The sequence below is a fragment of the Bos javanicus genome, chromosome 27, assembly GCF_032452875.1.
Source record: "Bos javanicus breed banteng chromosome 27, ARS-OSU_banteng_1.0, whole genome shotgun sequence".
Classification (NCBI taxonomy): domain Eukaryota; kingdom Metazoa; phylum Chordata; class Mammalia; order Artiodactyla; family Bovidae; genus Bos; species Bos javanicus.
Genome location: NC_083894.1, coordinates 25,604,815 through 25,676,015, shown reverse-complemented (window position 1 = coordinate 25,676,015; position 71,201 = coordinate 25,604,815). Strand labels below are relative to the sequence as shown.

The 71,201-nt window shown below is 45.5% G+C and overlaps 3 protein-coding genes across 3 annotated transcripts in view; 1 reads left to right on the top strand and 2 right to left on the bottom strand.

Annotated features, from left to right (window-relative positions):
- The first annotated feature begins 13,032 nt into the window (after positions 1-13,032).
- DUSP4 (dual specificity phosphatase 4) lies at positions 13,033-29,653 on the top strand. Its single transcript, XM_061404388.1, has 4 exons — positions 13,033-13,474; positions 23,494-23,639; positions 24,616-24,835; positions 25,469-29,653. Exons 1-4 carry the CDS (start codon positions 13,042-13,044, stop codon positions 25,852-25,854), a joined length of 1,185 nt encoding a protein of 394 aa, XP_061260372.1. The 5' UTR covers positions 13,033-13,041; the 3' UTR covers positions 25,855-29,653.
- A 5,494-nt stretch (positions 29,654-35,147) lies between these two features.
- LOC133239946 (ubiquitin carboxyl-terminal hydrolase 11-like) lies at positions 35,148-39,925 on the bottom strand. The gene is given in 3 exon segments (XM_061404386.1): positions 35,148-38,999; positions 39,001-39,173; positions 39,176-39,925. Coding segments are annotated over 3 exon segments (2,640 nt in total). The 5' UTR covers positions 39,546-39,925; the 3' UTR covers positions 35,148-36,902.
- Positions 39,926-46,634: 6,709 nt separating this feature from the next.
- Positions 46,635-71,201, bottom strand: part of TNKS (tankyrase) — a 161,550-nt gene continuing 136,983 nt past the window's right edge. Inside the window, exons 21-27 of the mRNA XM_061404385.1 lie at positions 65,999-66,119; positions 64,219-64,316; positions 62,323-62,397; positions 61,532-61,637; positions 60,800-60,986; positions 58,819-58,975; positions 46,635-52,252 (exon numbers count right to left, since the gene is read on the bottom strand). Coding sequence (XP_061260369.1) covers positions 52,166-52,252; positions 58,819-58,975; positions 60,800-60,986; positions 61,532-61,637; positions 62,323-62,397; positions 64,219-64,316; positions 65,999-66,119 — 831 coding nt within the window. The 3' untranslated portion in view covers positions 46,635-52,165. The remainder of the gene's footprint in view (positions 52,253-58,818; positions 58,976-60,799; positions 60,987-61,531; positions 61,638-62,322; positions 62,398-64,218; positions 64,317-65,998; positions 66,120-71,201) is intronic.

The following is a 71,201-nucleotide window of genomic DNA, read 5'->3' as shown; positions in this document are numbered from 1 at the left end:
AACCTGCTAATCACTGGAATCTGACAACTGGTACAAGTGGCTTTTGCCTTGGCCCTGATCCAAGCCTGGAGCCTTCTGATTTCAGTCTGCATCCCCTCTGGAGTCTAAGCCCCGCCCCCTGCCTGTTTAGGGACAGGTGGCCTTGGAGGTGAGACTCTCTAGTCTGCCCCCACCCCCAAGCCAGACCAGGAGCCCCGAGCAGGTTCATCTGAGCCTGGGGGACCCAGGAAGAGACAAGGCCCCAGGAGATGGACCTCCTTCCATGGAGGTTCCGAGATGGGCATAGTGATGGGCCCAGCCGGCACCTGATAACACATCACAAATAAATGCATCTGCTTCCCTGTGGATGGGATGTCCTTGGGGACCTCAGAAGGGAACAGAACCAAGAGGAAAGAATGGTAGAGGATTTGGGTACGGAGACTGGTACCAAGTCAGGCCTGTGTGTATTTTGCCCCCATTTCCCAGCAGAGGAAACCTGAGCTCAGAGATATCAAGTAACCAACCTAAGGTGACACAGCTAGAAAGGATCCAACCGGAGTCCAAGTCTGACTCCAGAACCTACAAGAAGCTACCTCCTGGGGAGACAGGGTCAGGAAGAATACATTGAGGGGATCAGATCTCCTCCTGGGAAAAGTTCACAGCAGTCCCGTTACATAACCAGAATTAATAAGTTAACGTCCTAATTCCCAGGACCTCAGAATGCGATATAGTTGGAGGCGAGGGCTTTAATGAGGTACTTAAGTTAAAATGAGGACCTTAGAGTGGGTCCTAATCCAGTATGACTGGTGCCTTATAAGAAGAGGCCATGGGGGCACAGACTCACAGAGGAAAGGCCATGGGAGGACACAGTGAGAAGACCACCATCCATCCATCCACCAAGGAGAGAGGCCTCGGAAGAAACCACCCCTGATCTCGACTTCTGGCTTCCAGAATTGTGTAGAAACAAATATCCGCTACGTAAGCCACTCAGTCTGTGGTCCTTCATCACGGCAGGCCTAGGGAACGGGCCCCTGGTACCAGTGTTTGTTTCCTGGCCCCGATGCAGGGTATTTTATATGCGTTCTCTTCAGAGTGGAGTCCCACCCATCCAGGGGGTAGGCAGGAGGTTGGAGAATCACAGGTGTCCACAGGCACCCTGAGCTAATGGGGTACCTTGGCTACAAATTCGGCACACAGTCAGTGCCTCCGTCAACCACCTTTCCATTTTAATTATCCTGGCAGCGACTACCTCTGTCTCCTCTCAGAACAGGACTTGAAGGAGCACAGGAGGGAGGCAGGTACCCAGACACAAGGGGACCCCGAGGTGTTGACTGGGGGTGTGTAGCCGAGCCAGCTTGAGCAACTACTCTCCTCCTCTGCCAAGATGCTGACTCCCGGGGGAGGGGGTGGGTAGGGAGGGGGGCGACCCTCCCCCGCCCCATCCTCGCCTGTCAATCACCACCCAGGGAGGGCTGCTGACCTTTTAAAGTGAAAACTTACTAAACCTGCATCGCGAGTCAGAAAACGCACATTGGGGGTGGAAGAAAAACCGGTCTCTGAATTTTGTGAGCATTGAATTTGAATACATCCTGTCACGAGTGTATATGAGTTAATAGCAACACAGAGTGGGAAGGAGAAAACCCCTTTTGCATTGCAAGGGGTGGGAAAGGGATAAGGGGATTTTACGAAAATGAGGGGGAAGTTGGAAATGGGTGTTTCAGGAAGGAAAAAAATAAATGTTATACACACCTGTGTGTATATGTACACGTGCCTATGCATACATACATATATGTATGTGTGTATATATATGCACACACACACACACACTTCACCTCTGCCATGCAAGGCCATGGGGAATTTAATACAGGAAAAGACCTTTGCCAGGGTTGCCCTACAGAGAAAGTTCAAGCAAAACATTTTCCTTCATTCTTCAGTCAACTGGAGAGAAGGCGCAGAAACAGGAGTCCTCGTAAGATTCAAAAAAGAATCTATATTTACAGCACTCTTCAATTTGATATACTTCAGACTTGATAACTTCCAAGTGGAAAACTTGATCATGTTTAGATAATTATTTAGATATTATATAATATTTAGATATTTCCGTGTTTTTCCCAACCCATAGATGGAAGCTACAGCAAGAGGCACACAGTCTAATCCCTTGCCTTTCTCTTTAAATCACCAACAAATACCCCAGGGAAAAGTCCACTCTAGCACTGCCTCTACTGACACGTGTGTACAGTATTCAACGACAGGCTTTGCTGACTTCCGTTTTCATTCACATGTATAAAGCAGACGGGAAAACCTCTGACTGACCTAATATTCTAGAAGAGAATATGTTCTGACCACACTTCATTACAAGCATGAAAAGCAACCCTTCTGAAAGGAAAGAATACATACGTGGTGTTTATGCCTGGGGCCAGGAAGTGCGTATGTACCCTCCAGCGTGGGTTTAGCTCTGAACAGCCATCCCCACACATAAGCGCATTTCAGTGTGACTGGGTTTGTGAGCCTCTGGTGAGCGGAAGCAGTCTGTCTGGTCAGAAGTTGCTGCAGAGAACTCGAAAGGATTAAATCTGCCTTTTCAGGAGAAGACTGGAAAAGCCCTTGGGCTGTTGGTGGCGCTGAGGGGGGCCGGGGCCAGTTGGTTGGGTGGACTAGCCAAGAAGTGGAGGCTCCCTGTCCAGGGGAGTGAGCTGTGGCCCTGGGTACCCACCCACTGCCACTTCCACCCCCTACCCCTACTTTCACCCCCTACCTCTCAGGCAGCAAACATCTGAACTACATAAAAGGAGCAGGAAGTGGAGGTTAGAGAAGGCAGCCACAGGGACGGTGTGGAGAGCAGGTGAATCCTACAGCGTTTGAAAAAATGTAAACAGCACTGACAGTGCAGAGAGGCTGGTGGGAGCGCAGGACAGAGGCGTGGAGGACTCAGGGCTTTTTTCTGAGCACAGCCCTAGCAATTAATAAATTAATACATCTCGGATCCAGGCATTCTGTGTTTAGGTCTGGCCTGAGGACTGTAGAAGTTTTGTCAAGGTCCATGATCAGATCTGAACCGTGTTGCTTGGCAGGGGTTGTAATTAGAATCGGCTGCAATACCTAAGATGACTCAATTCTGCTACAGAAAATGAGGAAAACTAAGTAGAGAATTGCGCTGCAGACTGAAAGTTTGTGTCCTCTCAAAACTCATGTGTTGGAGCCCCTAAGCCCCAAGTGATGGTATTAGATGTGGGGTCTTCAGGTGGTGATTAGCTCATGAGGGCAAAGCCCTCAGGAATGGGGTTCATGCTCTTATAAAAGGGACCCCAGGGAACTTCCTTGTCCTTTCTGCCATGTGAGGTCACAATGAGAAGATAAAACCAGACGGCAGATCTGCCAAAATCTTGGTCTTAGACTTCCCAGCCTCCAGAACTGCGAGGAACAAATGTTTGTTGTTTAACTTATGAGACATGTGAGCTATAGAAAAGTAAATAGAGCATATGAGTATCAAACAGATAAAAAAAGATGAACCTCAAAGAATTAAACAGAGAATTACTATATGAGCTAGCAATTCCACTTGTAGGTATAAACCTGAGAGATTTGAAAGGCGGGACTTAGCAGATATTGTACACCAATGCGCATAGCATTATTCACAATAGCTAGAAATAACCCATATGTTCATTAACAGATGAATGGATAAAGAAAACGTGGTCTATGCATACAATGAAATACTATTCAGTCTTAAAAAAGAAATGAAATCCTGATACATGGTACAATATAGACCAGTCTTCAAAGCATATCTTCAATGCTGAGATAGATAAATCAGACATAAAAGGATAAATATTGGGACTTCCCTGGTGGTCCAGTGGCTAAGACTCAGACCTCCCATTGCAGGAGGCCCAGGTTTGATCCCTGGTCTAGAAAATAGATCCCACATGCCACAGGTAAGAGTTTGGATCCCACAACTAAGAACGGGCACAGCCAAATAAATAAATATTAAAAACAAAACAAAACAATGCTGCCTCATAGACATCTGTTAGCTTCTTTTTAAAAAGTTGTTTAAGAAAAGGGAATAAGAGTTGTTGAATAACATTCCCAATAATTAGTCTACATGTTAGTAACATTCCCACTGAAAAGATGAGGAAAGGGGAAATAAAGACTTACCTAAAGTTCCCCAGCCGCTATATGGCAGAGCCAACAACCCACATTTGCCTGGCTCCAAAGCCTGGGTCTGTTCTCATTGCAGAGAGGGCTAGAGAGGATACAGCTCAGACTCAGGCAGGGGCAGCAGGATGGGCCTTGCTAAATGGGCCTGGGTCACCTAGAAGAGAGGACAGGCTTACCTGGTTCAGGACTATGTGACTCAGACCACTCAGGATACTGGGAGTCTGTGAGGGGAGGGGGAGGAGGACCACGTTAGATTAAAAATGGAGTTGGCTGGTGCTAATTAGTTAACCTCTGATAAATGGGATAAATAGCAGGATGTAATTAACCACTGCTTAAAGAGAGCCCTGGGTGTTTCTTTCAGTGAGTAAATCTCTGTGGATTGTTATGCTAATTCCAACAGAAAAGGTAGACAGAGACTACAACTCTTACCTGGGAAAGAATGGATGGAGCACATTTAGCTGTATTCCTTTGGCATACTGACTCTGGACGGCCCAAATAATTTTTTTTTTTTTAAAGACAGAAACCGGATAGCCTGGACAATTAGATCACACAGAGGAAATGCACACAGTCTGAGGACAGCTTCACCGTGCAGGATGATGAAGGCAAAGGTGGGTCTGGGGCCCCTGAGCAGATGGGCTGTCCTTCTGCCCACCTTCTGGCAGCTCACTGAGAAGCCTGAGGTGGCCGGTGGAGCCCCTTTGCCCCGCCTCCCTCTGCTTCTTTTGTTCCTTTCCAGGGTTGTTGATCTGAGTATCCATCCAGCTGGGAGAGGCTGGTCCTGATTTCAGATGATTTCAACCAGGGTGAACTGAACCAATGATTTATGAACTGATCATGGAGTATCCATGGCATTTTGCTTTTTGTTAAAATAGTTCCATCGACTGTGGATATTTTTCCTTTAGAAATTGTTGCTTCTTGGCCCCTTCCTTCCATCTGCCTGAAAACTCAGAAGTAAGGGCTTTAGCTTCTAAAGGGTTTCTAAAACCATTAATGGGCTGAATCATTCAATGATTCACTGATGGGCGACTTACTCATCATTCAAGCAAGCCTCAAGCTGAGACTCTGGCATCTCTCTTTGCCCTGCCCAGCCCAGCATTTGGTTAAGCTTCGAGATGGTTCTGAAGGGGATCACAATGTGCCACCCCCAGAAATGCTGTATTAGCATAAAGACTATTGTCAGCTAAAGGCAACTGAGAAACAGATGTGAAAAGAGCTCTCTGCCTCCCTACTTCCCATCTGCCTAGAAGCAGGGCATGAATTCCACCACCCACCACTCCCCCCAACCACCCCCATGTAGGTGCCTCCTTCTCCTGCTCAGGGGGAGGAGAATGACCCTTGTCACCAGAGACAGATACGGTACCTAGATGAGTCTGCGCAAATAAAACCTCACTAAATAACCCTGAAAGTGAAAGTCGCTCAGTTGTGTCCGACTCTTTGTGGCCCCATGGGCTGTACAGTCCATGGAATTCTCCAGGCCAGCATACTGGAGTGGGTAGCCTTCTCCAGGGGATCTATCCAACCCAGGAATTGAACCCCGATCTCCCGAATTGCAGGTGGATTCTTTACCAGCTGAGCCACAAGGGAAGTCCTAAATAACCCTAATCTACCATTATTTCCCCCACTTATTTCCTAATCACCTTTCCATAATTTATCAGCCCTAGAAGCTCAACTTCTCTTTTCTCTGTCTAATTGCTCCTCTACAATTTATCAGGGCTTCCCTGATAGCTCAGTTGGTAATGAATCCACCTGGAATGCAGGAGACCCCGGTTCAATTCCTGGGTCGGGAAGATCCGCTGGAGAAGGGATAGGCTACTCACTCTAGTAATTTTGGGCTTCGCTGGTGACTCAGGTGGTAAAGAGTCTACCTGCAATGAGGGAGACCTGGGTTTGATCCCTGGGTTGGGAAGATCCCCTGGAAAAGGGATAGGCTACCCACTCCAGTATTCTGGCCTGGAGAATTCCATGGACTGGAATTCCATGGGGTCACAAAGAGTTGGACACAACTGAGCAACTTTTGCTTTCGCAACTTATTGCTCTTTGTTAAAATGGCATATAAGCCTCCAAGTCTAACTACTTCTTTGGGTTTCTTTTCTGTGAATCCCTTGTACATGTTAAAAAAAAAAAAAAAGTATATGTATATATTAACATCAACTAAAATTGTGTGCTTTTTCTCCTGTTAGCCTGTCTTTGGTGGGGAGGGGTGGTTCCCAGGTGGCGCTAGTGGCAAAGAACCCACCTGCCAAGGCAGGAGACCTGAGACTTAGGTTTGATCCCTGGGTCAGGAAGATTCCCCTGGATGAGGACATGGGAACCTGCTCCAATATTCTTGTCTAGAGAATCCCATGGACAGAAGAGCCTAAAGGGCTACAGTCCATAGAGTCACGAAGAGTCAGATATGACTGAAGTGACTGAGCGCACACGTGCACAGCCTGTCTTTGTCAGTCTAATTTGCTCCAGGTACAAAGCTAAGAGAGTTGAGGGAAGATATTTGGTTTCTCCTATACAGTTAAGAAGAGGATGAACCAACCATTACGCAAAAAGACTTGAATTAGGCCAAAATGTGGAAGCAAAGTATAGCTAAATCATCTGAAAGGCAGGACACATACTCCCTTTGTTACATTATTGGGCAGGAAGGATTGCATCCGGGACCCTCTGCAGAATGATTATGGAGACTTCAGTGGATAATGATGACAAGGGGCTATGATGGAAAACAGGTGGCATGACAGGGGTCTTCTATAAATTTTGTTTCCTCTACTGTTTCACCAATGGGGCTTTCTAGGTGGCTTGATGGTAAAGAACCTGCCTGCCAGTACAGGAGCCTCAGAAGACGCAGGTTCGATCCCTGGGTTGGGAAGATTTCCTGCAGGAGGAATGGCAACCTGCTCCAGTATTCTTGCCTGGAAAATACCATGGACAGATGAGTCTGGTAGACTACAGTCTATGGGGTAGCAAAGAGTCAGACATGACTAAAGTGACCGAGCACACACTGTTTCACCAGTGAAGAAATAATGCCACAAAGTCTCAGGTTTCCTGTGATAGTCTTAATTTAGGGTTGTTTTATTGCTTTCAAAAAAAATTTAGAAAATACATAAATGTGATTTAATGCTTAATTCTTGGTAAGAATTTTTAAATTATATATATATATAATCTCACAATTCCAAAAATCTTTTCTGACCACTTATGCCAATATTTTGGAGAAGGCAATGGCAACCCACTCCAGTACTCTTGCCTGGAGAATCCCATGGACGGAGGAGCCTGGTAGGCTGCAGTCCATGGGGTCGCTAAGAGTCAGACACGACTGAGCGACTTCACTTTCACTTTTCACTTTCATGCATTGGAGAAGGAAATGGCAACCCACTCCAGTGTTCTTGCCTGGAGAATCCCAGGGACAGAGGAGCCTTTTGGGCTGCTGTCTATGGGGTCGCACAGAGTCGGACACGACTGACGCAACTTAGCAGCAGCAGTAGCAGCATGCCAATATTTGGTTTGGAAAAGAAGTTCACAGCAGGATTCCTGGGAAAGCGATTTAGATATTTTGCTGTCCTGAGAAAAGTAAAAAGTCCATTATTTTCCCTACTTCTACAGATGGTAAAATTAAGATGTAGAAAATTGATTTGCTGAAGAGGACAGTGCAACCTAGAGTCGGGCCCACACTTGGGTCACCTTACATCTGGGTCAGCTCACTGACCATGGACTCTGTCCATGGCAGAGATTTTCTACAGAACCTTTGCATCATCTTGGCTCCCTTGCAGCTTCAGACCAAGGGCTCATCTATTTTCAGCAGGCAAACCCACTGGGGAAGAGAGAAGTTAACAGATGAAAGGAAAAGACACAAGTCACAAGGACAGAATGAATGTCAGAGGTGGAATAAAAGCTTGGGAAAAAAAAAAAAAGAATCGGGACCAACCAAGAGAAATCAAGGATAACATCTAAATAGATGAAATTCATTTTATTCATCATGGCCTTTTTCTTCCATTTCCCTATGGATTTCACAAAACATTTCAACCCCTTTCTTGTCTGAATCCCCTTGGCATTGTGTTTGTTCTTCCCTAAAGATATTTGATCCTGCCCTGCAGTAACAAACCATAACAATCACACCCTGACTAAACCAAATAGATCATAAACTCTTTGAAGGCACAGTGTTTGAGACAAGTTTGTTTCCCCCACTGAGTTTAACATGTGTGTCTAATAAATGAATATGAAAATATTCACAGCTGGAGTGAACCCCCCAAAAAATCTGAGCCCACTTTTTATCTCCACATAAAGTACTTTATGTGGAGTACTTGCTTTCAAAATTTGATTTTCAAAACTTGAAGTTTTGATAAGAAGCTTGGGACATTAGCACTTGACTTAACATATAAATTAAAATTACCAGCGTTAAGCAAATGAGGGACAGGAAGGAGGCAGAGACTGTGCTGTGACTTGTGGATTTCAGAGTGCCTGGCTTTGAGAGAAAGAAGGTGGTTATTTCAGGCTGGCAGAGAGCTCTCCAACTCAGAATCACACAGGGGTGGTAATGAACTGGCTCTGACAAATCAATCATGCCCAAACTCTTCATTTTGCAGATGAAGAAACTGAACTCCAGGGAGATTATCTTGCCCAAGATCACTAAGCTAGATGCTGGCATAGCCTAGATTGAATTGTTTTTAAAATAAAGTATCGGGGGGAGGCAATGTATTAAAACCTTTCTGTAGAGACCCTGGATTAGAGACCTAGCACTTTAAATCATCAGCAAGTGCTACAGTACTGTGGCTAGGAAAATAAACAGAGGTTACTGAACAAATCTATGACAAAGTCAGGACTAAAAAAAGCTTTCAGGTTGCTTTTGAGGCTGTTTGGTGATGTTCATTCTCACTCAACACTGAAGGCTTTTGAGTCCTGACTTGATGAGCAGAGGTGGGCAGGAAAGGACAAGACATTCTTCAATTCATCTATCTATACCTGTTACCTAAGAACACACAGTATATCCAGACTTCTTCCCTTGAAGAACATGAAACAGCCTCTCAGTTCTTTTGAGCATTCTCATTACTAGGGTGGAAGCTCCCCCCATCAGCTGATCTAAGAAACCTAGCCAACAGCTCAATGTCAAAAGGACCACTCCTGTTCCACTTGAGAGTAATAAGCAAGGTGAGAGGGATCCACTCAGTAAAGAGGAATCCACAGAACTCTGCTTTTCATCACCACTTTAATTCATTAGTGATTTTTCAGGCAAGCTTTATTCAGGCACTTGGAGACAGCGCAGTGAGTCAGAGGTTGCCATCAAAACCAGAATAGAAGCCATAGATAGTCCTCTCAGGGGATCCTGCTCTGGGCTTTAAATTCCCAGATCACACAACTTCCTAATTGGAAAGAAATGTTTTTAAACAAGAACAAGGGTTTTGCCAGGCCTAACAGTGACTAATAAGGTCGGTCTGAGGACTATCTGGTGAAAGAGAAGTTGGATTTACATGTCACAGTGAATGTTTAAAGTATTTTCACCCGGAGGTTTCCTGCTGAGTATAAATAAAATCTCTCTCCGTGGGCAATCCCATTCCAGCTCCCGCAGAAATGCCTTCCTTAATCAAATTAACTTTGAAATGACATTCAGTGTCTTCCTTCCAAATGCCTTTGTTTTCTCCAAGATCTTTTAGACAAGCTGTTTCACGAGGTTCTCCTGTAAACTGATTAAGGCTCCCCCCCAACCCAACATCTCTGGCCCCGCCTGCATACTCACTGGAGACAAGTTCTATCACCTCTATAGCCAGGATCGAGGATCCCTTACATTGTATTTATTTGGGTAGCACATGACCCACACACTTATAATACCAAAAATTACAAAAATTATCTAGGGTGCTTACAGAGAACCCGGATAAAAACAAAATTTAAATCTTGCTGGCTGAAATTCACATAACCGAAAGCTAATTCCTGACTTGAAGGGAGAGGATTTTTTTTTTTCCCAGTCTTTTTTCAAATATCAGGCATTCGCGTTGGTAATGCAAAAGGATCTTGGCTTAAGTACTTGAATTGGATGCTGCGGCTCGCCTCCAGGTTGCGGGCGCGCAGGCGCGGGCGGGCACACGTGGACATAGAGACACACTCACACGCGCCCGCCCACGCCCCCTTCCGTGTGAATTGCCTGCGGGATTTACGGGCTTTGCCACCGCGGATTACCATCAGGTGCAGAAAGCAAGTCTTTGTTCGGTGGGCATTTTCCTGCCTCCGGACCTGTTATTTACGGGCCACGTGAGGGCCGGGCAGGGGGTCAGGCGGACGCGGAGGCGCCCCCGGCTTATGCCAAACAAAGGCTAGCGGAGCCCGGCCGTGCCGCCGGGGGACGTCCCCCAGCTCTTGCGACACGTGTGCAGTTCGCCCGGACCTGCCTCCGACTGAGAGGCTCTTCCGAGATGTCCAGCTGAAGTCCTTGTAAAGGCATCGGCGTTTTTCTGAAAGCGGATTCCAGTGCTGCCCAAGAATGTCCCGGGAAAGCCGGGGAACGTGGGCGCGCGGGGGGGGCTCCTTGGAAAGGGCTAGCTCCTGGTGTGCCAGGGAAAGCGAGTCTTTACACAGAGCCTCACGACCACCTCAGCACGCGAAAACCCGGACAAAAGCCTTGGGAGGGAATACAGTCCCCTTCCCAGCGGAGAAGCCAAGCAGCAAACCTTTGACCGCTGACCTCCCCTCTGGAGTGCCCCGCGGCCTCACTGGGTCCTCAGTGGTGGCCGCTCCTCGTGCGCCAAATGTCGAGGGGAACCCGAAATTGAGTAGTCAAAATAAATAAAGTAGTGGCTTAAACAATTAAAATTAGTGCCGCCTCCCCACAAGTCCACGATGAATAAAATAGTAAATTCTAAATAGAGACGGGACCAGTACATCGCAGAGCTATTTTGGGGCACTCAGCTTGGGCCTGGGGTCCGGGAGCCCGGACGCAGCGGGAGGAGATCGAGGGCTGTAGATTTCGGAGATGGAGGCCGCCGCCGAGGCCGGGCTGGGGACTGAAGGGGTGGCCCTGGGGCCCGGAGTCTACAGCCCTGGAGAGCCGCTCCACGGGGAACAAAGGCGGAGCGGAAGGCTGAGTCGGGGGAGGGAGCGGGTTCACCGACCCCTGTCGCCTCCGCCAGCCAGGAACAGAAGACTCGATCCCACTGCCACCGGGGCCCCGAGCGAGTCCCGTAATTCCCTGTTCGGTGGTTAATTCTCACTAACAAGACTTGGCAAGATGTCGGACGCATCATTTTTGGCTTCTGTCGTGTCCCCCACCGCTGCGCGCACGCACCCCCTGCCAAAAGTGGCCTCTGGGAAATAAAATGCATAAGTAGAAGCGGGGGCGGGGAAAATGAGACCGGACCGGGAAAGAGGGACGCAAAGAAACCCGAATCGGCCCTGGGACGTATTAAATTCTTTACCCGTCAATTTCTCGGGGTCTAGTTTCGCACCAAATGTGGACCCTAATTGTCATTTCCTGAGAGACAATTCACACGAGTACGAGAGGCGTGAGGACTTTTCCAAAAGCCGAAAATGTCCGTCCCCCCCCCCCCCCCGCCCCCAATCAGGGTTAAATAAACATCTTTAGGAAGCGTGGAAGGGAGTGGCACTCCGCCTTCCTCCTTGGGAACAACATTCCGGATCCAATTAATGTCTCCCTCTGGGTCATAAAGCAACAAACTCAACACTTCACTCCTATTACCGGGCTTCGGGGCGCGAGGGCTTTCTCTTTCATCTCCTGGATTCGGGTTTGCCCACGTTCCTCGGGAAGCTATAAAACTGATTTATACCTTAAGATGAAAATCGATCAGGCTAAGGCAGAAGCTAAAGTCTGAGAAACTGCAATTGAAAAAAAAAAAACACCAACAACAACCAAAAACGCCTGGCGGGCCAAACGCGCTCCGTAAGGCTGGGGCGAGGAGGGCCTGGCTGGGCCGGCTGCGATGCGGCGTTTCCCAGTCCCCTTGGGTACTAGGGGCCCACCTGCGGGGCTGACAAGGGGGAAGCGCGGAGGTAAACCGGGATGAAAGCTCAAAACCGAGTCCGGCCCTCCGCTAGGCCAGCTTCTCGGCTGGCGATTTTTTTCCGCGTATCATCGCCGCCACCACCGAGGCGGGGGTGCAGTGGCTGCAAGGCAACTCGGGTCGGGCAGGACGCGAGCGGAGGCAGGGTAGAGGCGCCGCCACGCTCCATTCACAAAGTCCCGGCGCAGCCGCTCGCCTGCGGGTCGGAGGCCTCCTCCCTTTTCCTCTAGGTCTCGGTTTTATGAATGGGCCTGGCGGCGACCGCCGCGCGCCCTGTTTACTCCGCTCTTTGTGACGTCGCGTCCCCGTGACCAGGAGCGAGCGGCCCGCACTCCATTCACTCGCTGGGGCGTGCGGAGGAGGTGGGGCCGGAGGGGCGGGGGGAGCCGCCAGGGGGCGGGGAGCGGGCGCGGGGGGCGGGGCAGGGCTCGCGGCCCAGAATGGAAAGAGGCGGAGCCTCGCGAGGTAGTAATGCATCTGCCCCCTCCCGGGGGAGAGCCGAGGAGCATTAATAAATCTATACGCCGAGGAGAGGAAACTCTGGCTGGGGCAGAGCGCGGAGCTCCGGCAGTTCGTGGGGGAACCGCGGCCGGAACGGCAGCGCAACGGGCGAAATACAATAGAGGCAACAACAGAAGGGAGCCCTCGTACCTCTCCCGTAAACACACTCCACTCCACTACCACCTCCCCCTTGGCATCGTGCTGCCCGGCGCCCAAGGCCGCCCGGACTGCTATGTAACCGAGAAGCTGCGGGAGAAAGGGGAACCCGGGAGAAGAGATTCGCCAGTGAGAGCCCCTAGGGGCCAAGTTTGCGTCCGCTTTTGCTCGCGCGCGCCCTTTCGTAGACCCCCGCTCACCCCTTCCTGGAGCCCAGCTCGCCCGGGAGTCCCTCGCCTCCTCGGGTGTCCAACAGACGCGGTTCCCGGCGACCATGGTGACGGTGGACGAGCTGCGGGAGATGGACTGCAGCGTGCTCAAAAGGCTGATGAACCGGGATGAGAACGGCGGCGGCGCGGGCGGTAGCGGCAGCCACGGCGCCCTGGGGCTGCTGAGCGGCGGCAAGTGCCTGCTGCTGGACTGCAGACCGTTCCTGGCGCACAGCGCGGGCTACATCCGAGGCTCGGTCAACGTGCGCTGCAACACTATTGTGCGGCGGCGGGCCAAGGGCTCCGTGAGCCTGGAGCAGATCCTGCCCGCCGAGGAGGAGGTGCGCGCCCGCCTGCGCTCCGGCCTCTACTCCGCCGTCATCGTCTACGACGAGCGCAGCCCGCGCGCCGAGAGCCTCCGTGAGGACAGCACCGTGTCGTTGGTGGTGCAGGCGCTGCGTCGCAACGCCGAGCGCACCGACATCTGCCTGCTGAAAGGTAAACGCGGGCGCCGGGCGCGAGCTGGAGGGTCGGTGCGGCGGGGCTGGGCGGCCTGCGCGTTAGTGGGCAAAAGAGGTGCCTGGGGGTGACTCGTGGCTGCGGGATGCCCCCCGAACGCTTTTTTGTGCGTATTTGTGCGCGCGCTGGTGTGCAAGGCTTTTGTATATTTGTGTGCAAGTGCGAGCTCCTGAAGTCCTCAGAGATGGTGAGGGCTCAGTCACCTGCAATTTCCGGACCCTTCCCGGCGATTCTGCATTTGTTTACACCAACGGTCTGGCCTTGCGGGAGAAGCGACTCAGCAGCTTTTCCACCTTCGAGTCCTGGGAAGCGCTCTCAAGTGCCACTACGCGGGAGGTGGGGGACAGGTTAGGCCTGTTGGTTTGGCATGGCCGGGTCCCGCACCGAATCCGATTACGAGATTCCAAGACGTGGGGAAGAGAGGGAAGGAGGGTGAGCGCTGGGGTGCGATCGGTTCTGCGGCTCCTGCTGGAAACCAACCGTTCATAAATGCAAAAACGAGGGTCAGCTTGCGGGCTTGGTTGTGCCGCCCAACTCCGAGCTCCACCAGGAAGGGTGGCCAACCCCTCCCGCCTCGGGCTAGACCTAGGCTCCGGAGACGGAGGCTGGAGGTCCGAGTATTTGCCGGGGTCGCCAAGGGGGACGGGGCCTCTTAAATGAAGGCAGCTGAGAAGTAACGACCTTTTGTTCAGACTCAAGACTCTCAGATGGCGGCGCGTGCTTAAGTGCGAAACTCCAGGGAAGGGGAGATCTTACCAAATCTAAACTCCGAAAGGGCCGAGGGCTACCCAAGTACCTGGAAGGACCCGGGCGCCGGCCGCACCTGCCCGGCCAGGCCGGGAGCGGGCAAGTCGCTGGGGCCCTGCGGCGCTGCGCCCCTTCCACCCGCGCCGCATTCCGCGCATTCCTTAGCCCGCTGCGGGTCCTGGCCGCCCCAGGACCCGAGGGAGGCGTTTCGAACCCCCGCCATCAAAGGGCCGCCCCTTTCCCTGCCGGCGCCCCCGGCCCCCTCCCTCCTGCCCTTCCTCTCCGGTCCCGCTCACCGGAGAGGAAGGGAGATGGGGCGGGAGGCGCGGCGGCGGAAACCTCTCCCCACCGCCCCTTCCAAAAGGCACGACCACACCGCTCGGTGCCGGCGGGTCGGGCTGGCCCCTGTGAACAGCGGGGGGCTTTGTTCTCGGCAGTTGTTTCCTGGCCATTTGACCTGTCAGCTGCTGGGGAAATGCTGCTGTTGACCTTTGGTTGAACCACTAAGGCGATTTTGCTGATTTTTCTTTCTTTGCGAGGGCGGCCTTTGGCACCTCTGATTGGGCCCAGCGTTCCTCCCTTCTCCTCCCAGCGCTTTAAGGGAAAGTGCCAGGAAGGGCCTTGCACCGGAAGGACCAGGCGCTAAGCGAGGCGACCTGGGCGCAGGGGCCCTGGGGCCCCGGGCGCCGAGGTGTGCCGGGAGCCCAGGGGTCCCGGACTGGGTGGAGCGCGGGGATGGGGTGGGTCCCCGAGGTTGAGCACATAGCTCGTCCTCTGCGTGGTGCTGGCGCACGTAGGGACAGTGAGAGAAATTTCTCTGGGACGAAAGCCCCTTCGAGTGGCAAGGGCTGGCCGCTGTGTTCTCCGAGCTGTGCTCACCTCGATCGCTCCGGATTTGGACCCCGATCGCACGCCTGCCTGCTCGGCTTCCGAACCCGGGACCCTTCTCGAGGCAGAGCGGACGCACGTGGCGTCTGGGTTCGTTTTGTTTTCTTTTTTTCCTGGAAGAAATCCAGAGAGGACCGCCCTAGGGTTTCCGGGCGCGCACTTAGGCCTCGCTATTGGAGAGAGAAGGAGATTTTTAAGGTTCCCTCCTCGGGCTCACGGCACCTGCCTGGTTCCCCCGAATCCCGCCGGGAGAGCCCGGAGCCAGATCTGTACCGAGAGCCGCCCCGCGGGCCGGCCGCCGGGCGCGAGGCAAATGCTAGTCTGTAAGGTCGGCAGTCCCCTGGCGGTTGGCGAGGTGCCTGGCCGAAGGAAAAGGAGTGCTTAAGGGCTGTTTCCTCCCGAGGCCTGCACTGCCTCCTGTTGCCTGACCCGGCGCGCGCAGGGGCGGACCGCTCGCTGCCTCTCCCAGACCGCATCCTCTGAGCTGGGGAGGGTCATGGCCTGGGCGTGGGGTCCAACTTCTCTTCATAGGCCCTCCCGGGAGGGGCCAGGAGAGGTTCAGCTGGGTCTTCCTAAGCAAAGGGAGCCTGCCTTTGGACGCAACTGCCGCCTAAAATTCAGAGTGTGGGGAGGGAGGGTATCTCCTTCCAGCTTGTTCTGCAGTGGTGATAGAACATCTTTGAGGTTAACTGGTTCAAATTCTATTCAGCTCAGCCTGTTTTCATTTAGGTGCTAAACAGAGGCGGTCTTCACACAGTTCCTCTTTCTTTTCCTTGCCTTCCCCTGCAAAGGAATCCCCCAGTGAGGGCAGAAGGAAATGGGCTCCCTTGGCGCTGCGGGGAGGTGCGCCTGGGGGCGGACAGTGCAGAAGCCAGCGGAACAGCAGGAAACGTGGGTTCCTCGCAGAAGGCCCTGGGGGCAGGAAACTAAAGGGAAACGAGAGGAGACAAGTCCCTTAGATTTATCTTTAGTAAATACCTGAATTGGTTAGGTGTTGGGTAATTTGGATGATTCCACGCCCCCCCCCCCCGTTTGTTCCTTTATTTTGCAGCCAGTGGGGCCTTCTGTGCAACCATTCACGTGTGGTGGTGGGTGTGGAGTAAAAGGGGTCAGACATTAAGCCGTGGAAAACTGTTGATATCTGCCATCCTGGGGGGACAGTAAAAACAGCCGGATATTTTTAGAGGTTCTATTACCCTTCCTGGTCACAAGCTATGGACTTTTACCAATTAACTGTGTTTAAACAGCTGATTTTTCTATTTATGCCACTTTGAAGGGCAGTTGGTTATATATTACAGGTAGTTAATAACTAATACCATAGGCAAGAATTCATAGCTTTACTTAAGATTAAGGCAGTGCTAGCTGGCCTTTACAATTCCTAATAATACCCAAGGTTTGCTAAAAGCAGTAACCCATATCACTACATTTTCTGGTCCTTTGGCTAGTTAATCTTCCCACCGGGGTAAAACTCATTTTATTGAAAACCCTGTAAGGCATTTTGGGACAGTTTAGAGATTTCAGCTTTTCAGATTTAATTATAGTACACATCTCTTTTGAAATCCCTTTCTCTTTCTTTCATAGATCCTTGGTTTAGGGTTTTAGACCCCCTCCCCCCAGTAGAGAAAGACAAAAAGAGCATTTTTCTTACCTTAATAGACGTCATTCTTTACTTCCCACATCCCCCCAGTAAGAGATCAGTCTGTTACACAGAAGATTTCAGGTATAAAAACATTATCTTACTTTTTCTTCTATCTAAAGTTCTTCTCAGCCTGTGACCTTTGTCAGTTCTTACTCAAGTTCTGATTTAAAAGCCGTCCTGGAGCTGTTTTGAGAAATTGGGAAGATCAATATACTCCAGCTTCTCCTTCCAGGTCGGAAGTCTCATACCCGATGGTCCCCAAGCCTGATCATAGCGACCTGACGTGATAGCTTCCGTGTGAACAGCGACTAAGGCCCATCCTGAGAGCTATGGGCAGAGGTCAGGTGGCTGTGTTCCATCTTTTCTCTTTCTGTGTCCATCTGCCCTGCCCATCCTCATTTCCAGGTCAGTGGCACCAAACGGCAGAATCCTGGGGGATGCTAAGGGCAGCTCTTTCACCCAAAGGCAAAAGGACTGGCTTTTCTCCTTGCAAACAGGACACGATATACCCATGACAGCGGAGAACTGTTAGAATTACAAACATAAAAATAAAGGTAGGCCTTAAGGGAAATTCCTAACCCAGAGTGTGAGACTTTAAAGAATTATAAAGAATTAGGCAAAGTCACTACTCTTTGCATCATCTGCACTGGATGGTTCCAGTAGGTGTTGACTGAGAGTGACAGCCTGATTGTCAGGAAGTCCATCTCAGCTCCCTTACAGGAAAGGTGGGCTTCACCGAGAACTCAGAGAGGAGAAAGGGTGACCTTTTTAAAGAGCCAAGGAATTCCTTACAAAAAATCAGAACATCCGAAACCAGATAGCTGGTTTCCTTCCTGGAAGGCAGTTCCCGTTTAACAAAGAGGAAGTTGGGGAGGAAGAAATGAAGACTAGACAGAAGCCAGATTGCTGAAGGGAGCAGATGGCAGAGAAGTACCTGGAGGGGCTGCAAGCGAGATCCAGCCTAGAGTGTGACCTCGAGTGTCCAGCCAGCTGCCCGGGACACCAGAGGTAGCAGACCCAGGACCCAGAGATGAGGAGCCCATACATGTAAACTGGAAGTCTTGGAAATTCTCAAAGCCAAAGGACCTTCAGATGTCCCCAGACTTTGCCTGCTGGGCAGTGTTTGATATTGATAAGATGTCCCAGGACAGCAAGGCCATGAGCCCTGTTTGTGAACAGGTTGATATGAGAGTGTAGAGAGAGTAACAGGGAAAAAGTGGCAGCCACATTAAGATCCGCGACCATCGTCACCACCAAGAGGCTGTCCTTCCCATCACAGACCCCATTAAGAGTCCTATTATGGCGAGATGACGGGCATCACAGCAGCCTGCCCTTTCAAAGGACTTCTCACACATCTCCCCCGCCCCACCTACATGAGCAGGGGGCCAGCCAGTTTCACGGTTTCTGTCAACTTTGAAAACTGCCTCCCTGTCTGTGTGAGAAGACGAAAAGAACACAGAGTTGAACTGTAGGCGTAGTTATTCCTCAAGGAAGTTGGGTAGAAAATTATAGTCCTTTCTGCCCCGCCCCCCCAGACGCTCCAGTTTTAAAATTAAGATGAGAAAATGAGAGCTTTAAGGCTAGAAGGTATATTATTAAATAAGAACATGGGAAAAACAGGTCAAAATTAGTCAGCCTATCGGTTACCGAATTACATGCGACAGGACGTAGGAAAAAAAAAAAGGGAATTCACTGGCGAATGTGTTGTGAGATTGTGTTCAGAAGGTGGAAATACACAGGTCTGATGGAAATATATACCTGCTGTCAGTTGGTAGTCGGCAAGTCAGTTCATGACCATTCAGGAGCACAGAATGTTGGAACTTCAAGATAGTGTCTGGAATCCTTGCATTCTGAGGGTGGAAAACGGGGCTTAGGAGGGGATGTGTCTCTTCCAGCTCCCACAACAGAGCTGGGGCTCCTCTGCACCCGTCTGCCTACCCCCTCCCATCCCGCATAGCTCCAAGGCCACAGGATAGACGTTCTCCCATCCCACCCCACTGTGTCTACAGTGGCAATAAGCTTTCCCTCTCATGAGTTCTGGATAAAGCTTGGAGATCTAAATCTAGCTCTTGGGACTTCCCTGGTGGTCCAGTGGCTAAGACTGTGCACTCCCAGTACAGGCAGCACAGGTTCTATCCCTGGTCGGGGAACTAAGATCCCGAATGCTGCAGGATGTGGTCAAAGATAAAAAAATACAAGTCAATCTCGCTCTTGCTGAAAGGGTCGTGGCTATGGTACCTGCACAGATGTGAGCTGGGGAGGCAGGCACTGAGGAGAGAGGCTGGGAACAGTCTTCTTCTCCGCCACCCACCATAAGAAACTTGAGTTTCGTTTCCATCAGGACCTAGTATAGGGCTACTCTATATACTTCTAGAGGAGCTGACCTTTTTTTAAAAGTGAAATGATCCATGTGTTTATTACGTAATTTGAGCTCTTGAAATACACTTTCCCCCAAGAGATGTAAGACATGAGTGGTGTCCTGCAACAGCTCACGGCCAGGCCAGGTGTCTGTCGCCCTGTACTGGGCTCGTGCCCCACTGCAGCACATGCCGTGTACAGTCTGGGAGAAGAAGAGCCAGCAAGTGCCTTTAAGTGCCAGGGGAGTCCCTGTGATGGGGACCATCACTGTGAAACCAGAGTGCCATGAAATCACACCCTCTATAAATGCAGTGCGTTCAAGTTGTTTTTATTCTGTTTCATTAAATTAAAAAAAAAAAAATGCTGGTCACGACTCCTCCATAACTACCTGGAGTTCGAAAAGCATCGGAGAGAAGCAGAGTCCAGTGAAATGTCAGCAGTGCCCTGTTGACATTCTTTCTATTTCCGCATCAAAATTCTTTCCTAGAGTGATGAACCACTGGGCGGGTGGTCGCTGAGAGAAGGGCCACTGGAGAAGCAGTGGTGGGGAAGCATCAGGATGGGTCCTGATGACCAGGGTCCAAGTGACTTTGAGGCCCCTTCTGGAGAAGGCAGTACTCCACTCCAGTACTCTTGCCTGGAAAATCCCATGGACGGAAGAGCCCGGTAGGCTGCAGTCTGTGGATTCGCTGAGTCGGACACGACTGAGCAACTTCACTTTCACTTTTCACTTTCATGCATTGGAGAAGGAAATGGCAACCCACTCCAGTGTTCTTGCCTGGAGAATCCCAGGGACAGAGGAGCCTGGTGGGCTGCCGTCTGTGGGGTTGCACAGAGTTGGACACGACTGAAGCGACTTAGCAGCAGCAGCAGCAGCAGCAGCTGTGGGCTGAATGCCCTTACATGGGGGCCGCCATGAAATTCAGTTTTCTCTTCTGTTAAATTGGGGCTCAGCACGCCGCCTTCCAGGGCTGCTGGTTGGATACCGGGGTGGGAAGAGCCTGACACATAATGAACATTTCCTTTTAAGAGGGTCTGTCATTTTTATTAACCTGGATCAGAGTGTGATCTTTTGGGGTGTGGACTGAATGGCCCCTGACCTGCACTCCTGTATCTGCACTGCATCACTCGGGAGCTCCTGACCCCACAAGGGTGTGTTCTACTCATCTGAGGTCCTGGCCTGACTGCAGCTCCTGGGCCCCAGAAGGAGGTCCTTTGCTGATGCTCCTCGTAACAACCAGCCACAGATCCCACCACAGCTAATGATGGCTCCGGAGGGAAATCCTTTCCGTTGCTCCCATGTCAGGGACTCCACCCTCCCTTTGCTCCTGTCTCCAGAGCGAAAGAACTTTTCAGTAATCATTTTGCCGCTTCATTGTAATGGTGCCTTTTCCTGACCACTGTTATCTCTCTGTCCTGTTATGTGCAGCCTTGGGGAGATGACAGATAGCCCCCCCTTTCAAGCCTGGTCTGGTCTCTGGGCCTGCCTGCGCCCTCCCCCATCCCCCACACCTGCCACACCCCCAGGGTCAGCTGCAGGCTGGGGACCCCTCCAGGGTTCTGCTGCTCCCTGGGGATTGACTGATGGTCAGCCCTGGAGGTAGCAGATGTCCTTGACTGGGCAGGGGATGTGGGATGCAGGAAGTGCCTGGTACCTGTTCTTCTGCTGCCTAACTACCAGCTCTCCAGATGCCCACTGGAAAAAAGAAGGAAAGCCCAGGAGGAGAAAGCTGTCCTGAGTGTGAGAAATTGTGAGTGAAGCTGGAGTCCCCTTAGGTACTGAAGAAGGAAACGTTCATTGAGTGTCTCCCTGGGGCCAGGCACAGCGCACACTGGCTGTTCCAGTCAGTCCCCACTAGAGACTCCCGGCCTGGAAGTTTCATTACATTTTACAAATGAGGAGGAGGCTCAGAGAGGTTCAGTGATGTCTCCAGGCTGCACAGCCTATGATTCATTCACAGGGCTGGCATTTCAACTCAGAGCTGTGAATCTGACTGCAAAGGCAAGGCTCTTTCACTTCCGTCTGATGCCCTGGTCTGTGCCTTCTCAGCAACGGGAAGAACGTTCTTTCTACCACTGAGTCTCCTTGGCTCCTTCAGCCCTAAGAGCTACTGGTTCTCTATGACCTTGGAGCCTCGCCCTGACCCTCCTGTGACTGCTGGCCTGCCCGTCCAGGTGATGAGCTTTTGGGAGGGCACCCCCCAACGTCTTGTATCTCTTTGAGATGTATTTTAATGTTCAAATTATGTAATAAACACACAGATCCTTTCACTCAATTTTTCAGATCCTCTAGAAGTACAGAGTAGCAAGTGATGGTGTTTCATATAGACACTCAACATTGGTTTGTGGATGGACCCACTTCTCCTTTTACTTTGTCCAAAGGGCAGCATTTGCCGAAGTTTCCATCCCAGAGGCCCATCCCAGGGGGCTTCAGCTAAAGGCACTCGCCGGCTTTCATTGCTCATAGCCTGCGTTGGGGGCGGAAGCATTAGCAGGTTTATAGGCGAAAGGGAGGGCTGCTTCTGACAAGAAGTCCACTCAGGCCACTAGCACCTCTGAAGAGGGCAGGACTGGGCCCTCCAGCAGGTTTTCCCTCCAGGGAGGCTGGTCATTATGACTCAGCAGAGTGAGGGCCTGTGACCAGAGAAATGGCCATTTATAGCCTGGGGGAGGGAAACCAGGAGCCTCCCGCTCAGAGAGGAAAAAATGTCTGCCCTGTTTCTGGAAGCCTTATGATGTGGCAAACGATCATTTTCTTTCCTCTCCGAAGCGGTAGTGTCAAGGGTTGGGATTCAGGGCAAGGAATTGACTAACCATCACATGTTGGAAAACTGCTTTGAATGGTCGGGATAGAGAGCAATGGCACCCCCCCGTCACTTAGTCATAAAGGTGTAGTGGGCCAGCTGCCTGCGTGACCATCTGTTGAGTGGTTGTTCCACAACCTGCAGACCCTGCTGAGTTCATTTATAATCTATTTTTGGTCCAATAGAAACTGCAAAATAAAAATACAAGCAGGGGGACTTCCCTGTTGGTCCAGGGGTTGGGACATCACCGTCCAATGCAGGGGGCGCAGGTGTGATCCCCCTGATTGGGGAGCTGAGATCCCACCTGCCTCAGGGCCAAGAAACCAAAACACAAAACGGAAGCAGTGCACGAATGCTCAGTCGTGTTCGACTCTTTGTGATGCTGTGGACTGTAGCCGCCAGGCTCCTCCATCCATGGGACTCTCCAGGCGAGAATACTGGAGTGGTTGCCATGCCCTCCTGCAGGGGATCTTCCTGACCCAGGGATTGAACCTGTGTGCATCTCCTGCACTGCAGACAGATTCTTTACCACTGTGCCACCTGGGAAGCCCCCCAAACACATCCAATCAAGACTCCAGAAATGGTCCACATCAAAACAAAAACCAACAACAAAAAATTTAAAAAACAACACAAAAAAACCCAAGCAGGGCCAAACTTTGACAATAATAGATGGTAAGTTTCCCGCAAAGCAAAGTCCCAGAGTGCACAAGAAAATCAGAGACACAGGCTGACTGTCTCTTCTTGGTGTGTTTCCCTGCCCGCCTCCTCCTGCGTCTCTGCCCACCCCTGCCCAGCCGCCTTTGCCTGAATGGCACTAAAGCTACTCCACAGAAGTTGGCCATTTGTCTCCTTTTACTTAAACGACCTTCCTTCCCCGGAAGATGATTCCACAGAGAACCATTCCAGGGCTTGGCAACTCTCAGGTCAGGAAATCCTCCCGTGCCCCAAACCTGGATGAGGCAAGAGGGATTTGTTTAGATTTAAGCCCGTTTCCTCTCGTTTTGGCCCCTTGTTGATGGAACAGCTGTTCATGAGGCTGTGTGATTGGCATCTGTTCTGTTGCTGAGGTCCAGAAGGCCTGGTGCCAGGATAATAGTTTTTTTATTCTCTCCCACACTAGAGAACCTCTCTAAAAGAAGAGCTGGAGTTGGGGGATGACAGACATCTTTGTGGGTCCCAGGACTCAATTGTGGCCTCATGGAAACCCCTAGTGGCTCTTCCCTCTTTCTTTGTCATCACTGTAAAGAAAGCGTTCCTTCTTCATCTCCCCCTGCACATCCTCCTTTGTGTATCTGCATTCTAAACCGAAGTCTTGTCCCTAAAGCTTTTCTTCCAGCTTTTAGGATGCCTTCTTCCCCAAGGCAGTCTTCCCATCTCTGGAAGAAGGGCTCCTTAACCATTATCTCTGGGCCCACAGCGCCACCCAGTGGCCAATATAGGTGCAACTAGCCCTAGCTTCCCGACAGCTCTCCTCTATGAAGGGTAGTGTTCAAGTTCTCCCCTGGTTTGGTTTCCTGGTTGTTCAGTGACCCCATTAACCCGAGCATCTTTCTCCTTTACAGGTGGCTATGAGAGGTTCTCCTCTGAGTACCCAGAATTCTGTTCCAAGACCAAGGCTCTGGCAGCCATCCCACCTGCTGTGCCCCCAAGCACGGCGGAGTCCTTGGACCTGAGCTGCAGCTCCTGTGGGACCCCACTGCATGACCAGGTACGGGCTGAGATCAGACTTCTGCTTAGAGAGGCTCAGGACTCAAGCCCTCAATGCTGGGTGAATTGATGAACCCTGAGTGTTGGGATGTGACCTTAGGTGAAATCCATTATTCCTTTGAAATTCTTCCCCTTCCTTCTCTCATTACCCTTACATAAAAAAAAGAATGTAAAGACATAAGTCCCTGACTTCTCTCCCAGAGTTATGTGCAGACAAGCAAGGAGCCCAGAAGTGTGTGGGCTGCTCTGTAGGAAGCTGAGACCCCAGCCCTGGCTCACAACAGTCAGAGCTGTCCGCCCCCCATACAAGCTAATGGTAAATGCTAAGTGAACATCAGTGGACAACCAGCCCTTCTAAGAAAACCAGCTCATGCCACTGCTATTCTTAACAAGCACACCCCTTCCAGCCCTCTCCTTTACACAGAGATGGACTAAATTGATGGGGTCCCGCAACTCGGCTCCGCAAATCCCACATCACTTGTGTTGATCCGCCTCAGAATCATGTCATTAGCAAAGCCAACATAACCTCCTTTTGCCAGGATCCCTCCTCTTGTCTTTGAGGTTGCTGTGGCGTCTGTTTTTGATCTGCAGCAAGTAGCTTAGTGGTAGCAGGTGTAAGCTCCTCACATCACAAACGATGGAACAAGGCCAGCGTTGTGTCTTCCGCTTCATTGGTCATGGGGGGTGGTGGGGAGGTGGGCTGCTTGAACCAGAGAGGGGGGCCCAGCATCAAGGCAGAGCACAGCATCAAGGCCAGAGAGGTACCACTGAGCGCATCACTCCCTCCTGGAGCCCCAGCAGGACACAGGGAGACCTGGAGGGGCTGTGTCCACAGGCCATCTTCCCAGGGCCTGTGACAGCACCCCCCACCCGCCCCAGACTGGCTCCCCTTTCCCCGTCCCACCACCCTAGCCCTCTCCCTTGCTGTCTTACACTTAAGATGTTTGGGGGGGCCCCTTTGTTTTCCCCTTCTGCAGGGGGGTCCGGTGGAGATCCTGCCCTTCCTCTACCTCGGCAGTGCCTATCACGCGGCCCGCAGGGACATGCTGGATGCCCTGGGCATCACGGCCTTGCTGAACGTCTCCTCCGACTGCCCGAACCACTTCGAAGGACACTATCAGTACAAGTGTATCCCGGTGGAGGACAATCACAAGGCCGACATCAGCTCCTGGTTCATGGAGGCCATCGAGTACATCGGTAGGCTGGCCCTGGCCGGGGCGCCGGGTTCAGGAATGGGGCGCTGGGTGCAAGGCTGGCAGAGACAGGAATCGAGGGAAGAGGGAACCACTTGGAGCGGGAGTGTTGAAGGAGGGACTTAGAAAGGGCCCTGCCAGAGGGTGCCTGTTTTCCCTCTTTCTCAGTAGGAAGGCTGACCCTTGGGGTGTTGAGTTGCCCAGGGGTAGGAAGATGGACTTACACAAACCGTAGGCATTGGTAGCTGATAGAGCCAAGAGCTTTTGCCTTGGATGTCCCACCTGCCAAGCAGATGAGACTTAGGGGTGGGGAGGAAAACACAGAGAGAACTGGGTCATTGTTCTCCTGCAAATGAAAACCCCTCCGTGTGTGCTGGCACCGGGCTTTAGCATGTGTATTTCCTAAGCCTGGCACATTTGCTTGGTTAAGTCTCCAAAACAGCCTAGAACCGACGGCACTCCCTGGCCCCGTGGGTTTCCTCTCTCCCGGCGTCAGCCTCGGAGGGCTGTTCCTTCTGTGGTTCTGAGGGAGGGCTCCGACCGATGCTTATCAGATCCTCCCCCCAGCGCCCTTGTTCTGCCCGCGGGAAGGACGGGGACTTGGGGACACTAACGGGCGCGTGGCTCTCTGCCCCAGATGCGGTGAAGGACTGCCGCGGGCGCGTGCTGGTGCACTGCCAGGCTGGCATCTCCCGCTCGGCCACCATCTGCCTGGCCTACCTGATGATGAAGAAGCGCGTGCGGCTGGAGGAGGCCTTCGAGTTCGTCAAGCAGCGGCGGAGCATCATCTCGCCCAACTTCAGCTTCATGGGGCAGCTGCTGCAGTTTGAGTCGCAGGTGCTGGCCACGTCCTGCGCGGTGGAGGCTGCCAGCCCCTCAGGGCCCCTGCGCGAGCGGGGCAAGGCCACCCCCACGCCCACGTCGCAGTTCGTCTTCAGCTTCCCGGTCTCTGTGGGGGTGCACCCGGCCCCCAGCAGCCTGCCCTACCTGCACAGCCCCATCACCACCTCCCCCAGCTGTTAGAATCCTTGGAACGCCCCCCCCCTCCCCAACCGACACCAGCCCACGTTGGGTGGGGCCCTGTGGCCGGGCAGCAGGTCCGGACTGACCCGTAGGGGGCCTGGCAACCAAGCTCCTTCCATCCATCTCTCTGGCCGACCGTGGGGCCAGCTAGAATGGCAATAAGGACCTCGAATACATATTTAAACGCAAACAACACACTCCAACTTAGAGCAATAACGGCTTCCTCGGCAGGCAGGGAAGACCTGGGGCTTGGTTTGTGTGTCAGTTTTAGTTTTCAGATAGGAATTTCTTACCTCATTTTTTTTTTTTTTTAAAGCAGTAAGGCTTGAAGTTAGGAAACCCACAGATCCCGGCAAATGTGCCCTCCCGGTTTTATTAGGGGGAGGGGGGTGGAGGGGAGGCAAAGGGCCGAAAACAAGTTGACCAGAAGTGCCTGCTTCTGTGTGCTTGGTCCTTTTGTATGTTGTAGTTACAGGAATTTTTTTTTTTTTTTTTTTTTGAAGAAATCTTTTAGGACATGGTTTTCCTTTTTAAGTCACCATCAACAGGTGAATACTTACGCTTAATAATAAATAAAAGTATTTATTGAGAATTTCCTCAGAGTATGTAAGTACACAAAGTCTAGGGACCGTGTCTTTAGAATATGTTCATGTTGGTGTGGACCGGCGAGCACAGCAGCGTGCAGACGTCAATGCAGTGAGGTGGTGTGTTCGAGATGGCATGACGATCAGCTTGCATTTGCTTTCGCTGGGAAGGGGGCAGGGTGGGAGGAGGAGAAAGGGGAGGGAGGGCGTTTTTAGCGTTGACCCTTGGTATCTGGTAGGTTGGTTCCAGCACCCCCTCCTTCCATCTCGGATACCAGAATCTGTGGGTGTGTACATCCACAGATAGCGCATCCTTGAATATGGACTGGAGACTGTCTTTGAAGTTGGTTCTTGGGCACGTGGACCACGGAAGCGATTTGAAACCGCAACCATGCAACCGTTTCGGATGATCAGTAACTCAGTTTGGCGGTGGAAGCGTTTTTCTCCTAGACCTGCCCGAGGACTTATATATCATCTGTGATAAATGCCATATCGTGTAAGGTGCTCCTAAAATTAAAATTGGGTGCAGTTCAGATTTTCCTGCAGCGAATCATTTGCCAAGGTCCTTGGGGAGCCCAGCTAATAAGAGAGAGACCCGAAAGGGAAGTGGAAGCACCAGGTTTTTTTTTTTCCTCTTTTGCCTAAATCAGAGATTTTAATTTTAGGGGGTTTGCTTGGAATGAAGTATGCCAACAAATTCTTGTGATCTTAAAAGATTCCTGGTGTAGGTGGATATCTGTAAAGTGAATAGGTGAATAAAAAGGGCGTGGACACCCCACTGGAGGTCTTGTGGAAGATTAGGACAGCAAGACAGCGTGAGTGAGGAGTCAGGCAGACTCTTTGCAGGGAAGCTGGTTTCTGGATGGGCATTAGAGTGCCAGAGTAGAATCCTTTCTTGAGATAATGCCGTTTTCAGGGGGCCTTTCCAAATAGAGGAGTGGCTTTTGGAACAAGGAGCAGGTGGGTTGGGCTTGGGGGGAGGGAGGAGGGAACTAACCACGGGTTATTTAACTTATAGTATTGTGGAACAGTGTTGTTACCCATGCCAGGTTAGCAGTAATTCCAAACTTGTCTAGAAATGAGAGCATGCTTTAGGTTTTGCTTTTTGGGGTTGTTTTTGCCCTCTGAGAATCGAAGTGCTGCTCACCCATTAATAACTTCAAGCCTCGATGTCAGCATAGTGTCGGAATGCTCCTTCTTGTCCCCACGTCCCAGACAGGACCAGGTTCCTCACGTTTCCTTCCATGAACATGAACCTGGCATCATTTGTCTTACCTTTGTCAAGCCCTGTCTTGGGTGTGGCCAGAGTTCCCACTTCCTGTTTTTAGAAAAGCCCAAGGCCCCCTCCTTTCCTGGGAGCTGCTTGGCTGAACCCCTCCTGAAGACGTGGAGGGGTCGGGTTCATGACACTGGACCTACTGAGAGAGCTCAGCTGGACGTTCCCTTGTCTTCCTTGATTCCTGGAAGTTGCTTCATGTTGTGTGATGAAGTGAGGTCGAATGGGCTCCACTGCTGGAAAAGCGTGGGTTCCCACAGACAGACAGGTCCGCAGGAGGGACTGCTTGAAGGGGGAGGGAAAGTAGCTTAGAACAGATTGACTTTTTACAGAATGAGTGTACATTTGCCAAAATCTGCGTATCGTGCTTTCCCAGACCGGATTCCTGCTGCCCAGACGGTCGGAGCCCAGGACCCGCCCTGACTGGGTCTCTTCCCTGCTTTCCAATTCAAGTCTCGTGTCGCAGTGTCAAACCACTATTTATAAAGCCATTTTCTTTGTACTTGATAACAGTGTGAGTCCCCAAACCCTTAGAAATCAAATAGGAAATGGGCTTGATTGGAATCGGGGATTTGGGGTCACTGTCTACTTTTACCATCAGAAGCCTCTTTGATGACTTGCAAGAAAGAGCTCTAATGAAGACGGAACCATGAGGTCCCTCCAAATAGCCACTGGGTTTCAACAGGTGTCTCTCCCATGAAGTGATTTCTGGTGACATGCAATTTCTGTCGCAGTCAGAAAGCTTTGCCACTTTGATCCATGGTGACCTGTGCTATTGACTCACTGGATCATGTATAGAGACTGGAGAATGCTGCTGTTCCCTCCAGTGTCTTTGTGACCCCAGGGTGTGGGTGGAGCCCCCCCCCCCAGCAGTATTATACTGAAGCCACTTGTGAGCTGGTGGCAGGGAGCTCCCACCCTTAGTCTTGGCCTCTGAGGCCATTTTCCTCAGATGTCCATTCTAGCCTGATTCTAGAGAGTTGATTCTGATTCTATATGAGAAAAAATCCAAAATCCTTGGGAAGATGGGCAGAGGGAGGTGGGATGGGTGATTTCAATGTGAGGGGAGGGGGCCGTGAGATCCGAGTTTGGCCGCCAGCCTTTGTTGGTAAAGTAGGGGTTTGCCTTGGCTGCCCGTTAGCCCAGACGAGGTACACCAGGAATTCTGGAGGAGGGACCTGGGCATCAGTAGGTTTCAAAGCTCCCCAAGTGCTGTCCTTGTATAACTGAGTTTGGGAAACTTAACCTTCTGGATGGCAAGGTGCTGTTGGAGGCCGGGGCTTGATAACACAGAGCTGGCTTGTGTGGCAGAAACCACAGCAGACAGTTGTCCCTGGCCCTGCGTGGCCCCAGCTCTGCTGAGGGACAATATGGGTTCTGTCAGGAGCTCACGGGGCCTAAGACCTGGATGAGGTCCCTCTTCACGCCCCTTGAAAGCTGATCTGTGGTTGTTAAGGAACTGAAGAACGTCTCTGGCTGTCAGTGCTCTTCTTTGCAAGTTTGTTTGTTTATCAAGAAGTATGGAGAGGGACTTCACTAGCAGTCCAGCCCCGTGCTTCTAATGCAGGGAGTGTGGGTTCGATCCCTGGTCAGGGAACTAAGATCCCACATGTCGCATGGTGCAGTCAGAAAAAAAGGATGGAGAGTGCCACCTCTTGGAAGAGGACCCTGCTCTCCCTTAGAGCTTATGAGTCATGCCAGAAAGAGGCTTCTTCAAGACAGCAATGCAATACTTGTAATTTCTGTAAATAGCCCCATCTTTCAGAGTGATGTCATTTCTACATTTGATATGCTTGTGTTTCTGTGGGATGTATATAGTTTAGGGGAATTTTTTTGTTGTTGTTTTGTTTTTTTTTTTTTTAGAAAAGTCAACATGTCTGTTTTTATTTATTGCTTGAAACAAAGATCATTTGAAGAAAAATAAATACATTTTCGACCACCTCTGGCTTGGTTTATCCTTTCCCGAAAAACTGCCAATATGATGACTTGGAAGGTCTGAATCATTTATGGTAGTCTTGTGGAGACGGGCCACTCAAATCTGTGAGCTCCCTGAACACCACGGAAGGTGACAGGTGAAGGCAGAGAGGAAATCTCTGAGAACTGGATTTTTTAGACAGAAAGAAGTGAAGGGTAAGACACAGATGTCCTCATCTGAGAGTCTGCTTTCTTTTTAAAAAAATTATTTATTTTAATTGGAGGATAATTGTTTTATAATATTGTGCCGGTTTCTGCCCTCAGTTCAGTTCAGTCACTCAGTCGTGTCGGACTCTTTGCGACCCCATGAATCACAGCACGCCAGGCCTCCCTGTCCATCACCAACTCCTGGAGTTCACTCAGACTCATGTCCATCGAGTTGGTGATGCCATCCAGCCATCTCATCCTCTGTCATCCCCTTCTCCTCCTGCCCCTAATCCCTCCCAGCATCAGAGTCTTTTCCAATGAGTCAACTCTTTGCATAAGGTGGCCAGAGTTCTGGAGTTTCAGCTTTAGCATTATTCCTTCCAAAGAAATTCCAGGGCTGATCTTCAGAATGGACTGGTTGGATCTCCTTGCAGTCCAAGGGACTCTCAAGAGTCTTCTCCAACACCACAGTTCAAAAGCATCAATTCTTTGGTGCTCAGCTTTCTTCACAGTCCAACTCTCACCTCCGTACATGACCACAGGAAAAACCATAGCCTTGACTAGATGGACCTTTGCTGGCAAAGTAATGTCTCTGCTTTTGAACATGCTATCTAGGTTGGTCATAACTTTCCTTCCAAGGAGTAGGCGTCTTTTAATTTCATGGCTACAGTCACCATCTGCAATGATGTTGGAGCCCAGAAAAATAAAGTCTGACACTGTTTCCCCTGTTTCCCCATTTATTTCCCATGAAGTGATAGGACCAGATGCCATGGTCTTCGTTTTCTGAATGTTGAGCTTTAAGCCAACTTTTTCACTCTCCACTTTCACTTTCACCAAGAGGCTTTTTAGTTCCTCTTCACTTTCTGCCATAAGGCTGGTGTCATCTGCATATCTGAGGTTATTGATATTTCTCCCAGCAATCTTGATTCCAGCTTTTGTTTCTTCCAGTCCAGCGTTTCTCATGATGTACTCTGGATATAAGTTAAATAAACAGAAAATCAGAGGAACCAGAGATCAAATAGCCAACATCCGCTGGATCACAGAAAAAGCAAGAGAGTTCCAGAAAAACATCTATTTCTGCTTTATTGACTATGCCAAAGCCTTTGACTGTGTGGATCACAATAAACTGTGGAAAATTCTGAAAGAGATGGGAATACCAGACCACCTGACCTGCCTCTTGAGAAATCTGTATACAGGTCAGGAAGCAATAGTTAGAACTGGACATGGAACAACAGACTGGTTCCAAACAGGAAAAGGAGTACGTCAGGGCTGTATATTGTCACCCTGCTTATTTAACTTATACGCAGGGTTTCTGCTGTACATCAATGTAAATCAGCTACAGGTATATATGTCCCCTTCCTCTTGAACCTCCCTCCCACCTCCCACCCCATCCCACCCCTCTAGCTTGTCATAGCACCGGGTTGAGCTCCCTGAGTCATACAACAAATTCCCACTGGCTATCTATTTTACACATGGTACTGGATATGTTTCAATGCTACCCTCAATTCATCCCACCCCCTCCTTTCCCCACTGTGTCTGCAAGTCTCTTCTCTATGTCTGCATCTCCATTGCTACTCTAAGACTAGATTCGTCAGTACCATCTTTCTAGATTGCATTTATATGTGTTAATATACAATCTTTGCTTTTGAGAGTCTGCTTTCTGCCAGACACAGGATGGAGTGATAAGGACGGCTCTCAGGAGAGGTCTATCTTAAACAGCTTACAGCACAAGTGATTAGGGCTACAGCAAAGATTGTACAAGGAGTTGCCACACCCTTCCCCAACAAGAGCAAAGGGACCTGGCTCCCAAAATCTTAGGAAATTTTAGAGACCTTGTGTTCCCTCATGTTCTGTTGGGAGCATGGAAATAGCAATATGCATCGAGGCCAGGCTGAAGAAGTAAACGGATGAAGGTGATATAAGGCAGTGGTTCCCCAGTGGTCATTTGGGGATTGGTTCTATCAGATTCAGTTAGTACAAATGTCCCAAAGTGTAAACCAAAGCTATGTTAGTAAACACGTATTTCCACTGTGTCATTTTTATCTAACATTATTTTGGAAGCACTCAGTTCAGTTCAATCATGTCTGACTCTTTGCGCCACCCCATGGACTGCAGCACGCCAGGCTTCCCCCCGTCCATCACCAACTCCCAGAGCTTGCTCAAACTCATGTCCCTCGAGTTGGTGATGCCATCCAACCATCTCATCCTCTGTCATCCCCTTCTCCTCCTGCTTTCAATCTTTCCCAGCGTTAGGATCTTTTGTAATGAGTCCCTCTTCGCATCAGGTGGCCAAAGTACTGGAGCTTCAGCTTCAGCATCAGTTCTTCCAATGAATATTCAGGACTGATTGCCTTTAGAATCGACTAGTTTGATCTCCTTGCTGTCCAAGGGACTCTCAACAGTTTTCTCCAACACTGTAAGCAATGCAATTAGCAATGCAATTTGGAAGCATGAGTCAATGTAATTAGCAAGTGAACGAAATGAGGTATACGGTTTGAAAAATGGGAGGCCAAATTATTTGCAGATGATATGTATCTGAAAAACAGGAATCAACTGAAAAGCTATCAGAAATGAGAGAATTCAGCTAGTGGTTGATTGTATTAACATGAAAAAAATCAATAGCTTCCCCATATGAAATATCAATTTAAAATAGATGTAGTAGATTCCGTTTACAATATCAGCTTAAAGATAAACTGCCTACAGTAAATTTTACCAGAGATAGGCAAGACCTAGCTGATGGACCTGCTAAAGCATGACTAGACTTCCCTGGCAGTCCAGTGGTTAAGACTATGTGCTTCCAATGCAGGGGGTACAGGTTCAACCCCTGGTCAGGAACTAAGATGGTACGGTGTGGCCAAAAACTAAAAAAATTCTTCAATGAAAAAAAAAATAAAGTCCTACTAAGGGACATAGAAAAAAAAAAAGTCCTATCAAGGGACATATAAGAACACTTAAAAAAAAGCTGAAGGACATACTATATTCTTGGATTAAAAGACTCAGTATTGAAAAGATATTATTTCTCCATAAATTAACCTATCCATTTAATATGATCTCAATCAAAACACCAGCAGAATTTGGGAGGAACAGGGCAAAATATTCCTGATTTCACCTGAAGAGACAAATATGCAGAAGTGTGTAGGAAAATGGAAAAAAGAAAGGAAGTCATAAGGTTGGAAGGGGACCACTTGTACTGTCCATCTATCACCATTGTGATAAAAAGTTTTAAATTTTTTTATAGATTATTTTAAAAATAGAGATCCTTGGGGCCATCTAAGACATTGAGTCAAAGATTCCACAAACTCCTACAAGTGATTATGACCAAGCCACCAGGGAAGCCCAGGGAATCTATTTTTAACTAGAACAGTAGCTGAGGGAACTGACTCTCCACTAATTGCCATAGAAAAGTTCAGTGGTTAAGCTCCTGCACTTGACTTTGGGGTTCCAGGCATCTCCACCAAAGTGCTGCCAAGCTGACTCTGTGTGACCCCTTGGGGTGGTTGTACAACTCTTACATTTAGTAAATTTATGAAAAAAATCTTGTACACTTAAAATGGTAAATTTCACAGTATGTAAATTACATCCCAATAAAGTTGTTCAATGATTAATACACGAAAATAAATACATATGTTCACTGCCACAAAATTCAAAACTGCAAATACAAAGAACAGTGAAAGTTCCTTCTGCATATCCTTGCCTTACATCCCACTCTAAGAAATTTTCAGTAACCAAGATGAGCCATTGGGTGTAATTACTTCAAGACTCTGATTTATGCATTTTATAAATTCAAGTGTTTGACAGTGCAGGGGAGCAAAACTGGCCATCCCTAAATGTCTTTTTGGCATGCAAATTATTTCAAGCTGAAAGTAAGGAAGGAACAAAAGGCTCAGGAAGAAACTTTGACCTTCCTCTTGAAGAATGCAGACAGAGGACCTGCTTCAGGAAGAGAACATCACCTTAGATAACCTAGCCTGGACCAGGTGTGTAGACCGGGAGGAATCCAGCAAAGTCTGTTAAAATTCCTCCGTCCCATTGTCTCCGCAGGGCCCAGCAAATATTTATTTACCAAACATTTGCTTTTCATCTCCATATAAATTGCCTTCCTTTCCTTTGAAGTGCCAAATCACTACCCCCAACATCCTCTTTTATCTTTAGCCGAAGATGGTCTTTAACTGGAGGGTTTCAGCCGTTTTGAGTTACTCAGTTTTCCTGAGTCTCTTCCACGGATACATGTCATTCAACTTTTGTGGGCTTTTCTCCCGTTTATCTATACATATCTCATGCCAATTTAATTCTTAGACCAGTCAAAATAACGTAGAAGGGTAGTGGGAAAATTTCTTCCTCCCAGACAACAGGAAAACATTTGAGTTGTTAGCCAAGCCAGTTATTTTAAATAGACATTCAGAGTGTACAGTCTCTGCTTTTGTTCTGTTGCTAAAAATCAAGTTAGTTAAATATGATATTCAACACCCTGATATTTTCATTTTTATTTTGTCAGTTTCTTAGAGGAATGTATTACAAATAGGAGGAGGATTTGATAAACTCCGAATCACAGTGTAAGACTTTAACAGTTTGTGTTTTCTATTTCAATGATGCCTCGCACGCATGAAGTTGTGCTTTATACAACTTCTTGTGGTCAGCAGCTGGGCTTCCCAGGTGGCGCTAGAGGTAAAGAACCCGCCTGCCAATGCAGGAGACATGAGACAAGGGTTCAATCCATGGGTTGGAAAAATCTCCCAGAGGAAGGCACGGTGGTCCACTCCAGTATTCTTGCCTGGAGAATCCCCATGGACACAGGAGTCTGGCGGGCTACAGTTCATGGGGTTGCAAAGAGTTGGACACAACTGAAGTGACTCAGCATGCAGGCAGCACGTGGTTGATAGGTAGGTGATGTTTCTTGTTTTCCATGTATGTAAGGCCATTCTATTGATACTTTGGAATCAATAATACCATGTCTACGTTTGCTTGGTCACCTCTTGTCTGGTATGTCTTTATACATCTCCTTTTCATTTTAAGTAGCAGTTGGGGATTTATTTTTTAATCCTAGAGAACACATGACCATTGATAGAAATATGACTGTAGATTTATAGGTTGAATTCTGTAGTTAGGGTGAATGCGGATTCTGGATATATGCTTACAACAATGTTATTCCTTCTAAAATATAACCCATGGCTTTGAAGGGATCCAGTAAGAAAACCGAAGTGATGTTTCCACGCCCTTTTCATTTTCATCTCCCAGTGGAAATGATTTTCTTCCAACATTCTGAGCAAACGGGCAAAAATAGCAGAGATGCTAGGAGAATCGCACATTTATGGTTCTGTCGTCATCGTCACAACTTTCTTCATTTCTAAGATGATTGCTCCTGCTTTTAAGTTTTCAAACAGAATGAAGCACTTCACCTGGAAATCAGACTGTACATTTAGAGGACAGGCCTTGAATTACTGAGCCACATGATGTAGAAAACATGTATTATTCTTGTTTCAATTTCTTCCCTTCCCACAGTTACACAGTTTTATTGAAAAAGTCAAACACATCCAAATATTAGAAAGCAAAAAAATCTCCTGAAATCCTGTATCTCTGAAACACTTACCCTCAACATTCCATGACCATCTTTCTACATATACATGTGTGCATATATACACACATACATATATACACGTGTGTTTTCATGTTCTAGCTCATGAACAAAGAGTCATGATAGTTATGTTTTCTTGTGGCTTGCAGGTGATATTTCTTTCTTTGTTCTATGTTCCAGACAGACATAAATATATATGCACACCCATTTTTTTCTTTCAAAAATGTCAGCCATATTGTTAAAAAATATTTTCTTTTCACATGTCTCCCTTCACCAGATTCTACAAACCACCACTGTTAACCATCACATGTCCTTCCTTTTCTCTCTATCCCCACAGAGTCATACACGATATGATGTGTTGTATTATATGGTATAAAAATATAAAGTGCGTACACCATGTATCTATATGTTTAACTACATATAGGGATTTTATTGGTATTTGTTTTATAAAAACAAGATCATACAATACACAGTTTCTGCATCTTGCTTCCCTTGATGTATTGTGGAAATCGCTTCAACCCAACGATAAATGAGATGATTTACTCCTAATTTCTTTCTTTTCAACATTTTTTGGCTGTACCGCATGGCCTGAGGGATCGTAGTTCTCTCTGACTGGGGACTGAATCCAAGCCCCTTGCAGGTGTGAAGTCTTAACCACTGGACCACCAAGGAAGCCCCCACTCCCAATTCTTTTCTGTAGATAAATTATTCACATAGATCAATAATCTTAAAAATATAGACACCTATATAATAAAATGCCTCCTTTTCAACTAAGTCACCTCACCACCGATTTACCAATGTTATTAGATTTAAAAAAAAATTGTTGCCAGATTTTGACATATTCACCAAGAAGGTATTCCAGTCATTTGAGTAAGCACGTGAAGGTATAGTATGTTCATATTTTTGTAACTTCTCTCCCTATCCACTGCTTTTATACCCACTCACTAACACTTGTTATACAAATCCCTGAGTTTTGTCAGTCTGAGAAGTAACTTGTGTTAACTAATTTTAATTTGCATTTCTCTATGAGATAGAGCAATTTTTACACATTCAAGAACCATTTGTATTTTTCTATGAACTGTGTGTTTATAACTCTGATCTGAATTTTTTTTTTAGGAACACACTGGCACTTTTATATACACAGTGCAAGGTACAAGGTCTCAGAAAGAAAATACATTCTGTTCAGGTGCACCTCACCCCCACCCCCTGAGAACACCCTGGACTGAGGACAAGAAGGAAGGGGAGACTCATAAATAGAGAATAGAAGGGAAGGTTGATGCTCTGAAGGGCAAACACGGGTGGGGAACACACTGCTGGAAGGAGCCATGAGCTCTTTTTCCCTGGGAGAGAGTGATGTAGCAGCACAGGAGAACAGCAGCCACGACTAAGCCTGTGACGCCTGGTGCGGGGCACCTAACGGGTAAGAGAACGGGGGTGGCTTTGGGAAGGAAGAGAGTTGGGACAGCTTCCTTCCCTCTGGTGGGGCCGGGGCCCCTCAGTTTACATCCATGAACCCCGACTTGGGTGGTGCATCGCAGGCAGAGGATGCCGGGGGGTTCAGTGAGCCAGCCTGGGGTTGTAGACGGCGTGCCACATCCTGGCGCTGGTAGAAGAGGACATAGGCTGCCTTGGACTCAATCTGATTCTCCGTCACAGGCAAGACGCTGTTGTCATCGAAGTAGTGCCACTGGCCGCTGTCCTTGTTGCAGGCAAACGTCGTGTAGTGTCCATCCCGCAGGCCCCCATAATGGTTGGAAACCGCGATGAGGTCATATTTGTAGAGCTCCGGAGCTAAGTTGTCCTGTGGCTTGATGACAAACTCAGAGAAGTCCAGGTCCCGGATAGGAAACTCCACAAGGGTGTCCAGCTTTTCGCGGGAGAAAGTGGTGTAGGAAAAGCGCTTCAGGTGGATAATGAGTGTCTCTGGTAGCATCCACAAGTCCAGCTTCTTGGTGGCCGGCTGGTGCTGCTTGCAAGTGGGGCAGTACCAGGGGTTTTCCTTCTCCAGGGTCTCAACAGTGGTGAAGAGCTCGATGCATTCCTGAAGCTGCACTGGGGCCTTCTTCAGCATGTACCCGACACAGTTGTGCTTCACGTAGCCCTCAGCCTCCACCTCGTCATAGTAACGCTTCTTCATCTCTGGCTCCCAGTCAATGGCAATGTACGGCTGCGCCTGGGTATCCTCGTTGAAGGTCGAGCGGTCACTGGTCCCATTGGAATTAACCCTTTGCAGGGTGAAGAGGTGCTTGTGCCGCACCCTCTGGGGCCAGTGAGATGGCCCAGGAGAGGTGTCCACAGGGCCCGGACTACCGCTCACGACTCCAGAGCTGGACCCAGCCTGCTCCAGCCCAGGGTCTTGGGAGCTGCCCCCAGACCCATGTCCAGGCTGAGGGAGGCTGTCCTTACCCTCCAGGTCTTTCTCATCCCCATCTTCCTCATCATCCCAGCTGGGTCTGGTCACGTAGCGTGAGAGGCGGTACAGCAGGATGTGATACAGGGCGTCCCACGAGAGCCGGTCCCGGGGCACCGACACCAGAAGCGGGTGCCCGAAGAGCATCAGGCCATAGTAGGAACCCTTGTAGTCCCGGGCTGGGGTGCGCTCCCGCAGGTAGACAGGAAGCACAACGTCCTCTCTGGAGTTCTCCCCACCGGCCGCCCTGCCTGACACCTCGTATATGAAGATATCATCTCGGTCCAAGATGCTGCTCAGAGACTCCTCCACTTGGTAGATCTTATAGAAGCGGTGACTGAAGACATCCGCCACCATCATCCTTTCTGGAGAGACACCGGTGTGTTTGGCCAGAGCCACACACAGATCCGAGATCTTGCCTTTCTTGGGGACCAGGAGCTGGTGTTGCTCGGGCTTGCGGCGGGGGTCCATGGAGACAAAGAAAATCTCCATGACCCTCTTGTGGCTCACAGGCAGTGGGACACTGAGGTAGCAGAAGGGGTCAAAGGTCACAGACACATTGCCACACTCAGGGCACACCAAGGTGGACTTGAAGAGGCCATGGAAAGTGTCCACAATCACAGAATCGTTCCACCGTTTGTGGTTCTGCCAGGCCTCCTGAGCCACCTCCTGATCGGGCCTCCCAGCAGCGTCGCGCAGCTTCACGTATTCCTTCTTCTTGACGCGATTGAGGTCCTCGTGAAGTCCATCCAGGAGGAACGACAGCAGCTCCTGTGAGTCATGCAGCTGGTAGCCCAGGAACTGGGACGCAAAGTGGCTGACCTTGGTCTTGAACACGTAGGGCACGATGGAGCGGTGGTGGCCGGACCACGCCTGCTTCACCAGGTCGGCATAGGCCTCTGCAATCTCCCCCTTCATGCCCAGCGGGTTGCTGAGGTTGAGCTCCTCTAGGTAGCGGTTTTGGAGGAAGTACTCTGTGAGCTGTGGCACGTTGCTGAGGCACTGCAGGGCCGAGTTCATGAAGCACGTGTTGCCCAGGTTGGTGAGACCACAGATGCCCGGCTGGCCTTGGAAGTCTTCACCCTCCTCCGACGCTCCGCTCGTGGTCTGTGGCCGCGCACTGGGCCAGGCGCCATCCTTGTTTCGGGTCTCCATGACGACCACCTGCTCAGTCTCGAGAGCGGGCGTCAAGCACTGTGACGCAGGCGTCGCACAACCTCTCAAAAGGGCCCTCCTTGTTCTTGAGCCACAGCCGGGTCTCTTCCTGGGGTGCCCCGGAAACTGCTCTCAAGCGGTGCGCAAAAACGAGGTCACTAGAATCTGCGGGGCTGAGATGAGACGTGGCGTTGTGTCCGTATCACAGAGCTGGACAAGCACCAGTTCTACTGGGCGCACTTCAACCTTGTGGATGCTGGGCAGTTCCACGACCTTGCGTTCCATGTGGGGCGGGTCATGCTCTAGAACATACCAGTTGACCAGGTAACGCTGAGCAGCCATTGGGAGCAGCACATAGTCCTTACCTTCCGCCAGTCCCTTCTTGAGGCGTCCGTTTACCTGGTCTTCAAAGACCTCAGCCTTGTTGATGCAGCCAGGGAAGATGCTGGAGTCTTGATCGCCTCCCACTGCTCGTACCCGTGCTGCCCAATGAGGAACCTGCACTTTCTTCCGTCCTGGGAAGAAGAGCTCGACCAGAGACAAAAAGCTTGCTGCGTCACAAACTTTGCTCATTTGCAGGCGCCATTTTTTGCTTCACCTGATTTTTTTTTTTTTTTTTAAATAATCTTCCAGGCTTTTAGGAACTCTCTCTGTATGAAAGAGATTAGCCCCCTTCTACAGTAAGTAATGTTAGTCGCTCAGTCGTGCACGACTCTTTGCGACCCCATGGACTGCAGCCCACCAGGCTCCTTCCTGTCCATGAGATTTTCCAGGCAAGGATACTGGAGTGGGTTGCCATTGCCTTCTCCAGGGGCTCTTCCCAACCTAGGGATGGAACCCGGGTCTCCTGCACTGCAGGCAGATTCTTTACAGACTGAGCTACAAGGGAAGCCCTTCTACAGTATGATTTGCAGATATTTCTCCCAGTTTGTTATTTGTCTTTTGACTTTGTTTATAATAGTTTAAAAAAATATATGTTATCTTTTTGAGTCTTTGCTTTCCATTCTTTTTGTATACATTCTCCTGTCTTATTTTAAAGAATATTGAGACTGAGAACACAGCTGCTTACCTTATAGGTTGGTCCCAGTGCTGAGCAAGGAAACATGTTTTATTTCAACATCATAGGTTGAGTCAGTGCCTGAGAGATGGGCTTGCTTGGGTTACTGTTCTCTCTTCCCAGTACTTCCCCTGGGTCTGAACTTTGGAGCACGGGTGTACAAAATCAGTTCCTCAGTTCGAAATGGCAGAAACATAAAGAATATTTGAATTTACCCTCTGTCTTCCCCAGTTTTAAATGAATTTAAAACATCAGCCTTTTTAAAAATACATGTTCACACTATTCACCACCTTGAAGTCAAAGGAGGATTAGGTTTAAATTAATTATTTTTTATTTATTATTTATTTCTTCATGTGCATCTCTATGTCTCCTCTCTAAAAGAGGAAGTTTTGATGTATACATTATGCTTGTACATGTGTTTCTAGCCTTCTCTCTCTTTATAAAATAGGTTTAATTTTTTTTAGAGCAGTTTTGGGTTCAGCAAAATTGAGCAGAAGTTATAGAGATTTTGCATAAACCCCTGGTCCCGGTTGATAAAAGCCTCCTCCATTATCAACATCCTCTACCAGAGTGGTATATTTGTTACAATTGATGAACCTATGTTGACACATCAAAATCACCCAAAGTCTACAGTTTGCATTAGGGTTCACTCTGGGTGTTGTACATTCTATGGGTTTTGGTAAGCGTGCAGTGACATTCATCCACCTCTACCGTATCTTTGAAGGTATTCTCACTGCTCTGAACATCCTCTGTGCTCCACTTAGCCATCTCTCCCTTCCTGACTGCTGGCAACCACTTCTCTGTTTGTCTCCATAGTTTTGCCTTTTTCAGAATGTCATATAGTTGGAATCACACACCCTGTAGCCTTTTCAGATCAGCTTCTTTTGCTTAGCATTCAGGTTTCTTCCACGTGTTTTCATGGCTTGAAAGTTCATTTCTTTTTAGCGCTGAACAAATATCCCACTGTCTGGAGGTGCCAGAGTTTGTTTATCCATTCAGCTACTGAAGGGCATTTGATTGCTTTCAAGTTTTGTCAACTGTGAATAAAGCTGTTAGAAACACCTGCGCGCGGGTATTGGTATGGACCTAAGTTTTAACACCTTTGCATAAATATCAAAGTGCACTCTTGTTGGAACATACGGTATGTTTAGTTTTGTAAGAAATGGCCAAACTGTCTTCTGAGGTGACTATACCATCTTGCATGCCACCAACAATGAGAGTTCCTGTCGCTCTGTATCCTCACTAGCATTTGGTATCAGTGTTCCAAATTTTGGCCAGAGACAGGGATCAAGACCATCCCCATGGAAAAGAAATGCAAAAAAGCAAAATGGCTGTCTGGGGAGGCCTTACAAATAGCTGTGAAAAGAAGAGAAGCGAAAAGCAAAGGACAAAAGGAAAGATATAAGCATCTGAATGCAGTTTCAAAGAATAGCAAGAAGAGATAAGAAAGCCTTCTTCAGCGATCAGTGCAAAGAAACAGAGGAAAACAACAGAATGGGAAACACTAGAGATCTCTTCAAGAAAATCAGAGATACCAAAGGAACATTTCATGCAAAGATGGGCTCAATAAACAACAGAAATGGTATGGACCTAATAGAAGCAGAAGATATTAAGAAGAGATGGCAAGAATACACAGAAGAACTGTACAAAAAAAATCTTCACGACCCAGATAATCACGATGGTGTGATCACTGACCTAGAGCCAGACATCCTGGGATGTGAAGTCAAGTGGGTCTTAGAAAGCATCACTACAAACAAAGCTAGTGGAGGTGATGGAATTCCAGTTGAGCTATTCCAAATCCTGAAAGATGATGCTGTGAAAGTGCTGCACTCAATATGCCAGCAAATTGGGAAAACTCAGCAGTGGCCACAGGACTGGAAAAGGTCAGTTTTCATTCCAATCCCAAAGAAAGGCAATGCCAAAGAATGCTCAAACTACCGCACAATTGCACTCATCTCACACGCTAGTAAAGTAATGCTCAAAGTTCTCCAAGCCAGGCTTCAGCAATACGTGAACTGTGAACTTCCTGATGTTCAAGCTGGTTTTAGAAAAGGCAGAGGAACCAGAGATCAAAGTGCCAACATCCACTGAATCATCAAAAAAGCAAGAGAGTTCCAGAAAAACATCTATTTCTGCTTTATTGACTATGCCAAAGCCTTTGACTGTGTGGATCACAATAAACTGTGGAAAATTCTCAAAGAGATGGGAATACCAGACCACCTGATCTGCCTCTTGAGAAATTTGTATGCAGGTCAGGAAGCAACAGTTAGAACTGGACATGGAACAACAGACTGGTTCCAAATAGGAAAAGGAGTACGTCAAGGCTGTATATTGTCACCCTGCTTATTTAACTTCTATGCAGAGTACATCATGAGAAACGCTGGACTGGAAGAAACAAAAGCTGGAATCAAGATTGCCAGGAGAAATATCAATAACCTCAGATATGCAGATGACACCACCCTTATGGCAGAAAGTGAAGAGGAACTAAAAAGCCTCTTGATGAAAGTCAAAGTGGAGAGTGAAAAAGTTGGCTTAAAGCTCAACATTCAGAAAACGAAGACCATGGCATCTGGTCCTATCACTTCATGGGAAATAGATGGGGAAACAGGGGAAACAGTGTCAGACTTTATTTTTCTGGGCTCCAACATCATTGCAGATGGTGACTGTAGCCATGAAATTAAAAGACGCTTACTCCTTGGAAGGAAAGTTATGACCAACCTAGATAGCATATTCAAAAGCAGAGACATTACTTTGCCGACAAAGGCCTATCTAGTCAAGGCTATGGTTTTTCCAGTGGTCATGTATAGATGTGAGAGTTGGACTGTGAAGAAGGCTGAGCACTGAAGAATTGATGCTTTTGAACTGTGGTGTTGGAGAAGACTCTTGAGAGTCCCTTGGACTGCAAGGAGATCCAACCAGTCCATTCTGAAGGAGATCAGCCCTGGGATTTCTTTGGAAGGAATTATGCTGAAGCTGAAACTCCAGTACTTTGGCTACCTCATGCGAAGAGTTGACTCATTGGAAAAGACTCTGATGCTGGGATGGATTGGGGGTAAGAGGAGAAGGGGACGACAGAGGATGAGATGGCTGGATGGCATCACTGACTCGATGGATGTGAGTCTCAGTGAACTCCGGGAGTTGGTGATGGACAGGGAGGCCTGGCGTGCTGCGATTCATGGGGTCGCAAAGAGTTGAACACGACTGAGCTACTGATCTGATCTGAACAGGTGTGTAATGGCATGTCGTTTTTCAAATTTGCATTAACATCTTTTCCTATGCTTATTCATCATCTGTTTACCTCCTTTGGTGAGGTGTCTGTTTAAGTCTTTGTTCTATTTTTTACTCAGGTTGTTGATTTTCTTAACATCCAGTTTTAAGGATTCTTTGTATATTTTGGATAGTAGTGCTTTATCAGATATGCCTTTTGCAAATATTTCTCCCAGTCTGTGGCTTATCTTCTCATTCTCTACCCAGAATCTTTTGCAGAAGTTGTAAATAAAATTTTAGCTTATCAGTTTTATAGATGATGCCTTTAGTGCTATATTTTAAACAGTCATTGTGATCTGGGGGTTCTAGTTCTACATGTAAGGAACTTGGAAGGTGTAAGTCCTAATAACATGTCAAAAGCCAAACAGAGTGAAAAATCAGCTCTCCTAGGATATGTAAGAGAGGTAAGGACACAGGGGAAATTGTCCCCGAGACTGGAGAAGTTGACAGGCAAATACAGAGAATAACAATTTACTGGAGCTGAGATTCATGAGCTGAGGTTGCTCGGGGAACCAGTACTGAGCAGGAAAACAAGAACTGCAATGAACTGCTAGAGGCTGAATGTGGATAACCCTGAGAGCTCAAAACTCCAGTGGGACCCAGTCATCGGGGACTGTGACAATTCTGTGAGATTTATTTACAGGAGCTCAAATAGGTTCTCATAGTAAACACTGGAGAAAAATTTCCTTGTTCTTCAGGCAGTAGGAGAGAGAAAGGAACCATTTTGAAATAAACCACAACCTCTGTTCTTAACAACCTTCCCTTAGGAGAACTAGCTGACCAGGGTCTAAATCAGCAGGCGCTCACCGTGTGTCCAGGTCTACTCTGTAGGAGCTCAGTTCCCATACAAAACTCAGCAGAAAATGCTAGTTTTAATTCTTACAGCAACTCTATGAACTTCTAGTAGTAGGAGACCCATTTTATAGTCTTTATTTTTAGCTGAACTGTGGGGCATGAAAGGTGAAAGTCGCTCAGTTGTGTCCAACTCTTGGTGACCCCATGGACCCCATGAACTGTGGGGCATATGGGATCTTAATTCCCCAACCAGGGATTGAACCTGTGCCCCCTGCATTGGGAGCATAGAGTCTTAACCACTTGACCATGAAGGACGTTCCACTGGAGCTTATTATACAGAATGAAGTAAGTCAGAAAGAAAAACATCAATACAGTATACTAACGCATATATATGGAATTTAGAAAGATAGTAACGATGACCCTATATGTGAGACAGCAAGAGACACACAGATGTATAGAACAGTCTTTTGGACTCTGTGGGAGAGGGCGAGGGTGGGATGATTTGGGAGAATAGCACTGAAACATGTATATTATCCTATGTGAAATGAATCGCCAGTCCAGGTTCAATGCATGAGACAGGGTGCTCGGGGCTGGTACACTGAGATGACCCAGAAGGATGGGATGGGGAGGGGGAGGGGGGGTTCAGGATGGGGAACACATGTACATCTGTGGCTGATTCATGGCAATGTATGGCAAAACCACTACAATATTGTAAAGTAATTAGCATCCAATTAAAATGAATAAATTTATAAAAAAAAGAAAATGAAGGGACTGAGGCACTGGGAGGTTAAGGAGCTTCCCAAAGTCACGTGGCTATTAATAGTAAGTGGCAGAGCCAGGCCTTGAACTCCGGCAGTTTGAGGTGTCTTCATCCTATACGGTCTTTCAGCAAACTTGCTGCACTTACAGACTACGTAGCCGGCCAGATTTCTCGTTACACTTCTGCTTTCTCCTAGGACCCCAAGAGCACTTGAAGATCTTCCGAATATTCCTACTAAATAACTTTGGCAGAAATTATTCCTACTTGGCAGATAGAAGAGACCCAGAGCCCCCGTAGAATTTCCTGGGGGTTGTGAACCAATCTGGTGGTCCACAGCAGCCATGGTTTCCTGAAAACTCCAGCCTCTTCATACCACCATGGATTCAATCCATGGTTTTCTTCTTTTTAAACTGTTTAAAACAAAATTAAGTATAGGTATTTTACAATGTTCTGTTAGTTTCAGGTATACAGCAAAGTGATTCAGCTTTATATATAGATTCTTTTGCATTTAGGATATTACAAGATATTATAGTTCCCTGTTCTATATTTTTGTGTTGTTCAGTCACTCAGTCATGTCTGACTCTTTGCGAGCCCACGGACTGTAGCACACCAGACTTCCCTGGCCTTCACTATCTCCAGGAGTTTGCTCAAACTCATGTCCATTGAGTCAGTGATGCCATCCAAAAGTAAGTCCTTGTTATTTATTTTATATATGGTAGTTTGGATCTGTAATTCCTAAACACCTAATTTATCTTATGCTTTGTATAACATTCTCCAGACTTGTAAGCAGAATTATCAAAGTAGAGATGAATAGAATTACTTTTCAAATCAGCCTTTGACCAAGTAAAGTATGCCAAGAATCCTATTAAAAAAATGAACATGTCACCTACATATTGTCAGACGTCTTATTCATTGTTAGCTCTACGGGACAGGTGGGGATTGGCCAACTGAAGTCCTGCACCATCCCCTTCCCCTTGTTCTAGAAGCAGGTCTTTAGAGCAGATGCTAAGCTGCAAATCTGGCAGCCAGGTCTCAGCTGAATGGGAACTGATCACCTTTTATATTATTTGTTTGCGTTGGATCTTAGTTATGGCCATGTGGGCTTAGCTACCCCGTGGCATGTGGGATCTTAATTCTCTGACCAGGGATCGAACCTGCGTCCCCTGCATTAGTGGGCAGATTCTTAACCACTGGGCCACCAGCAAAGTCTTTAGATGACCTTTGTAATGCCAGGTGCTCCTTCAGCTTAGACGCCCACTGTGCTGTCTTATGATTATAAAATAACAAGGAAAAATGAACCGTGCCCAATGACAAAGGGTCACAAGTGCTATTCATAGGGTGCACTTTCTCTAGCCTGAGTCACAGCCACCAAAGCAGAGCCATCACAAGAGGCAGGTAGTCCACTGGCTCCTGTGCCCCACACTCCCACGATACAAGGAGGGAGTGAGGTCCGGAGCCATACCACTTTGCCGGCCTCCCAGCTGCCTTGGGAGCCAGAGTGAAGTCTGTCTCCAAAGCGCGTGCCCCGTTGTTGTGAAGATATTTCTAAAAGGCAGCTGTGCTTCTGCTATTGCTGTACCTACCTCAGTGACTCCCATGTGGGCTGTGAGGTGAGGATAAGGCCCTTCGTGCGGGTCTCATAGAGACTTGTCCGAAGATGAGAGGGAGCTGTTGTTTGTCTTTTCCGGCAGTTTTAGGGCAGTCGCATTAAGGTTGGTCAGGTTGAACGGAACAAACAGGGAAACGAAAACACTTCAGAGCTAACTGCTACCCACATACCATATACTTTAAAAATGTTTTTATTGAATATTAAACAATTACAAGTACTGTAAGTCAGACATTTAGCCAAAGCACAATTACAGGTTAAATATAATCATAAAGATGTCTTAAATAGAAACCCACCATGCAGGCAGGTTGAGTTCCTTGACGCTCTCTTTTGGAAAGAAGAGGGTGAGGGGGAAAAAAAGGTCCTCCAATCCATGTGAGAGTGAAGTCTAGAAGAATTTACATGCTGTAAGCAATTTCCTATGACCAAATCAACAGGGTTGCCAGATTTAGTAAAACGAAACAAAACAAAGCCAAAAAGCCCAGGATGTTAAGTTTGAATTTCAGATAAATAATAATTTTTTACAGTAAATATATGCCAAATAATGCAAACCATACTTAAGCAAAACAATTATTTATCTGAAATTCAAATTTAACTGGGTGTCTTTTATCTGGCAATTCTACAAATAGACAAACGTAAAACAGGACAGGAGAGTGAATTGAACTCCCTGCCATTGGTGGGTCACAGAGACTACAAATAAAAACATTACCAATAATGATAACCGAAGAAGTCACTACGTTGGTTATGTACACAGACCAACATCACAATGAGAAGATACACTTACTACTTCAAATGCTGTTGCCAGGAAACACTCTTGATTTCCTCAAAGCTGGTTTTGTAAATGTTTTTGAGAAACCTTGATATAAGTACCTTTTAGTCTGTAGGTATCAAAGACAATAGACAGGGTGAGCTTGAAACAATGGAAGCAGAAGCAGGTATTCTATGCACATGAAGAGTTTAAATATTCTGTGTCATGAATAGAATGGTTATATAGTCAAGATCGGCTTCTAGGTCTAGGCTATTAGCCTCAAAGATTTTGGTTCCTTTCCAATTTTTATTGTGTTTTCTAGCTTTTCCTCCTGAGCCTTGGGAGGGGCTGGAGGCATGTAAGGGACCTCCCCCGCTCCACCAGGGTTTAACTGTACTTCTCTGCAAACACAAAGAGACATCAAGGGGCTTCAAGAGCTGCCTGCGGAAAAGGGCAGGCTTATGAAGAATAACCAAACACTCTAGATCCTAGAGCATGAGAAATCTGTTTGAAAAAGATGGGTGGTGGGGTGTGTATGGAGATGTGAAAGTGTAAAGCATAAAAGAAAATGTGAAAAAATGAAGAGTCAGAATGCAGTCACCTCTACCGTGTGAATATTCTCTCAAAGGAGTTAACAACCTCTGCAGATGTTTAAAACTGGTCACTTTGTGAGCATATTTGGTCTTGGGGAGTATGTAAAATCTTAGCTTCCTACTGCTTGTCACTTATCACTGTGGTTTATATTTTTAAATGATTCAAAATTAGCTTGTGCAACACTCAAATTCTACATGGTATCTATCACTTCATGAGTTGCTGGTAATCCCTACCTGCACAAAACTTCATGGGTTTTGAAATCATTTCCCTCAACCAGAATGTTTGATAGCTGAGGAAGTTCAGCTGCAGAGGAATGGGGGATGGTTTGATTCTCTCAGCTCCTCTGCAGATAAAGGAGGATTCCTTAGAAAATAGATTCTTGTCAACTAAGTTTACCAGGTGTGAGATACATGGAGATACACCCAACATGCTGACATCTTTCACATGCTGAGAAATGGAATTACAACTCTGTGTTTATTAGGATATAAAAGATGAAAAGTTCTCTGCCATAGCTAAGGCTTTCTTAAGAAATTTTAATTGTCTATTAATTTCAAAATGCACAAGGTATCTGAAGTAGTCTTACTTTTTAAGGTTTTTTTTAATGCATTTCCTTTTCATATGCTAGACGTATCCAGCCAAAGCACAAATATCATCTTCACAATTACTTTCTTTTAATTTCTCTGTCACTGATTTGACATCAAAGTTTAGTCTTTAAATTTCTGACACATGAAACCCTATCTTAATGTTAGTTTTGAGCGCTGCCTGAATGATTAAAATCTATAGCTCTATGTCAGATAACTGCCCAAAAGAAAAATACAGAAAAAAGGCTGTTTATCACAGATTATCATACAAATGGGATCTGGATATCCTAGGGGAAAGGTGCTTAAAAATACACACCATTTCTGTTTGAAAGTGTTCACGGAAATCCAGAAGGTACAGGTGTTTAAGAACGAGGGTGAGCAGTGGCCAAGTGCAGCTGTGAGATAAACATAGACAACTTATTGCATTCTAATGCTGTTTTCTAGCGTACACCAAAATTTTATTTCTTGAATAGAGGCTATGATATTACTCTATATTACTTTATTTGCCACATTTAGGCATTTCTCTGCACGTATCAACGCACTTCGCTATTTGGAGAGCAAAGAGAAATTAGTGTAGCCACTAATATCAAGCTCAAAGGAGCACAAGGATGTCATCTCACACAAACGTCCTAGTGTTGTTTACTTATGTTACTGAAAAGCCAGGAATTCCAAATTCCAAGAAGAAAAAGATGAAGGAAGGATTCTGGTTGTACTGCTATTATTCTGCACAGAATCAGAACTCTGGGTTCCACGCTGTCATCTGTCAACAAAGTGGCCGAATCTTCTAGGTAGAGAACTTGAGGCCTACTACCTGACTCTGGTTGTGAACTGGAAACTGAGGTACAGTCGCTGTATGTATGCAAGACTCAAGACAGAGAAAGGAGGCAAATGAGTGGGGTCAAAGGTAACTGCTGGAGCTAATCCTAAATCCGGATTAGCAATCTGGGGAAAAGGGAAGGAGGCCAAGAACAAGGAGAAAAGTGCCCAGTCCAGACCACTTAACTGATGCCAACAGCTAGCAAACCGGGCCATCAGGGCTAGAAGCCCTTTGATGTCAGACGTGCAGTGGGCTGGAGGGTCTGGATTCTCTCTTCTCTGTGGTTTGGGAAACAGAGGGGCCACTCAGGGGCGGGCGTACTGGAAGCCCTCACTTGCTAGTGTTTCTGTAGAGCGTGTACAAGAAATTAACTGCATCTCAGCCTAGCCGAATGCCATGCTTTTAAGACCCACTACTATGGGTGGAAACTCCAAATGCAATCAATGTCTGCTAACTTGAAACGCGCTCAGGGTAACCTTTGGTTTTCAAGTTTTGAAAAAATGTATTTGGCTCCTATGAGATACTGATTACCTCATTCTCTTCAGCAGATGAGTAGTATGTACACATTCCTTCAAGAACTACTACATACTCAAATCATTACAAGACAAGAAGCACAGCAAATGTCTTCCTTACACAGTACCTTTACTCGGCACACAGAATGTCAGATATAACATTGGCAGTTTAAATACCGAACCACGGCTTAGCTTCTCAAATATAAGGCTGAAGTTTCAAACTGGCACATCCGTTAACCTAGTTAGTGTGACGGAAACGACATATAACCACAGTTGAGTGGGTAGTGGCTTCTGTTTTTAATGAAGCTATAAAGCTTTTGAGATCCATACCATATTCATCCTTTTACTTAACTAAAAATCACAGCTGTGTTTACCATTTTAAACTATATCTAATTGGAGGCAAGTAGTATACACTTTCACAGCTACTGAAAACGACACAAATGCCAATTCCTTCAACCCACTGTTACAAACACAGCAAAAAAGAAGGAAGGGAGGAAAACAGCCCTCTTCATGAATATCAAACTTGGGAGCTCTGTGTGGAATTCTAGTGCTATTAAACAAGTAGCCAAGACACAAACACCCAGCTTGGGTCACTAAAACTTCAATAGAAGCAACAACTGAGGCTAATTCTTGATTTAATTTTGAGGACCCATGCAAGATTCAGCTATAAAACTCAAAACTAGTTCCTGATGCCTAGTTCTAGCACTGGACTCAAGCCAAAAGGAAAGCAAAATGTGTGTTTTTAAGACCCTATTCTAGAATCTTTGCATGTAACCATTTTATTTTTCTTTAGGAGATTAAATGAAGTCACAGCTTAATCAACCTGCATTAAAAAAAACAAACAAGCAAATTAGTTTTCAGGACTGTAAATTGAAATGGCAAGTTTGCATCACACTGTTTTTCCTTTTTTTCTGCCACATTTATATTACTTTGCTTCGAAGCTGAGTAGACACACAGCATGTCCATGTAAATATGTTAATGCACTCAATTCAATATTCAGTTAAGATGAAAAGGACCAGTGTGAGAACTGTCACGGATAATTTTTTTTTTTTTTACAAGTGTCAACGTGCACTTGACAAATGTTGAGGGGAAAAAACAAAGCAGTGATTTCAAGAAGAAACAGTACGACTATTTCTCTCATTTAAAAAACAACCGAAAGAGCTTTGGTTTCCATTTTTGTTCTCCTCATCTATTAAGCAGTTTGAGACAATGGTTCAAAAATTTAGTGCAGGGACCTATGTAAACTATCTGAAGCACCTCACTCAAAATAAACCCCAAATCTGGAGCAAACAAAAGAGTTCTCCCATTTGTGCCTACCCAGTGACTAAACAGGATTTGAACCCCAGCTTTCTAAACTAGAGGAACAGTCAAGTAGTATTTTTGTGTTTCTACTGGAGTATGGTAATTCCACCGAATTGGGAAGTAAGGCAGCTGCTTCTGGGGCGACAGTTCTGGCGGTGCGGGTTAAGTGAAGGGAAGTAGTGTTATCTTGGAGAAGTCCTCGTGGTCCTCTTCTGCTGCCGTATTTTCGCACCTCAGGCCCCTCACGCGTCTTAACAATGCTTCTGGATTCACAGGACTCCCCGGCGGTCTCCCCTCTGAACGTCACCACAGCCTCTCACCGGCTGGGCTCTTCCTGGCCCTCCAGCACCGTCCTGAACGCCTTGGAGGCGGGCCTGCATTGGGAAGTGCGAGCAGCTCTCATGGGCTTCGACTTGCTCTGAACCTGGGAGTTCCTAAATCAGGTGGATGCTGGGTGCTTTTCCCTTGTAAGACTGGCCAATCATAAAAGGAAACTGAAATGTGGCGTTTTTCCTTTCCATCTCCGTTTATGCTGATAAGAGGTACAGATAAAAAATAAATCAGTGGGGGAAAAAAAGTGGACACTAAAAGCCTTGCTCAGCCGGAAGCTCGGGTTATGTCACTAGTGATTTTAGTCAGTGTGACTGTGCAAAATATCCTCAGGAAGGCTCGGGCTCATTTTCAAAGTAAGCAACAACAATGAGAGCAACAAAAAGTGGATGATAATGCTCAGAAAAAACTAAAAAATGAGCCTGTCATATGTGTATATTTATTATATACACGGGCCATATGTAGAAAAGCAAATGTAGTGTGTGAATTGTGAACATTTGGGAAAAGTATTGGTTATGTTGTCTTTTTTCCCATTAAGTCTAGATTGAAGTAGTCCTGTCTTAGCGATGGATAACTGCAATGAAAATGAGCCTGAGATATATTAAAAGGCCGCCCCTGTAAACATTTCCTCAAAGGGAACAGTAGCAGTTGAGTATGTATCAGTTACTCATACTATATTCATCACTATCGCAATGCTTTATAAAAGACAAACAGCTTATTTCTAGGCTGTCAGGGATTTACAGAATATTGATTTTGTTGAAAACAATCCACTGTCATCCAGGCCCGGGCTGAAATCCGATCCGGCCTTTACCAATGGGCGTTCACTAGGTCTTCTGTTCTGCGGCTGTCGCGGTCTGTGAAGGAGCTTCCGGCTTCATGATCTGGTATGTGATCAGATACTCTGGGTATGCCTGGAAAGAACAGGAAGAAAGCATTATCATCCTTTGGGCAGGTAAGATACTGAAGCCCAGCTTCATGTGGATGCTTCAGAGGCTGCTGGTCATAACCCATACTCTACATACACCTTGAGAACCTGCAAAGGCCAGCTAATTCATAGGTGCCTGGACAGTGAGGAGGTCCACTTTCATCTCTGTACATAAACCTGTGTAAACCCTGTAATCCTAGAATTGCTATCATGTTATTTTACCTCTGAATACTGTAAATTCGTCACACCACATTTACGCCTCCCTAGAGTCACATGCCATGGGAGAAGGCAATGGCACCCCACTCCAGTACTGTTGCCCAGAAAATCCCATGGATGGAGGAGCCTGGGAGGGTGCAGTCCATGGGGTTGCTAAGAGTCAGACACGACTGAGCGACTTCACTTTCACTTTCCACTTTCATGCATTGGAGAAGGAAATGGCATCCCACTCCAGTGTCCTGGCCTGGAGAATCCCATGGACGGAGCAGCCTGGTAGGCTGCAGTCCATGGAGTTGCACAGAGTCGGACACAACTGAAGTGACTTAGCAGCAGCAGCAGCAGAGTCACGTGCCAAAACCCAGAAAACTAAGGCAAAGAAAAATCTTTCTCATGTCACCTCATCGATTGCTGTCACACAGCATTTTCAAGAAAAGTCAAAGACAGAATAATTCACTGAACTGATTTCAAGTTAATCATAGATGATGAGGTAACCCACTGAGTGAGGTGCGGGGGGAGGCGAGGTGTGCGGGGTCACCAGTAACCTAGAGGCAAGAGTTTGGAGGTCATTTTGACAAGCTGACTAGCGAAAGGCAACTTTGACAGGAAAGAGAAGGGCTCTGAAGATGAGCCTCTACCCCTGTCTTCTATGATCCTTTGTGTGATACATCCTTTTGCTTGTAGAAAAGTTGCTTAAGCAAAGGAATCGGTAACGCAAGTATTTGAATTTGGTAGTATGGTATTTTAGATTCCCAACACATGTAAAATTTAGGCAGATTCTAATGGTATGAATGACTTAAAGATCATTTTCTGAGTGCTTCTGGTTCTTACTCACTAGGCTACTGAATTGCTTCTGTGTATAATGGCAACCCACTCCAGTGTTCTTTCTGGGAAAATCCCATGGACAGAGGGGCCTGGAGGGCTATATAGTTCATGGGGTCGCAAAGAATTGGACACAACTGAGTGACTGAGCATATAATTTGAGATAGGAATTAATCATATCAAAGTCCAGAAGTAGGCTTTAAGGCAAGGGAATTAATAAACTTCAGGACCAGAAGGGCCCAGGATAGACCAACAAACATTATTTCCTGTCAAGTCTTACTCTAAACCCAAGCTGGTTCTAAGAGCATACAGCATATTTTTTTAAGTACTTAGAAGAAAAGATTCAACAATCACTTTTAGAAGCCAAATTCCCTGATAGCTCAGTTGGTAAAGAATCTTCCTAGAATGCAGGAGACCCCAGTTCGAATCTTGCATCCGGAAGATCTGCTGGAGAAGGGGTAGGCTACCCACTCCAGTATTCTTGGGCTTCCCATGTGGCTCAGCTGGTAAAGAATCCACCTGCAATGTGGGAGACACTGGGTTCAATCCCTGGGTTGGGAAGGTCCCCTGGAGAAGGGAAAGGCTACCCACTCCAGTATTCTGGCCTGGAGAATTCCATGGACTTTTTTGGTGTCGCAAAGAGCTGGACATGACTGAGTGACTTTCACTTTCAGGAAATTCTTCTTAACTCAAATCCTCAATGCTATAATTTAAACTCAAGTGTTTATAGTTTATTCTCCACTGAGATGAGGAGGCATCATGCTCCCTTGAATGATTTTGTATGTTTGAAAATCATTCTACAAATCGTTCTGTTCCGTTCTCCAGGTTAAGTTGCTCTGCATTGTTCATATCACTTCAGTAAAACAGGCCACATCTCTGTAACTGCCAATGACCAGAGAATACTTCCTCTATGTCTAATTAATGTGAGGCTTAAAGTACAACATACAAAAACGTTCCTGATATTTTAAGTCTAGTCATATACTAAAATTGGAACTATTTTTCTTTCAAGTACAGTGCAGTTAATTTTCAATATATCTTTTCAATTCTAAAGAAAGAAACAATCCCACCAATAATATATAATGCTCCTCAGATCAACCCTCTGAATAAAACATTTACATGTTCTTAGAAATGTTGATACTAAAGGTGAAATATGATATAAGGTATAACTAAGGGGAATGAAAGAAAAGTTGGCAAAGGAAAACTACCATAAGTCAGGAGAAATTGCTCATGGGCAACGACCCAATTAGTAGACATTATAATTAACACTGTCCATGTGTTTACCCGCATAGGGAAGCACAGGTGTGCTCCCCTGAAACAACAGAGTTTATCCATTTTTAAGGTACTTTTTTTTTCTTTCAAATATGATGTGGACCACATCATTCTTTAAATGTTTCTACCAAGAGAATTTCAACAAGTTATCAAGTCAAAGTACTTGGGAAATGGTTAAAAGATCAGCAAATACTAGACATGTTATTTCTTCCCACCCAAATGTGAATGAAATTCTATTTCCCATAGCTAACTTACAAGATCTGGAAAAGTGTTCGGTAGAGAAAACTGTAATCATCTATAATCTTAATACCCAGAGATAATTGCTCTTATGTTTTGGTTGATTCTGTTTAGCAAATACCACGTAGATATATTTTTAAATCACAGGCACACAAATATACTAACATTCATTTAATCGTTCCCTTTTTGCTAAATATTTAGTTTGTTTAAAATTTTCATTATGATAATCGAGACAGCAATGAACATCCTTCTAGGCGCTTTTTGGGGGATGTGACTGTCACTGATTTTATCTGAAACAGATTTCTGAAGGTAGAATTACTGAGTCAAAGTGAAAATATTTTTTCTAGAAGCTGGGCATTTCTGATTTAAAAAGAAAAATCTGATAAAAGTATTCTGTGGTACTTCAAAAACTCTTTATTTGTAAACAACTGCAAACTGGCACATTAAGTTCAGAAGTCTCTCAGTCGTGTTCGACCTTTTTCAGTTCAGTTCAGTTCAATAGCTTAGTAGTGTCCGACTCTTTGCAACCCCATGAATTGCAGCACGCCAGGCCTCCCTGTCCAGCACCAACTCCCAGAGTTCACTCAAACTCAGGTCCATCAAGTCGCTGATGCCATCCAGCCATCTCATCCTCTGTCGTCCCCTTCTCCTCCTGGCCCCAATCCCTCCCAGCATCAGAGTCTTTTCCAATGAGTCAACTCTTTGCATGAGGTGGCCAAAGTACTGGAGTTTCAGCTTTAGCATCATTCCGTTCAGTTCAGTTCACTCAGTCGTGTCCGACTCTTTGCGACCCCATGAATCGCAGCACGCCAGGCCTCCCTGTCTATCAGCAACTCCCAGAGTTCACTCAGACTCACATCCATCAAGTCAGTGATGCCATCCAGCCATCTCATTCTCTGTAGTCCCCTTCTCTTCCTGCCCCTGTACAGGAGACAGGGATCAAGACCATCCCCATGGAAAAGAAATACAAAAAAGCAAAATGGCTGTCTGAGGAGGCCTTACAAATAGCTGTGAAAAGAAGAGAAGCGAAAAGCAAAGGAGAAAAGGAAAGATATAAGCATCTGAATGCAGAATTCCAAAGAATAGCAAGGAGAGATAAGAAAGCCTTCCTCAGTGATCAATGCAAAAAAATAGAGGAAAACAACAGAATGGGAAACACTAGAGATCTCTTCAAGAAAATTAGAGATACCAAGGAAACATTTCATGCAAAGATGGGCTTGATAAAGGACAGAAATGGTATGGACCTAACAGAAGCAGAAGATATTAAGAAGAGGTAGTGAGAATACACGGAAGAACTGTACAAAAAAGATCTTCACGACCCAGATAATCACGATGGTGTGATCACTGACCTAGAGCCAGACATCCTGGAATGTGAAGTCAAGTGGGCCTTAGAAAGCATCACTACGAACAAAGCTAGTGGAGGTGATGGCATTCCGGTCGAGCTATTTCAAATCCTGAAAGATGATGCTGTGAAAGTGCTGCACTCAATATGCCAGCAAATTTGGAAAACTCAGCAGTGGCCACAGGACTGGAAAAGGTCAGTTTTCATTCCAATCCCAAAGAAAGGCAATGCCAAAGAATGCTCAAACTACCGCACAATTGCACTCATCTCACACGCTAGTAAAGTAATGCTCAAAATTCTCCAAGCCAGACTTCAGCAATATGTGAGCCATGAACTTCCAGACGTTCAAGCTGGTTTTAGAAAAGGCAGAGGAACCAGAGATCAAAGTGCCAACATTCGCTGGATCATGGAAAAAGCAAGACAGTTCCAGAAAACATCTATTTCTGCTTTATTGACTATGCCAAAGCCTTTGACTGTGTGGATCACAATAAACTGTGGAAAATTCTGAAAGAGATGGGAATACCAGACCACCTGACCTGCTTCTTTAGAAACCTATATGCAGGTCAAGAAGCAACAGTTAGAACTGGACATGGAACAACAGACTGGTTCCAAATAGGAAAAGGAGTACATCAAGGCTATATATTGTCACCCTACTTATTTAACTTATATTCAGAGTACATCATGAGAAATGCTGGGCTGGAAAAAGCACAAGCTGGAATCAAGACTGCCGGGAGAAATATCAGTAACTTCAGATATGCAGATGACACCACCCTTATGGCAGAAAATGAAGAGGAACTAAAAAGCCTCTTGATGAAAGTGAAAGTGGAGAGTGAAAAAGTTGGCTTAAAGCTCAACATTCAGAAAACGAAGATCATGGCATCTGGTCCCATCCCTTCGTGGGAAATAGATGGGGAACCAGTGGAAACAGTGTCAGACTTTATTTTGGGGGGCTCTGAAATCACTGCAGATGGTGATTGCAGCCATGAAATTAAAAGACACTTACTCCTTGGAAGGCAAGTTATGACCAACCTAGATAGCATATTGAAAAGCAGAGACATTACTTTGCCAACAAAGGTCCATCTAGTCAAGGCTATGGTTTTTCCAGTGGTCATGTATGGACCTGAGAGTTGGACTGTTAAGAAAGCTGAGCACCAAAGAATTGATGCTTTTGAGCATCAAAAGTGGTGGAGAAGACCACTTCTCCAAGGTGGTGTTGGAGAAGACTCTTGAGAATCCCCTGGACTGCAAGGAGATCCAACCAGTCCATTCTGAAGGAGATCAGTCCTGGGATTTCTTTGGAAGGAATGATGCTAAGGCCGAAACTCCAGTGCTTTGGTCACCTCATGCGAAGAGTCCAACCCTTTACCTACACCCAAATATTGTTAAGGTTTTATTTATCCTATTTGCTTTATCATGTGAACTTTCTCCCTACTTCTCTATATACTAGACAGACACACAGAGAGATTCAGATATGTTTCTCCGTGAGTCATTTCAGATTTAGTAGTATACCTTGTCATGGTTTTTTTAATTCCTAAATATGCCAGTATTTATTTCCTAAGAATAGGGATATTCTCATATATAAATTTTATACGGACATATTACGTTTTTTAACCTACCATTTATATTTCAATTTTATTTGTAGATCTAATAATGTCCTTTCTCTTCTAATACCAGATCTACTTTGGGGGGAGAATCTGCAGTTAGCTATCCTGTCTCTGGGGTTTCATTTAATCTGAAAGCTTCCTTCCTCCCTTTCTCCCTTCCTTTCTTGGTTATCCATATGGAATCATAAATTCCTATTCTTTCCAATGGTATAAAATTTATTACTATACTTATTCTGATGTTCAAATTATCTCAGATTTGGCCACTGGGAGCCACTCTGAGCTTACTCTGTGTCCCTGTGACATGCTCCCATCATTGTTTTTGAGGACTTCATTCCTTTCTGGTGTAACAAGTTCCTAATCTGCTCCAGCCCTGGAATTAGCTGTTTCTTCAAAGATCCTTCTATGGGGCATGGTATTACAGGCCAAGATCTGGGCTTGAGGAGTCCTCATTGCTACTGGGTTTTGTTTTTTTTTTGCTTTCAGCAGACAGTGCTAAGAAATACATGCACATATGTACTCATATATATATATGTGCCTAGCATATCTCTTGTTCATAAACCCATACATGCATATACTTAAATGTGTACAAACATATACACATTTACTAGAAACCATTCGTTCCTATCAATACCTCCAATCTCTGTCCGTCCCTAGAGTCATTCTCACCTTCCCTCATTCCATATTTACATCTCTTCTTCCACAGTGAGAACCCAGTTCCCCAAATCAACACATCACATATTTACTCATTTGCTTAATCCCAGAATACACCCTGAAAGAGTTTTAAATCTTTGCCCACAATCAACAGATCTAAATGAAATCCAGAATTTGTTTGCAATTCTTCACCCTACTCCACACCTCACCTGGCCCAAGACTGTTGGCATATAATAAAACATTGTTTTCGTGTATATAGTTAATCTATTTTTTCTCCTTTTCAATCCACTTGAAAATTCAACTAAATTCATATTTACATTATTACAGTAAATGGTTTTAATTCTTATGTGGTCTTCGCATTTTGAATCCACTGTTTACAGCAGCCTGGGCTCGCTCATCTCACGAGCACCATACCTGCTCTCCTCTGTAGATGACGTATTCGGCGTAGGCCAGCCCATTCACACTTGGCCTCCCAATGACAGAGTGATGGCCTGGCGGGGCGTGGGCCATTTTCATGGTGCTGAACTGCAGAAAGGACTTGCCAAGGGTCACTCTACAGAAAAGCATTTGCCTGAAGAAAAAAGCAAAGCAATACTATGAAAGAAGCTTTAAATCTTAGAATGGTATAACTGGTAGGTTTATTGATTTTTTAAAAAGATAGTTAATGTAAGGCAAGCTAATTTAAATGTCATTTTTAATTTTTTGAGTAGGAATAGGATGAGATTTGAAATACTGATTTACTATAAGCAGTTAGCAGGTTCAATAGTTCCACTTAAAGTTTAAAGTGGTTTTGGTATGGTTTAGAAATCAATCACAGATTAACACCTGGCAAGTTCTGACTAGTGGAAAAAGACAAATACTGGTGAAACTGCATTCTGGAAGAATGAGTGTGGACAGATAGGAGGAAAGTGAAGAAAATAAGCAGACGGCAACAGCGTCTGAAGTTAAAATTAGGTTTACTCATTATGAAGACGTAAAGTCTGAGAGGAGATAAAGAATAATAATAAAAGTGGATTATATATAAAAATATTTAGCTTCAATATATGGCCAGAAAGTTCACTACCTGAGTGAAACATGAATTGAGGCAGTTGTTAAATATTATGGAGGAAAAGAAAGATTGATTGGGAAGAGAGTGTATTAAATAAACTAGGCGTTGGCAAACTATGGGCCAAATCTAGGCTGCCACCTGTTTTTGTAAATAAAACTTTATTGGAACACAGACACATTCATTACAGGCTGGCAGTAGCTGCTTTTGTACAAGCACAGAGCTGAGTCACTGTGACAGGGATCCTACAGCCTGCAAAGCCTAAAATATTTACCACTGTGGCCCTTTGAAATAAAAGTCTGCAAACCCTTAATAAATACTTGAACATATTAATAGACATCTTAAATAAGCTATAAGATTTGGTCCTACTGTTAACTGTAAATAGTTATTATTTAGTCAAATAGTTTTAAGTAATGAAGTATGATCTGTGCATTATGACTAAACAAATATTACTGTGAATCAAAACTGTCCTAGACCCAGTTTAATTGAATCCTGCCTGGGCTGGCTTTTTTAGTGTGATGCTACTGGTAATGTTGGCTTGGCATCAACTGTATCCTCTTGTAGGTCCCAGAGGAAAAGCTTTAGACTTGCATTAGAAGGAAGCTTTTCGAGCTCGATTTCCACACTGTGGTGGCACTACTCAGAGCAGGCTGAGACTCTGCCTGATCAGCCTGCTGGGCCCACTGCCATGCTATACCCAGTGTCCGTATGTCACATAGAGTGTGACCTGACAGCCCTCGCTCCTGCCTTCTGCCTCCTGCCCCAGGGCATCCTTGTTGCTATGGAGACAGGAGAAGATGCAGGCCCTGCCTGGCTGGCTCATGTCTGCTCACCAGCTTGCCTTGTGCCTGTGTGCGGCCTGCAGATGCAGTGGTCCCAGTGTGGGATACCAATACCCTGTGGGGCAAACGCTGACCAGGAACAAATGAAAGATTCTACTTGTTTAGAGAAGTTATGTGCTCTAGTTCAAATGTGATTAGTGCTAGAGGTTCCTTGTTCTCCAGAAATAATTCTCAATTTTGTCCTGAATCTAAAATAAGGAGAGTGGAGCCCAGGGAGAAAGTCAAGAGTGGAGCCCAGGGAGAAAGTCAAGATGGAGGGAGCTTCGCTGTAACCTATGAATGGCTTTTCCCAGACAAATACCTGGCTTTTACCACAACTGCTGTCAGCTCTGATGTCAATGCTCTGATTAGGGTAGGGGCAGATCAGCTATTCCTATCTAACCTTCAAGACGGTCTGATTTGTTAGGAGTAAGAGTGAGAATGACCTGTGACTTCTGCAGAGCCTGAGAAACTAATCTGGTCCATGACCTGAGGGTAGCAACCCTTACACAGAAGGCATGATGCTCACCTGTGACATATATAACATGACCGGTCTTTGTGCGTGGGACAGCCTGTTCCTCCTCCGATTCCATACACATACTGGTTGCTTTTAGAAGAGTTTTCAGCAAAATAAATCCCAGCACCAAACATTCCTCCTATATATGCATGTCGCTCATCAAACCCTTTATGAATAATGGCATTAATGAAAGGAGAACCTAAAAATATAAAGACAGATCAGTTTTGAGCACTTTCTAGAATCTCTATTATCTACATACTATTTGCACTTGGCAGAGTAACACTAATAATGCTTACATGAAAAGTTTACTCTGTAGGATGGTCTACGATGCATAAATTACTATCATGTACTAGAATTTTACCAGGGACTCATAGTGAGATTTTAGATAGCAAAGTACAATGTAACTTTGAAAATACAGATTATTTTACACCCAGTATTGATTTAAGCAAAAACAGATAATCCAATAAACTAAAACAATTCTGCTGAACTACAACAAAAACAGTGTTTCACCATCTAGATGGCTCAGCATGCAATTTAAATTCTGAGACAATTTCAGATAAGTTATTTGCCTTGTACGTGCCTTGGAAAGCCCATACATGTAATGCTTTAGAAAGCTGGTACCAACATGTAATGAAAAAGATAAATAAAAACCATTTTTAACACAACACGAATACAATCAATGCCACAGGCTTTTCACCTTCCTGGAGTTCGCAAACACAGAGCTGATGACCAGCGGGTGCTCACCGTGAAACAACATGCGCTCGTTGTGGTGGTTGTGGTTCTCCTCGGACACTTCCTTCTGTCTGTGGCAGAACCGCTCTCTCAACTTCTTGTTCACAACTTTCTGAATCTTTAAAGATGAGGAAGAAAGACGCGAATCAGTGAAATGCATGTTAACTGGCAGTTTATAATTTAAAATCAAAAGTATGTTTTTCTTTAGGGAGGTTCAATTTTTGTTTCATTTGCTTAAAACCTTATTTAAAAACAATACAGTTGCCAGGTCACTATAATTCAGTTAATACTGTTTTTAGTGACAATTTTCAGCTACACTCTTTGTTCGTTATCTACACCTGACCTGGCTATACTTCAGAATCACTTGAGGACTTCAGGTTGTAGGGGCCTATAAATCTGTACTTTCAGAAAGCTCCCCAGGTAATTCTGATGTGTACTGGTGTAATGTCAATAGGTCCATTAACCCAAAGGGTTAAACCATTTATCAACAGATTTTATTCATCTTTATGACACCCCTCTGAAAAAAGCATATGGCAGTCAGTCATTTATTTCATGTTATGAATTAAAATACTGAGATTAAGAGATGTATGCATTCTGATATAATCACTGACTCAGTCAGATTAAAAATCGAGGCCTTTAATACTACTTTGAAATAGTGAAAACAGAAATTACAGTCCAAATTTGTGGGGGAGCTGGTAGTCTTATCAGCATACTAGTCTCATGAATGTCAACTGATCTAGCTATATCTGATAGTCAGGCAAGCTGTGCAATCCAGTCTTCACCCTGAAACGCTCCAAACTTACTCGAATGACGTTGTATCTGTTGAAGACGCCACCCGCATTACCACCATCTCGGTGTTCTCGAATTGTACTTTGCATCTACAGAACAAGACAAAATAACCTTCTGAAAATATGCTGGTGTGGAATTCGGAAGATAGTCCTCCTGTTTTCAACATTTTAATTCTATTGTATTGTTTCGCTAATGAGTCTAAGACTCAGCACTAGTAAGTAAATAGGAGTTCACTATAAATGAGTCAACAAGTTTAGTGAGTAAGTATTTCTGGTGAGAAAATAGACATAAATATCAAACTTTTGCACTTTCTATTTATTTTGTAATAAAAGCTTTGAAAAGTTTTCCTGCAAATGTCATGGGGTAAAATACCATAGTGAGTCATCCACGTTACTATTTTTTGTTACTGAGGAGAACCAACATTGTGATTGAGTCTAACTAAAACTCCTAACGTTGAACTAATACCCCATTGCACTAATGCTGAAAATAAACACAAAAAATTGATAAAAATCAATAAATTTTTGTCCCTTAGGTGAAAAAGTCCATGTCATCTCTTTGCTCTGGGATCTCAAAGTATATTTGCACAGACGGAGGAAGCTGGGTATAACACATAAGTGGAATAACTATCTTCTGAACACTACTTACCCTTCTTCTACTCTCCAAATTAAGAATTATGATAATTTGAAAATTAAGATGTTTTAAATTCCTAAGGTTCTCAGAGAACTGACTCAAAGAGTTGATTCTCTATCTTACTGCTCCCTTTGTGAAGTTAGTCACTACAAATTTTTGACCTTATAACCAGAGTTTAGTTCCTCCAAGGAGAATGATTACTCAGTAAGACAGGAGAAAACAGGATGCTTTCCTGATAAACTAAGAATGAGCTTTAATGCAACCCTGGGGTCAGGGTCCTGAGACCCTGGGGTGGGAATCATATCAGCACTAATTAAGACGGGGAAAACAAACAAAAATATAGGCAGGCCTTTCTCTGCAAAACGGTGGAATTAGTTAGGAAGCTTATTTATTATGATAATGCCATTAGGCATTTAGTGATGTACAAGCTCAGTGAGGCATAAGCCATCAGGAGCGGGGGCATCTCTGTGGCATCACATCTACCAGGAGGTTCACACACAGTCCGACTCTGGTGCTTTAAAATAACTGACTGTAGAAATGAAAGATGACTGGAGTTATGAGGCAGGTTTCCTGAGCACACATTATCTTATAACCACATTTAAAACTTTCATGAAAAGAAAGATGCTGCTGCTGCTGCTGCTAAGTAGCTTCAGTCGTGTCCGACTCTGTGCGACCCCAGAGACTGCAGCCCACCAGGCTCCGCTGTCCCTGGGATTCTCCAGGCTAGAACACTGGAGTGGGTTGCCATTTCCTTCTCCAATGCATGAAAGCGAAAAGTGAAAGTGAAGTTGCTCAGTCATGTCCAACTCCTAGCGACCCCATGGACTGCAGTCTAGCAGGCTCTTCTGTCCGTGGGATTTTCCAGGCAAGAGTACTGGAGTGGGGTGCCATTGCCTTCTCCAAAAGAAAGATGAGAAGATGTTTATTATTTATGAGACAAGATTCTCACTCCATATTATTTTTAGGTAGCATTTTATCAGTATGAGAAAATAGTTCTATAGGGTGTCTTTACTTCTACGAGTTTCAGCAAAGTCTCCAGAGTAAAGACGCACGTGTGGCCCACCCACTGGAAACCCGAGCGGTTCCGACGGGGCAGCATGAGCGCCACGTCTACAGTCCTACTCTCATGCTGGCAGCGCGCCACCACAATGGCCAAAGGAGACAAGACGATGAGTGGGCACGGACCATCGGTCAATACAAGGCAAGTTCACCTCTCTCGGAAAAAGAGACGTAAGCAGGGATTTCAGGAAAAGATAATGACAAATTCTGATGTACATTACCTCCTCTTCTACTGACTGATACTCTTTATCTTCTGGAGCAAGATCCAGCAAAATGGTTCCCTGATTAACACAGTGAAAAGTCAAGTAAGGATTGGTGCCTGCCGGAAGAAAAATTAACATAGTAAGCAAAGGTCTACACTATCCAGGCTCTATTTTATGGAAAACTCTCATAAATAATTGACATTATGGAACAAGTCTAAGCTATTTGCAACTTGAACCCAATATATAAGCTTATATTAAACAAACACATCCAAAGACAAGAAAAAAAAAATGGGAGATGTGTTTGGGGTTCAATTTGCTCTGTTCTTACAGTTCCCTATATCCACAACAGACTCAACAATTATTTGTTGAACTCAATCATGAACATACATGACTCTGATCCAAAAGAGAACACTCTGTAATTAAATGCAGTCAGGTCTAAAATGTAAGAATTATCTTCTAAAAGAATTATCATCTGTGAGACAGCTTGAAATGGTCACTTATATAATAAGTTTAAAGTACATTATTCTTGTTGAGTTCGTACAGCTAAATAAGCAAGAGTCAAGATCAATACCTGCTAACATTTACTTTCATGTCACTCTTGAAATTTTACTGTCTCTGCAGACTAATTCAAATTGTTTCTTTTCTCTCTCTTTGCTTTTCTATAGTGAAAGCACTTCTAACAAACAGAGAAATGATAAACATGGAGGTATACAAAAAAAAAGACAAAGATAGGTGTGTAACAGCAATGCTAAGTCGCTTCAGTCGTGTCCGACTCTGTGCGACCCCAGAGACGGCAGCCCACCAGGCTCCCCCGTCCCTGGAATTCTCCAGGCAAGAACACTGGAGTGGGTTGCCATTTCCTTCTCCAGTGCATGAAAGAGAAAAGTGAAAGTGAAGTCGCTCAGTCGTGTCGGACTCTTAGCGACCCCATGGACTGCAGCCTACCAGGCTCCTCTGTCCATGGATTTTCCAGGCAAGAGGACTGGAGTGGGGTGCCATCGCCTTCTCCGGTGTAACAGCAAAGTACAACAGAAAAAGACTGCACTGATGTTGAAGGAGGGAAAGGACACAAGGTAAGACAGAAAGGTCAGATTATGAACAGTCATGTTATGAATGTTTGATTTTATCCTAAAACCAACAGTGCTCTGTTGAAGGATTTCAAGCAGCGGAATGATACGATCATACAGTCATCCTGAAAAGAGTTTTCTGGTTATCACCTAAGGAAGGTTCGGGGAGCCGGGTGGGGGTGGGAGGCCGCAAAGGAGACTGTTGGAGATAAGCTGGAAGGTGGTTGTGTCAGTCCAAGAGAGAGACGATAGTGATGTGGATTAGGTGACAGCAGTGGGAAAGGACCGAAGTGCAGATTCCAGGGATATTTAGGATGCAGTGTTATGGGGGAGAGGGAAGAGTGACTCTGATTTTTAGCCTGAATGACTTGAGGGAGAGCAAGACTGACGATGGAGACGGACAGGCAGGAGACGCCACAAGCTGGGTGCATAAGCTCTGGGGTCAGGCCACCTGATTAAATGCCAGGCAGGACACTTATTTGGCTTCCCCGGTGGCTCAGCCGGTGAAGAATCTGCCTGCAATGAGGGAGACCTGGGTTCGATCCCCAGGTTGGGAAGATTCCCTGGAGAAGGGAACAGCTAGCTACCCACTCCAGTATTCTGGCCTGAAGAATTCCATGGACTGTATAGTCCATGGTGTTGCAAAGAGTTGGCCATGAAATGAGCGACTTCCACTTCACAGGACACCTTATGACTAATTTCTGAAACCTCTTTATTTTTCAACAGCTTACCTTGTTGTCCACCTAAGAGTCTTTCTACTCCCTTGATTAATTTATGGCGGTGTCCATATGCATTGATGCCTATTTCTTTTAACTCTTCATGACCCATATCAGCCAACACATCTAGTGTAATCTGAAAAATGAAACAAAATTGCTAAATCTTTAACAGTTCTTCAGATGATGAAAACTCTTCCATTTGTCTTCAGTGTTCCAGTATCCAGTCAAATTAATAAAATTCTTGTCTCCTTTATCAGCATGAACTTAAATCTTCTTAAAGTTGCCTTCATAAACTTACCAGGTTTTGCTCACTTGAAATACTCCTTGATTTGCTTTCAGTCCATGGAGAAGGAAAATGGGAGAAACAATGCTATAGAAATATAAAATGATCACTGCCATTTTTCCTTTTGATTACTTCATTCTACCACATTTTGCTTGCCTCAAGCTGTAAAAGGAGACAACCAGCAGCTTGAAAATGGGGGAAATACCAGATCTCAATATCCAGAAGGAGGCAAAGATGAATGGTAGTGGAAAGAGGGGCTCAGCACAATGAAACAGAAGAAACTTTAGGGAATGGGATTTATATAAAAATAAGAAAGAACTTCCTGGTGCTAAGAAGTATTCAAGCATGGAAGAGGCTGCCTGAGAAAGTAGCAAGATTTATATCACAAGTGTTTAATTAGATTACAAACCATCATATATAGAAACTATATAAAGAACTCCATTTTGGAGAAAAAAGAGTAGGTAGAATTTTAAGAGCTTAAAAGCCATCTAACAATCCCTGAAGTCTAACATACATTTTATTTTTGTTCAAAACAGTGGTTTAAAAGTTTTGGTCTTTTTTTTTTTTTTTTTAAGTTTTGGTGATTTATCCCTGTAAATGGAGGTGGTTCGCTTCTACAATTCAAGATCTAACGTCTCTAGTCCTTTCTTTGTTGACTAAGAGTAACTGCGCCTCTACCGCCACCCAGTGGTGGTGCTCTGAATGCACAGGGTGAAATCAGCAGTGGCATCTCCTGAATTTTCAGCTCAGAAGCAGCTGGTCCTGTGACAATCCAAATACTGCTTTACAAGATTAGCTTTTGATTTTCTTTTTCCTTGGGAAACCGAGAAATCCGTTGATAAACACTCTTTTCCAACTCAAGATATTTTTATCTATGGCCTTCTCTACCTTTATACTTGCACATAACATTAAAAAAACCTAACAAATTAGGTCTGGAACTCTGATGATTTTTACTGTCAGAATAAAATGAGTCTGATCTTCTCAGAGCAAAAAGCATACATCATTCACTCTTTGGAAATAATCTGCTATATTGCTCCTAAGTGGCCATTTAAGAAATAATCTCTCCGTCGCACAAAATGGGCAATTCACTTCCAATCACCCAAAGGAAGTTTTCCGCAGAGCTTGTAAAAAAACCACAGTTCTGAAATGTACATCTTTGAGACAGCATAGTTTGAAACATAATAGGAGTCTTTACATTTTTAGCTAGACGTGATTTTAATATAATTTGGAAACCATGTACAAGGTTTACTACATTATTGATATTCCACTTTTTTCTTCTAAACTTCAGATCAGGTAGACATAAAAACAGGATCTCATATCTATGTGGCAGCTTCAATTTAAAGAGTCTTTTAGCTTTTCTAAATTGATACGTATATTGTAAGTCTGAAAGAAGCAGAAACCAGGCCAACAAAACATAGTATTAGGTTCCAGAGAAGAAATGGAGAATGTTTGATACGTTTGTTCATTATGTGATTCCAATCGTGAAATGAATACCTCATTTCATCCTCATAATGACCCATGATATACTATTACTGTCTTTATGAAGAAATTCAGGCTCAGTGAAATCATAAAAATAGTATACAGAAGAGCTGAAATGTATTGCCATATTTGTCTTTCCCTTTGCTTATTTGTCTTAAAAGGGATGACTAGAGAGCTAAAATAATTAAATATTAAATTTAACTGCTCTGAGTTACATGGTATTCAATTTGTCCTTATATTTATTGGTATTGGGACTGGAAAACCTTAAATAACTAGCTACTGAATTTACATTTATGCTCGCTTGTTCATTCATTCATACATAATGTATTTAATAAGTACCTTCTATATGCTAGGTATTTCTCAAAAAGTGACTAATTAAACATTTCATTTAATTCTAAAATGACCCATTACAGCTCAGAAAGGTAAATAGCTGGCCCCAGTTGGTAGTAAAACAGTGGAGCCAGAGAACAAACAGAACACTAGCACTACAGGTCATGACAGTTCCTCTACCAAGGAGCTAAAAAGTAAACACAAATATTTGGTAAAGGTCGGTAAATGTTTTGGAGGAATCCCACGGGAACTCTCAGGAAGGTTACTGTGTTGAGGTTATAAGTGGCACTGGGAACTAAGAAAGGAACAAGAAGGGGATCAGGAAAGGTTCTTAAAAGAAGGTAATAACTCAGCTGAGGAGGAAGACTTAGAGGAAGAAAGGAAGGGTGTTTACGACCAAGGGAACACTTTGTACAAAAGGAAAACCAAGTGAATATAAAACATCTGTGACTCTAGTATCAGTAATAAAGTTCAAAACGGTTAGTGTGCAATGTATATACAGGAACAAAAAAGTGATGGACACAGAGCAGTAGGCTAAGAGCAGGTCTCTATGGGTCTTACACCTCAAGCGAAGATAGTGTCCACAATGTCCAAGGACACCTTTTCAGCAGAGCAATACAAACTTGTATTTCAGGAGGACGGTGTACGAAGTGCAGATCTGGAAGGGAAAGTGACTGTGAACAAGATGACGACGGTGGGGTGGAGGAGACTGGAAGGGGTGAATTGGAGAGCAACTTCAAAGGGCCTGGTAATAGAAAAGGGGAAGGAAAAGAAAGGCATGGGAGTAAAGATTATTCCAAATTCTGATGATGAGTGAATATGATATTACTGTATTAATAATAAAAGAATTGGAAATATCTGGAAGGTGGATTTTAGACATGTTCCTCCAAGATTCAAAGCTTTTATACTGCTAGAAATATTTTTCTGAAAATTATCTTTAACTCACTTAAGAAAAAAAAACTTAGTTACATCTAGGAAATTACAAGTTTTTGGGCCAGTTATTTATACTCAGCATACATTAAAACCAAATTATAACCTTTAACATAAAGATCATCCATGTGTCAGTTAAATCATCTTGCATATAAAGCAAATTTCACTTCAAGAATGTTACTTTAAGAGCTGCCTCTTGTTTCTAAGATTTATTTATTTTCTCTGGGGTGAAACACTGGGGTTTTAACAAAAAAGGCCTTTCTTTTATGTTGTTAGGTTGCAGGCTACAGTAACAGATATTAGAATTAACTTTGCAATCATGTTCATAATGAATTCCTTTGTCTTTAGATTCTGAAATAAAAATTGATATGGTCACTTTTCATATATATATGTGGACCATAAGTATGTTCACAAGGAGTCTTCTAAGTCATAGCATTTATGTCCAGGAATTGCAATGTACATCAAACAGCCTTTCCCACAGAAAAAGTATCAGTCAGGAAGCTAGGTTACAGAGAAAGGGCCCGAGTGACATTGGTACGACACTGAACTATAAAGGAATAGGTATATGTTACTTAATACAGAACTTGGCAAAAACTATATGACAAACAAGCTAGCTAAGAGACTTCTGAGAGAATAAGTGAAGGTAAGAGGTGGGGTGATGATGCTCTGAAGGAGGAGAAATAAATGATCTTCCTCCCCTACTCCACTGGGAGAAAAGTATCTATCAGAATAGAAGTAATACTCTGTTATGTGTCAAAGCATCTCAGGAAACAGAATGACTGGCTCAAGATGAGTAACAGACAAGAACTAAACGGGTGCAACGCACACACACTGTCACTCTTGCCCTCGCCTCCTGAACGCCTCGCCCTCATCACAGTCTACTGGACTCATGTAGAATGTCAGTGGCAGAAAAGTCCTCTGGATAAGTTATGGAAAGGGTTACAAACTTATTACTCTAGAACTAAAGGCTAGTCAAGAAACAAATATAGTCAAAATAAAACTTTTGATTGCTTGAAGACTGGGCCAGAAGACAGTCACACACAGTTCCATACAGAGAATGATAATATTATTTGTCTGTAGGGAAGGAATTAGGCTAGGTAATACACGTTAAATGGAAGCATCAACATATTGATTAAAAAAAAAGATACAGAAATTACTCCGGAAAAAGGAAAATCAATGGAACCATTTACTCAGAACAAAAGTGCAATGAAAAAGATAACAATGAAACTGATGAAACTACGATAAGCTGTCAACAGGACCAACTGTAAGATTAAACTATTAAAAACAATAAAATAAGTATGCCACAGGGTACCATTACTATAAGAGAACATATAAAGTAAAAAAAAAAATTATGATGCAAACTGACTATAACAGTAGAGGCTGAACTCTTGAAAAATGGCTAACTGGAATGATTTGCTTGAATTTGGGTCTTTGTTTTTATTAAGCAAAGCTATGTGAAATTTCACAGTTATTGTGGATATGATTTGGGAAGAAGAGAAATGGCCAGAATATGGCTGTAGCTGAGGATACTGCTTTTAAAACAGCTTTAATACCTTCAGGGAGAGGATAAGGGAAGAAGAGTCTTACAGTATAGGATATTCCCGTAAGAAATCTCCAAGCCAGAGGGTGAATCAATGGCAGGTGAAGCTTAAAGGCAAAGGTAATTATTATAGCATTTATAAAACCCTTACCACCAGACAGAAAATACAACCATTGCTTCATTAAAGCATATTTTAAAAACTGAAAAAAAAAAAAAAAAAAAAACTGGCACAGCAGTATGAGGCTGGGAATTTTAATTATCTGGACTTTTGAAAGTGTTATATTTTACAGGTAAGGCGAGTGATAGGTTAAATGCCTTAATCAGAATCAAGGTCTTTTTTCAGTCCAGTGCTACTTCTACCCAACCGTTTTGATCATTAAAGATCAACTACAATGTATGGCATAAAGAAATTTAGCTAAAATGAAAGACATTAGAAAATCTTGACATAAAAAATCTTTCATCATTGATATGAAAAAGACCCGGAGTTTTAAATTTACTCTGAACTGACTATATGCCTACAAAGAAGTCAGAATGGGCCAGAGAGGCCAGTCATGAATTTGGACACTATATCCATAAAAAGAATAACTAAAAAAGAAGATGAACTTATTATGCTAAATTAGGAGAAACTTTGTAGGGGTGGGTAGTTGATTAGAAGG

What these genes read in the sequence shown, in the direction of transcription:
- DUSP4 (XM_061404388.1), top strand. Translation starts at nt 13,042, where the DNA reads ATGGTGACGGTGGACGAGCTGCGGGAGATGGACTGCAGCGTGCTCAAA. An exon ending in GGACCCCACTGCATGACCAG is followed by an intron (nt 23,640 to 24,615) that starts GTACGGGCTGAG and finishes CCCCTTCTGCAG; the next exon opens with GGGGGTCCGGTGGAGATCCT. An exon ending in GGAGGCCATCGAGTACATCG is followed by an intron (nt 24,836 to 25,468) that starts GTAGGCTGGCCC and finishes TCTCTGCCCCAG; the next exon opens with ATGCGGTGAAGGACTGCCGC.